Genomic DNA, 62,549 nt, shown 5'->3' with positions numbered 1-62,549 from the left:
GAATTATATCCAAGGAACATATTTATTTAATTTATAAGAATGCACTTCTTTGAAACTTCCAAGTAGAAGCAAACTATAAGGTAATATCTAAGTGGCCTTTTTTGCATTTAAATAATCTGCTGGCAATGTTTATCTAACTTATTTTATATAACACAAATGGAAATAATTAGACCAACTTTTATTACTGATTCAGAATGCTTGCTGAAGAAGTTATACTGTCCAGTATCATGGTTTTTATATTAATTTAAGACCAAGCATTGTACAGGTCATAATCTCCATAGATCTTATGTGTTCATGCACACATAATCACCACAAATTGGAAGACGAGAAATTCTGATGTGTTATTAACAAAAAGAGATCTTTTTCAGTGGCTTAATCATCTATGCTTATGTATACATCTAGCACACAGGAAATGTTGAACAAAATATATATATACAAAAACTTATTATTCAAGAGTAAATTCCAACTTATTCAGCCATGTAGATATGTCAGTTCCTTCTCTGTATACTTCACCAGCTTACCACACACACTGATTGCAAAGGGATTCTTTAGTATGCAAATGGCAAGGATAGGATGATATACAAACATATATACATCCTATATACATACACAAAAATGCAAATATGCATGTCTGAAAATTGCAAATAGAAACAAAATGGGATGCAAAATAAAAGTAGTGACTTTTTGCTCTTTATGAATCTGCTGGGAACGTTTAATCTTTAACCAAAAATAAGCATGTATGTATGCTGTTATCATCACATACATGTATGATCATAATCTTATCAGACATTCACCCATAAGGTCATTCCAGTTTAGAAACAACAAACGTTGGGAAGTAATTTTTCTCCTTAAAAGGAATTATTTTGGATCAATACTTAATATTGAAATAGCAAATCTTTATTCACACATTAGTTTAAGTGTACTGGTATTTACTGTTCACGTATTAATGAAATATTTTAATAGATATTGATCTTTTCATAAAAAACACATGTTATTTAGAGTGCTAAACTGCAAGTAGACAAATAGCAAATGTAATTTCCGAGGCAAATTTGGGAATATTATTTGAGAATAAATGGCAAAGCTGACTTTAGTCATAGTCTTGCCATCCTATGTTGTTGTGAACTCTTCAGTGGTAAATCTTCAGGCATTTAGTATAGTCCATTAGAACAGATTTGTCAGTTATACAATTCATACAATCAGCTTTATCTGGTAGAGGTGGTTGACACTCATTCATAAATTTACCTTTCCATCTCTAATGGTGGAAGGATTGATCTAGTAAAAAAGTGTTTTCATTTTTTTACTAGATCCACAAGGATGTAGTAAAGATTTTTTTAGTAAAGACATTTTTTAGTAAAGATTTTAATAAAGATTTTTCTACTAGATCCATTTTCATCCATCAGGGATGGAAGCAGTGTGTCTGTGCGCACCTGCATTCAGGTTCTGGGGAGTGTGGGGGGGGGCGGGGCGGAGTAAGGGAACGGTCTGTTGTGTGGTGCTCCAACAATTAGAGTGCCTTAAATCAAACTTTACAATCCCTAGGCTTCCTCTAAGGTGAATTCAATTCAATTGACTTTTTAAAGGAAGTTAAGTATGGAAGAATGGTCTTAAGTCCCTTGACAGGACTCAATTTCTACAGAGAGGAAATTGAAAAGCTGATCCATTTTTCTGCTGCTCCAAAAACCTAAAGAATGGCATCAAAGAAGGAAGCCATCATTGGTCTCTAGACACACACTGTGTTTTAACAAGGGAATATCTAAAATAGGAGCACATATTTAAATTAGGCCCACAGGGATCAGGCTAAAAGTGTGGCTACCGAGCTAGTAAGGGATGTACTTGGGGCTAAGGGGAGAGTACAGTTTTCTCCTAAAGGCACTCAAATGCAAGTAATAAAATATGTATCACTGTGCAGGTTGACTAAAATAAAGCCCAAGGCTACCAGATTATCTCTGGTCTTAAAGGGTCACAATCTTGAGCCCCTTTCCACTGGGCCTGCCATTGCCAGGCACTCCTCCCAGAGCACAGAATGTAGTGTACACAACACAATCATCTGACAGAGCCAATCATCTAAGGCTAGCTATTATTATCAGTACTGAGATTTTCATACCACATTCCACTTCTCTGATACCCTGAAATCTCTACCACCCATGACTTTTTAAAATCTTTTTTTTTTTTAAGATTTTATTTATTTGACAGAGAAAGATCACAAGTAGACAGAGAGAGAGAAGAGGCTCCCTGCTGAGCAAAGAGCCTGATGCAGGACTCGATCCCAGGACCCTGAGATCATGACGGAGCCGAAGGCAGTGGTTTAACCCACTGAGCCACCCAAGCACCCCCCACCCATGACTTTTACATCCAGCAATAGAATGTGACATTGGGCTGCATCTGTCTTGATAACAGAGGTATTGCTATGCTCTTTTACTCTCTATTGGCAACCTCTTGTTTGACAACAGTTATTAAAGCAATCCTTTTGCCAAAAAAGAGAAGTTAGGGAAAGCAAGGCAAAAAAAAAAAAAAAAAGTCAGTGCAGTTGACCATTGAACAACATTGGTTTAAACTCTGCAGGTTCATTTATATGCAGTTTTTTTTTTCAATAAATATAGACAGTACCATATATGTATTTACTTTTATGATTTTCTTAACATTTTCCTTTCTCTCTCTTACTTTATTGTACAAAATACAATACAGGTAATATACAAAATATGTGTTAATTGACCTTATTGGTAAGTTTTGTGGTCAACAGTAGGCTCTGAGTAATTAAGTTTTGGGGAAGTCAAAAGTTACGTGTGGATTTGTGACTGCGTGGGGTCAGTGCCCCTAACTAGTAGCACCCACACTGTTGAAGGGTCAACTATATTTTCACTGAATTCAATGTATAATAATCCTTGTTTCCTAATTTAAGGACTGAAAATAAGTTTTATTTTTAGTAAAGGATCGTGTAACAGTATAAAATTTACGACTGTGAAAATGGACCACAGGAGCATTTTATAAATATAGCCAAATCAGAATGGCTCCCCTCTCTCCTTTGGGTCCCAAAGTCTTCTATAGTATCCATGTTTGACTGAAAATAAAGGAAATCACTAAGACTTACCTGTTTAAAAATAGTATTTAAAAATGTTTATCCCCTGCAAGTTCTAGAAATGGAGTGATCAGATAAATTTCATGCGAAACTACCAATTCTTAGGCTTCCTCCATTCATAAACATCAGTCCTACTTCAGCTGCTAATTCATAGAAATGACATTTGTTAAAATGTAAGGAAGAGAGTTACCTAATTTTCTTTCTAGGAAAATAATAAAAATCATTCTTTTGAAAAATTACCAGATATGCATAAAAATGTTAATTTAGCAGAAGCCAATAACAGTGTAAAAGATAAGGGAAAAAAGCATAATAGCAATAAATCTTTATTGGAATTTTTTTTAACAAAATAATTTTTAAAAACAAAAGCACCCGCATGTAAACAAGAAAGTAAATAAAGTTAGTTGGCATCATTAAGTACATCCAAGAATCAAAAAAAATTCTGGGTTAACATTCCATAATCCAGTAAAATGTTTTGACCCATCAATGGTCAGGGAAACTATTTAATACTATCAATAATGCGACCTGATCTTTGAACATTATACAATGGTTTATGAATTATAAACAATATAAACTTTACATTCTTCCCACCAATCCATATGCCACATGTAGACCCTGTCATAAAATGGGATTTACATTGTCGATATTAGACCAAAATGTCCATCCTCATAAACTGATCAGGTTGACACCTATCTGATCTCCTCTCCAGTTTTTATGGTGGGATATACTAGAACCCATATATTACAATGTGACTTTTTTAAACAAACCTAATCCTAAATTCTATCCCTAACTAATCTGCCATTTTATTTTTTCTCACTTCCTATACATACATTAAATACCATGGCAACTTCACCTTAAAAAATACTGCTAATACATTAATACACATTTAGGCAATAATTTCTGACAAAGTTGTAGTTTATTTACCAAGAAAAAAAATGCTCTTTTTTATTTTAAAATTTAGGTCAAGTATTGTCATAGTAGTGTTAAATTAAAAAGGATGGCTTCCATTCAGAGGGTTCAATATACACACTATTGAAGATCAAAATTAAACAGAGATTAAATTATATCTTATATGGGGAAAGATTTCTCAGTTCTTGGAAGAAAGACCAAAATACAGTTTTATTACTATAAAATGTTATTAATTCAGTGCCTGTTTTTGCTAATTCATTCAATTCACTTTCATAAGCTTTATAAAAGAGAGCCAGGATAAGTTTTCTAAGAGGCCTTAATTTCGGTTTAAAATTTAAGTCTTTTCTGTCCATTAAAATAATTTAAAGATGTGCACAATATATTTGTGCTGTTTAAGGCAGGTGCCAAGCACATTTTGAAAGGTAATAAACTTACCAACTAGCATGTTCCCCCAAAGGAAAAAAAAGAAAAGCTCATGACTGTTTTTAGGACAGATGTTTAAACAGCACTCTTCTTTTGGATCATTTAAAAATAATTTGGCAGCTGAACTGCCTATGGTCATACTACATATCGCTAACAAAGGACAAGCAACAGATACAGAATTAATGATATATTTTTAATATTTTTACATGTCTCTTTAGTTGGTGCCTAGTGGCTTTTAACAAGATTTTTGTATTCACTGCAAAAAGACAGAACATAAACACTAAGTAACGAATATAATTTTCTCTATGCCATGCAGAAGAGAAGTCAAACATTTTACACATCATCACTTCTAAAGAGTTCTAATTAAAATCCAAACTGTTCCCATTTTTGCATCCTTGTCATTCTTTGGTAAAAGATTGAAAATAGTCATGGGTTAGAAAACAAATGTTTGCTCCATGGTCTTCATTTTTGCAAATAAATGTGTTTTGTAAAAGGAATCTGCACTGTGCCTGGTTTATACTAAATAATTATAAGTAAGCAAAATATTATGGTTTTTCTGACTAATCTACTCCTAAAGCTTTGAGTTGCCGTTCAATCTCTTCATCGGAGATTGTAGCCTTTGAAGTAGAGGCAGATGGTAAGCTTCGGGCAGCTGATGGGGCTTTGGCCATCTATATTAAGGGAAAAGGAAAAAAAAATGTGCATTATCAAACATCTGGGCAAGGACACAAAGGATATGCTACAAAAACATTTGCCATTCAAATATATAAAAAGATGCCTCTAACAGCAAAAGCTAACTTTAAGTGACAAAATTGGCAGAATTGATTTCCGACCGAGGATGGAAGACATTCATACCTTTCCAGAGATTTCAATTCCAATTTCATCAAGAACTTGATTTACAATATCTTGGCTTTCTTCTTCATCATCAGAGCCATCAAAGATGTCATCAAGTGTGTCATTGACTTGAGGGAAAGGGGAGAAACAAAATTACAGTTACTATCAAACAGACGTCAAGTTAGATCTACATTTTTAGAAGGTGGCCCAAGTATGTATACATACTTGTGTATTACTCCAGGGCAAACTTAGCTGACCCAACAAACTACAAAAGTCATTTTCAAAAGTTAGTGAAGTTCACTTACACATTTTTGAGTTACTAAATCTGGAGTACTTTTCATTGCCACACAGATTATTCCATAATAAAACAAGTCTACTCTGATTTTTAAAAATGTGTCTTTAATAAACAACAAAAGAAATTCACAGCCAAAGTTTTTAAGTAATGATTAAAATTAAAGTTATGATACATAATGATAAAAATTAAAATAATTATAAATATATCATTATAAAAATAATTATTATATATATTTATATATAAATATATATATTTATATAATATATATAAATATAAATAAACCATTATAAAAATAATGATAAAAATTAAAGTTTTTAAGTAATGATTCTAAAAACTATATTCACTGAGCAAGTTAGTAGCTGTTTAATCTGACCATGGAATAATATTCAAGAATCAAATATCTTGTAAATATTAGGGAGACAATTTACGCTTTTTAGACCTATAATTATATTTTTATCTTAAATTTACATTCAACATGTAGGCAGAATATTCTAACAAAGTCCAAGGTTCAATGTTTTATTAAACTTGTCTGAAGAATGACATCCAATTTAACCTTGCAAAGATTACTACTACTATATCCCTTACTACTATATCCCTTTCTTCCTCCTTTCCTTTCCTTCCCAAAATATTTATGGGAAAAGTTCTGTATAGAAAGCATCATGTTAGGATTGTCATATTTATTTCTGAAACAAAGTGCCTGGGCATGTAGTACAACTACAATTAATGGACGGAGAAAAATGAAGACCTCAGGTACTTTACATTTAAGTAGAAAAGAAATTAATAATCAGTATAAATATGAAAGATAATAAAGGGAAGAGATTACATCCAACTGGGAGGAAGTACATGTGAGGTGCTCCTTGAAGGATGCACAGGATTTGACCAAACAGAGATAGAGAGCACAGAATGCGTAAAGACTTGGTGGAAGACAATAAGGATTCACTCAAGTGGGGCAAGTTCTTCTGTTGTGTTTTTATTTAAGGAGTATGAATGGAAAAGGTGTATCCATTATTCTGGGTCAAAGAGTTTATGTTTGAGATGGGAAAAAAGATCTGGGGAATCATTTGGGATGTTCCCTGTTTCACATGTACATTTTAACTGCTTGTGTCCTTGGTATAATTAATAAAGCTTGACACTGGTTAAGATCTCTGGTTAGTATGAGCATGACTAGACAACCTGATTTTTTTGTGTTCGCTCAACAGCATAAAGTACATTTGGAAAAAGCTTTATTATGTTCAAGGACAAAAAAACACCATAGTATCATCTCTGAAGAAATAAAGCAAATGTTAACCCTTCAATTAGAGTTTCAATTCTTCCACTTAGATTCAACTTTTGGACAAAGTCATTTTACTTCTCTGGGCTCAGTATGTTCACTGGCAAAATAAAGGGGACTGACATGAAAACTGCTTTTGATTTACATGTGGGGGGTTTATTTTATTAGTCAGCAAGAAGCCACTAAAGGAATCTCACTGGCATCCTCAGAGGTAAGTTTCTGGAAAAATGATTTAGATGCAAGTGAAGCAATAATGAGGGTAGGAAGTACATGTCAAAGTTTATAAGGGGCTCAGTTAAGAAGTAGCTGCAGAAAAAATGAACGAAGGGGTAGATGAGAAAAGAACAGGGAAGTATAATTAGGGATTAACAAAGAAGGATGCTTTCGGAAAAAGTACAACAAAATTAACCATATTATATATATATATATTATATAATTTATGTATTTGAATTTTTATATATGTACTTACATACATATGTATATAAAATGAGTGTGTTTATGTGTATAAAATATAGATTTCTCAAAGATCCTGTTTCCAAAATGGAATGTGAACAAGTTCTGGAGTAGTACTGTACAATATAAATTTCAATTAGAAAAAGATATATCCATTTAAACCTTGAATTTACCTTTGGATGAAAATACTAATGTTAATGTACTTTACTAGTCATAGAAGAAATGAGTAATCACCAGCAATTACTACTCTTTCAGACCCATTTGCAAAGTACTAAAATACAAATGAGAACTATGAAAAAACGAGTTGTTTGAGCCTATTGATTCTCTTCATTATACCTTAATGGAAAACTTAATTCTTCTAAAATCTGCTCACACCTGTGCCATCACTGGAAATCACATACACGTTAGATACTGTGATGATTATATAAATGACAATTCTCATAGTCATTAAAAATTCACTAATGAGGTTTCAAAAAAGTCCTATTTTTTAAAGCAAAGATTCACAGTCAAAGCTAAAGAATTTCTGAACTATCAAAGACATACATACACTTACATTAACTCCTGAAAAGGGAAACAGATATTCTGAAATTGAATACCTGAACAGTGGTGAGTTTAGTATTCCTGGTAATTTAATTAGATACTATTTAATTGTACACTATTTTGTCCACTAAATGCCATTAAATTAAAATGCTGGCAGCTAAGCAGAGCTAAACTGTCATATCTCTACATAGTTGTAAAACAATCAGAAAATACCTTTGCGAAACAATGATGTCAGTTGTGACAAACAATGTTAAGTAATGTTGACCAGGATTATTTATTAGCAGTAAATTAAAGGTTGGGATAATCTTTCTGGGAAGAATGTGGTATGAACCAAAAGGCTTATAAAAGTTAATACTCTAAGAATATTTTTAAAATGTAGTAAAAAAATAATATAGAAACATTTATCAAAGGATTATTAGCAAATACACAACAAATTTTAAAACAATGTTACTGACCAATGTAAGAATGGTTCAATAAATTAAGACTGATGTTATTTAATATTGATGTTATACAGTATTAAAAAAAAGACTTCAGAGAAGATTTAAGGTCATGAGTACATGTGTATATCATACTACTATGTTTTTTAAAAGCAGGATAAGGTTCAAAATTGCACATGTAGTATGATTTAACTAAGATATGGGAAAATACAGGAAAGAAACTAGCATTAACAGTAATTAAATAATAAAATTAAATATCTGGGTGGTGTGATAATAGATTTTTTAAATAAACTTTGTTCCTTTGTGTTCTCCATAGTTCCTCTACAAAATGAAACTAACTTATAATCAAAAAGAAGAAAACTAAATATTAAATAACTCCGGGAAGGAAAAGGAAAAAATGAGAACAAATGCACTTCATTATCTCTACCTCCAACAGAAATAGGGATCTTCTCTAGTATGAAAGAATCAACACACAACTCTGAAACTACCAAATTCATACCATGAAGAGTTCTTTTATTCACAAGCTGGTTCTGGTCCCCTCATCAATGAAGTAAAACCTCTGGGGCCAATATGGCATAAAGATATGGCATATCATATTTTATATTTTTCTTTCCAGTAAAGTCTGATAGGATTTGAGCCTTATATTTTGCAAATTTAAAAATACACTGGAGTTATAATATAGACATCTATTCAGAAGGCTGCTGTATCATTGCTTTTTTCAACATTTGTGCTTTTATGGAATAGAATACGAGGTTGCTAGTAAATAAACTTGGCTGATTCAAAGATAAAAAAACTAAATTTCATTACAAGTTATTAAACTCACTCATTTCTTCAGTCATTTCCATTTTCATGTTTTCCTTCTGGAAATTCTGCATTGTTTGTAATGTCTTTTGTGGATCCATCTTCTTGTTAACTGCTTGCATTGTCTTTAAATATATGAAAAGATTCATGTTGGCTACATAAATGTGACATTTTTACTATGAAATAAGTCCAAAGAGAACAAACCAAATTAGATACAGGCTTTCTAAAGATATACATACTGCCATAATCAAACATAAGACTGTTCAGTATTCTAGAAAAAATGAAATACTCACTTGGAAACCATCTGCTTAACATTTCTGTAATAAAGACCATAGTGAAAAAACTCATACGAACAGTAGGCCAAAAAAAAAAAAAAAAATTAAAAAGCATTGTCAACAAAAAAATCCACTGCTATTCAAATGGGACAACTACATTTGCCTACTCTATGGCAAGCACATAATGCCTAAATTGAATAGAATCACAATTTAAATTTTACAAAATTTTTTCATTAAGCTTTTGATGTCTAAATTAAAAAGGGGAACACACAGTATACACACTTAATCCATTCACGTACTTTAAACCATATTTTGAAGAAATGAACAGAACACTGAGTTTTATAGAAATATCTGAAAAGAATTCTTATGTTTTATATTCACAAGTTATTTCATTAAAAGAGATTAATGCTATCTAGTATGGCCAAAAACATTATACAATAGAAAATACATCAGTTTCAAAGATACCAAGCAGTCTTTTCCCAATCTGTATACAATCTACTGCCTAAGTAACTTTGGTCACTTTGCTAACTTTGGATACTACAAAGTTACTTTGGTAACTTTGCTACTACCAAAGTAACTTCTAAGTGTAACACTGGATTTTCCCCATCCTCCTCCAGCCAACACAGACACTGGAAGTAGGATTCCATTGTTCTTGTATCAAAAGCCAAAATCTGTAATTCACCAAACACCACTGAACTCTAGCAAGCTAGTCTTATGGTGTACACTGCCCTCCAGCCACACTGATCTTCCACTTCCTTAAATGTGCCACACTTTCTCTTGCTACAGGACCTTTGCATATGCTGTTTTACACATACTCCTCTCCATTTGTTTTCATTATCAACACTTCAGATTTCACTACTTTCCTAGGGAAATCGTCCCTGACACCCCTGATTAGAATAGATATTCCTGTTAAGTCCTACTCACTACCGATGGAATTCCCTATTTACTGATGTAAGTTATATTACTTCTCTTGCAACTTATAGTATTACTGCAATTAATACTAATAACAATGATGATAATGATAATAATAAAGCAGTAAATGCCTACAGAGTCTTAACTATGTTTCAGACACTGTTCTAAGCACTTTTACATATAACATTTAACATTAAAAGACATTTATTCAAACCTGACAAATCTTTTTGATGTGCTAGGTGCCATCGCTGTTCCTGTTTTAAAAACAGATAATGAACGCACAGAAGGGCAAAATAACTTGCCAAAAGCTAATGAATAGAAGTGAGATTTGAACTCAAGTAATATATATTCCTAATTACCACACTAAACAACCTCTCAAATGTGCTGTTTTTGAAATAGACTATACAGGGGTGCCTGGATGGTTCAGTTGGTTGGTTACGCGTCCAACTTAACTCTTGATTTCAACTCAGGTCATGATCTCATCAGGGTGCTAGGACTGAGCCCGGTGTTGGGCTCCAAGCTTAGCATGGAGTCTACTTGTATTTCTCCCTCTGTTCGTCTTCCCAATTTCTCTCTCTCTCAAATAAATAAATAAATAAATAAAATCTGAAATAGACCGTACAGTTTAAACCCTTGCCTGGTTTTGCTTTCCACTTCATCCCCATCATTTGCTGTACTTCCTACCTATATAGGGTCTAAACAAATATTTGCTGAATTAACAAGTACCTAAAAAGATTAACTGAAAATTCTAGTTCACGTATCCCTATAAGGCAGGACCATAGTCCGTACCTTTTCCTGGCCTACTACCTACAAAAAATAGCAAAATAAGCAGTTTTCCCCTTAACATTATTGAAAGGTTACCCATCTCAAGTGTGTGATCATCACATATGATCTTTTCCTCAATTAGATGTTTAGTTCCGTTTGTGAAAGAAAAAAGGAAAGCAAGTTTTTGTCCTTAACTATATTTTTGACTGTAAAATGACACAGATCCATCAAGAGTAAGTTAACTGACAGAACTAATATTGAAACTTCCTCTATTTTTCTGAAATGTCCTTTATTTTTTTAAAGAACATAATGTGTCACTGCACTTACCGCAGCTAAGATGGATAAATTCTATTTTCATGTGCTCTGCAATCTACAACACAATTATAGTTGCTCCTTATTATTTCTGGATTCCATATCTGTGGATCTGCCTACTCGCTAAAATGTATGTGTGACCTCATACCAGTATCATGGAGCTTTTGTGTTCCTCTGTGGACAAGTAGAGAACAGCAAAAAATGTGAACGCCAAACGTGCTTGTTTGCAGCTGAGGTCTAACAAGGTGACACCGTGCTGCCTTGTCTCAACTCTCATACTGTAAACAAGTGTCCTTATTGTGGTCTACTTACCTTTTGTTGGTGATTTTGCCTTTATTAAAATAGCCTCAATCATAGTACTAAAGTGTTGTGTAGTGTTCCTAAGTGCATAAAACTATAATGTATTCATGGAGAAAATACATGTTAAGCTTTGATTAGGCATGAGTTCAATGTTAATGAATCAACATTTATTAACTATGGTGTCTTTCAACAGAAACACATAAAACAACCTTAGTTATAGCTGGTTGACAAAAACGTTGTGACCAAAGGCTCACAAGAAGCTAACCCTGTACTTCCCCTAGGAGTGATGGTTTGATATTGACTAATCAAGTGTTCCCAACTTAACATTAACTACTTCAAATAATGAGAATCAACTATAAATACCATTTTTCTAATATGAACCTCCTACTTTCCTCTGTGGCTCTCTTTTCTTTTGGTCTTCATATTCATACCCCTCCTTCCTTATATTTAATATCTAGTGGTATTTTTTTTTAAAGATTTATACTCATTTATTTGACAGAGATCCAAGTAGGCAGAGAGGGAGGCAGAGTGAGAGAGGGAGAAGCAGGTTCCCTGCTGAGCAGAGAGCCCCATGTGGGGCTCCATTCCAGGACCCTGGGATCAGGACCTGAGCCAAAGGCAGAGGCTTTAACCCAATAAGCCACCCAGTGCCCCCACCTAGTGGTATTTTTAAGACCTAGGTCATCTGCAAAATCTTTCAGATCATTCAGTTCAAAGATCTGTACAGTTCACTGAAACTCAGCACAAACTTAGCAATGTTGATGTATGTAGTAGGTAGTTTCCCAGTCAGATATAGCTTAACCTCCCTACTCTCTACCCCCACCCTATCCCCAACTGAATAATAAAATCTGTAAGAACAGGGCCTTTGTCTTAAATATCTTCTTATTCCTTATAGTACTTCTTATTTATCAAGGGACTCATTATTAAAAAATCAAAAAAGCTCCAAGGCACCTGGGTGGCTCAGGTGGTTAAACATCCAACTCTTGATTTCAACTCAGGTCATGATCTCAGGGTTGTGAGGTCGAGACCCATGTTGGGCTCCATGCTGAGTGTGGAGCCTGCTTAAGATTTTCTCCCTCTCCTTCCACCCCAGCCCCGAACTCTGCCTCTCTAAAAACAGCTCAGAGTCCTTTAAATTCTATAGTGAAAACATTTATTTTTTTATATAAAGACTAAGTTAAACGTAAGTTCCTGATAAAATTAACTGATAAATCCTTCTGACAGAAATCATGTGTCCTTCTGACAGAAACATGAAAATGAATCAAGAGCAAATTACTGAGTAATTAAAACTTACAGCTTAATGAAATAAGACCAAAAATCTAAGAATTTAAGGGAAAACAGCAAACAAAACTTTAATTTAAAAAATTTAAAAGATACACAATCTTGGAAAAATCAGAATATCCTGAAATAAGAAATTTTAATTTAAAACATATCAATAAAGAATCTATGTACATGTGAAACTAATTTAATATTATAAGGTAATATGCTTCAATTAAAAATTCCAGAAGCAGTTATCTGGATTACCTCATATTATAACTCCTTTTACTAAATATTACACAGATTCTGTACCACATATACATCAGGAGGTACTTTTAAATCTCATTTGAATCCTTTGAATCCTTAAATGTCTTAAATAGAACCATAAATGTATGGATATAAAGGTTCCACTTACTTTTGCTGTAGTAGACATTGCTCCTGCCATCTTCATCTGGGAATTCATCACTTTCGTTTGTGTCGACATAGAAGTGACTTTTGAACTTACAGCAAAAGTTCTTGTTTTTTGTTTCCGTAGATGTACAAGCTGTTTGGCTAAAACTCTGCAAGCTTCTTTATTACCAATCTTAGCCATTTTCTTAATTTCTAACTCCTAAGAAAGGAAATAGAGTATTGGGAATAAAATCATTGATAGGTAGGTAATCCCTAATGATTTACTTCAGAAAAAAAAAAATTAAAAATCACACACACATTATATGCTTTTTTCTCCCTGATCATGAAGAAAGGAAGAGGCAGTCATAAAGTCACAGAAAAAAATAGTTAATTTGAGTGGGCAATTTATTCCACATGTTTACAAGGGACTTTGTACCTTCATCTACAAATATAAAGCAACTCTATAAAAAGGTATTTACAAAGAGCCCGAAAGAAAATGAGAATGTTCAACCCAAAAGTTAGTAGAAGAAAGGGGAAAAAAAAAAAAAAAGACGAAGAATTGGTGGGATAGAACAAAAAGAGCACAGTGGTTGATTTAAAGTGAATAATAAAGACAATTATACCAAGTGAGAAGGTTCACCTAAACCCTCAATAAAAGTTGTCATTTTATGTAAGAATATAAACTATACTGTATGTTATGTCAAGAAACCAACTTTAATTATAAAAACAAACCTACGTAAAAGGACAGAAAACATATTCCCTATAATTACCTACTAAAATCTGAAAATCTGGAGTGTGCCCATTAACATCAGATAAACAAACAAAAAAACCAAGAGAACAGGGAATACTACCAGAAATAAAAAGGGAGGTTTCATAATGACAAAGGAATCAATATATTAAGATGTTAAAACAATCCTATACATGCATGCACCTAAGAACAGTGCTTCAAAATATGTGAAGCACAACTGACAGAACTGAAAGGATAAACACACGATTAGCATGAGGTATTCAACACTCCTCTCCAGTACACTGCTATAATTGTTAGAACAAGTAGATAGAGAATCTGTAATGATACGTATTTACAAAAAATACTATGACCAACCTGACCTAACCAACATTTATAAAAATGCCACCACCAATAGCAGAATACTTCATACGTGTACACCAAAAAAAGAAGGAAATCACCAAAACACAACATATTTTGCTCAGAAAACAAGACTCAATAAATTGAAGAGGACTGAAAGCATACAAAGTATGTTCTCTAACCACAATGAAATTAAACTGGAAATCAGTAAGGGAAAGGAAGGAATATTATAAATAAGCAGCAATTAAACAACATCATTTTAAATAAGTCATGAATTGGAAAAAAATCTCAGGAGAAATAAGATAGTATTTTGAATTTAATAAAATGAAAATGCAACATATCAAAATGTGTGGGTTACAGTTAAAATAGCTCTTAGGGAGAAATTTTATAGCATAAAGCTTATATTGGAAAAAATAAGTATCTCACAAGCTTGAAAATTGAGAACGTAGAAAAAAGTAAAACAGTAAATACAAGTAAAAGTAATATAAACAATAAAAGAAATCTATATAGTAGGAAAGAAAAATATAGAAAATTGATGAAATCCAAAGCCATTTTTCGTAAGAGACTGATCTAATTGGCAGACTATTAGCCTGAGAGGGAAAGTGAGACAAAGAGAACACACAAATTACAAAGATTAGGAATGCAAAGGAGGGATGCCTGGGTGGCTCAGTAGGTTGGGCATCTGCCTTTGGCTCAGGTCATGATCCCAGGGTCCTGGGATCAAGACCCACATCAGGCTCACTGCTCAGTGGTGAGCCTGCTTCTCCCTTTGTCTGCTGCTCTCCCTGCTTGTGATCTCTCTCTCTCTCTCTCTGACAATAAATAATATCTTTAAAAAAAAAAGAAAAAAAAAGGGGGATGCAAAAGAGGGCATCCCTTCATGTCCTAAAGATGTTAAAGGATAATATGGGAATATTATGAATAACAAGTCATTACATTTTAAAATTTAAAAGACATGGAAAAATCACTTGACAAATGTTAACTACCAAAATTCATTTAAAAAGACAGTTATCCTGATCCATTCTGTATCTGTTTTTTTCCTAAAAATTGAATTTGTAGTTTAGAAACCTATCCACAAAGAAAAGTTCCCTCCCAATCGCTTTAATGATGAATCCTATCAAACATTTAAGGAAGAAATACACAAACTCTTCCAGTAAAGGAACAGTAAGAGAAACCAACTCATGCTTTAAAGTCAGCATCACTCAGATGTCAAAACCAAATAAAGACACTGCATGAAGAGAGGACTACAAATGAGTATCTTTCACAAACATGGATGAAAATATTCTTTACAAAATTTCAGCATACTGAGAAAAAATATTTTTAAAAAAACATGTCTTACCAATGGAGCTTATCCCAGGAGAAAAAGCTTGATTCAACATTAGTAAATCAATAAATGTAATTCACTACATTAACAGACAAAAGAAGAAAAACTACATGATCATCATCTCAACAGATGGAGAAGTGAGGCTGTACCCTCACCTGATAACACAGTAAAACTTAATTCAATATGGTTCACAGTCCTAAATACAAGAACTAAAATATAATTCTAGAGGAACACATAAGAGAAAAACTAGCAAGTCTGGGTTAGAGAAAGCTTTCCTGGGACACTAAAAGTACTAATCACAGAGAAAAGGAATAATATATTGCACTTGATTAAAATAAAAATCTGGGGCGCCTGGGTGGCTCAGTCGTTAAGTGTCTGCCTTTGGCTCAGGTCATGATCCCAGGATCCTGGGATCAAGCCCCACATTGGGCTCCCTGTTCAGCAGGAAGCCTGCTTCTCACTCTCCCACTGCCCCTGTTTGTGTTCCCTCTCTTGCTGCATCTCTCTCTGTCAAATAAATAAGATCATTAAAAAAAAAAAAACCTTTAAAAAAATAAAAATATTCTGTTTTACAAAAAAGACACTATCAGGAAAATAAAAGAACAATAACTGAAGAAAGTATTTGTAAAATATATATGCAGTAAGGTACTTGTATTTGAAATATATAAAAAACCCTAACAAATAAATATTCATAAAAAAATGGGTAAAATATTTTAATAGACACTTTGGCAAAAGAACACTTTTGCCATATAAATGGCAAAAAAAAAAAAAAACCACACTTTTGCCATATAAATGGCAAAAAGGCACATGAAAAGATGCTGAACATCAATTGCAATTAGCAAAATACAATTTAAAATGACAATCCACTATACACCACCAGAATGACTAAAAAGACTGTCAACTCTAACTATTGGCCAGGATGGGAAACAACTTTACTTTCATATACAGCTGGTAGGGACAGAAAACATTACAGCCAATTTGCAAAACTGTCTAGCAGTTTCTCACACAGTTAAACATACATTTACCCTATGATCCAGCAATCCCACTCCTAGGAATATACCCAAGAGGAACGAAAACATATGTGCACACAAAGACTTCAATTGCATCCTTATAGCAACTTTATTCAAAAGAGCCCAAACCTGGAAATAACCCAAATGTCCACTAGCTGATGAGCAGATAAATAAACTGTGAAACATCCATACAATAAAGTAAATTAAAAAAATTAATACTGATTATGTTACAATATTAATCTCAAAATAATTATGATGAGTGAAAGAAGCCATATTAAATACACATTTAAAAAACATAACATAAAAATATTTAAAAATGGACAAGATAATCTATTTTTTAAAAACTACATTCATTATCACAGACACAATGATCACCAAAAATCAAGTAAGATACCTATGAGTCCACATAATTATTTCTTCTAACCCTTTCTTGCTATTCAGGACTATTTTGTCTTTGTTGTTAACTGAGAATGAAGTAGCTGTGTTTTGAGCAATACTTCCTCCTAGGCATTCATGACTTCTACAAACTGAAGAATAATTTGATTTTATAACCAGCAGAATTCACAGAATCCTGATAAAAGTGAGCAGAATGACACAATCAACAAAGGTAAGCAGAAAATGCAGGAAGATGGTAAATGCCATTTCTTAGTAAATCACTTACCACCTGCCATGTGTCTTTTTCTTAGTTAGCTAATTATTCTGACACTAATTTCCAAATTTGTTTGAAAAGTTAAACTGAAATTTAATGTTCTACTTACCAGCTGTTTTTCTTGCTTCTCTAAAGCTGCTCGATCTCTGATTATAGCCCTCTGTGTACCTCGTAATTCTCGATTCTGTTCCTTTATTACATCTAAGAGAACCACAAAAGAAACCTAAATGTATGAATTCCAAAGTTTTTTTTCAATAATATTTGAAATATTAGACTTGGAGACCTTAATTTAAAAAAAAAAAAGAAGAAAACTTGATTTACTAGATGTTAAAATTTTTGCATTCAATATACTAAAAGATTAGTCAAATATTAATACTTGGATTATAAATATTAATTATATAAAGAATTATAAAAGTATAGATATGCTATAGTTAGAAGTTTAAACAAAAGTATATATAAATCACAATAAAATATTCCCTTAGAGAACTGATTGTATGCAATGTTTTATGTGGCACACATATAGGTCTCTCTCTCTCTCTCTCTCTCACACACACACACACACACACACTCTCACACTTTTCATCTCTTCTTACTCTAGTATTTTATGAAATTCCAGGAAGGAAGACAGATCATGTGTTTATTAAATCCTTTTTTCTACATTAAGTCATTATATAATAGCGTGAAGCAGCAGACCTTCCAATGAGGCAGACCTGGATTTGAATCCTCCCTCTACCATTGGCTCACTGCATGATGATACCTCGGCAGAATCAGTTAATATTCTAAACTTCAAATTTCTTATTCATAAAATAATGACAGTTGGTAAGGTGTATTTAACATACATAATATACTATTAAATTGCCACTCAATCATAATGTTTTTCTAACTTATTTCAACTCATCTGGATTCATTACTCCCACCTTTTGAAGAATTAGTATTAGTCTAGGCCTCATGGACCATAATTTGGGTTAGTTGTTACTAAATAGTTATTTCTTTAAAAATCACAAATAGGGACGCCTGGGTGGCTCAATTGGTTAAGCAGCTGCCTTCAGCTCAGGTTATGATCTCAGTGTCCTGGGATCGAGTCCCACATCGGGCTCCTTGCTCGGCAGGGAGCCTGCTTCTCCCTCTGCCTGTGTCTGCCATTCTGTCTGCCTGTGCTCACGTTCTCTCTCTCTCTCTCTCTCTCTGACAAATAATAAAATCTTAAAAAAAAAAAAAATCACAAATATTGGGGCGCCTGGGTGGCTCATTGGGTTCGGCCTCTGCCTTTGGTTCAGGTCATGATCTCAGGGTCCTGGGATCGAGCCCTGCATCAGGCTCTCTACTCGGCAGGGAGCCTGCTTCCTCCCCCTTCTCTCCCTCTGCCTGCTTCTCTGCCTACTTGTGATCTCTATGTGTCAAATAAATAAGTTAAATTAAAAAAAAATCACAAATATTGATGGTAATTCTTGCCAAAGCTGATCTCTCATTATCAGGAATCTTGCTCAGTGCTGTACATGCATTATACAATAGTCACAATGATGTTATAGAGTTGGTTTTTCATTATTTTATATTTGAAGAAAATTGAGTGTTAGGAAGTTTAAATAACTTGCCAAAAGTCACAAGGTCATAAGCAGTAATGCCAGATTTGGATCCAGTAATCTTAATTACTTCATTAGAGTTCCTTTCTAGTCAAGAAGTAGATTTAAAAATAGTAGTAACAACAGAAGAATAGTCTCTTCATCAAATGGCACTGGGACAATAGGATGTCCACATGAAAAAAAAAAAAAAAGAAAGAAATTGGGCCCCTACATCACAGTGTATCTAAAAATTAATTAGGGCCACATGGGTGGCTCAGTCAGTTAGGATCCAACTCTTAATTTCGGCTCAGGTCATGAACTCGCGATCATGAGATTGAGCCCATATCAGGCTCCATGCTCAAAGTGGAGTCAGCTTGAGATTCTCTCCCACTCCTTCTGCCCCTCCCACCATTCATGTGCCCATGCACAATTAAAAATAACAATAATAGTAATTAAGAAATAAATACATAAATAAAATCTTTTTTAAAAAATTGACCCCAATATAAAAACTGAAATCATACAATTCTTAGAATATATGGGAGTAAATCTACATAATCTGGGACTTGGCAACAGATTCTTAGATATGACTCTAAAAGCATGAGCAACAAAAGAAAAAACAGACACTTCATGCAACTTAAAGGCTGTGCACCAAAGGACATTATCAAGTGGAAAGATATTCCACAAAAAGGGCGAAACTTATACATATGTTAAAGAATCTAATATCTAAGATATATAAAGAACTCTTAATAACTTAAAAACAAGACAATCTAATTAAAAATGGTTGAAGGACCTGAATAGATACTTATCCAAAGGAGATACAGAAATGGCCAATAAATACAAAAAGAAGATGCTCAGCATCATTAGTCATAAGGGAAATGAGAGATATTACACACACACCAGAATGGCTGTAATGAAAAACAAAAATGGAAATATGCAAGTGTTAATAAGGATGTGAAGACTGGTACCCTTATATATTGCCAATAGGAATGTAAATTGTTTCAGACACTGTGGATAACAATTTGGTGCCTCCTCAAAAAGATAAAAATAAAATTACCATATGACCCAGCAATTCCACTTCTAGGTATTAGAGAGATGGAGTGTAAAAAGAAAGAAGTACTAATACTTCTTTCGCAGACTGCGATTTTCCAGAGGTTGGGGAGAGAAGAAAATGCTGAGCACTGCTTTACTTGTACAGGATTTTACTGTGAGGTGATGATAATGTTTTGGAACTAGAGGTGATGGTTATACACCATAGTGAAAGTACTAAATGCCACTGAACTGTTGTTCACTCTAAAGTGGTTAATATTATGTGAATTTCACCTCAAATAAAACAACAGAGCCAACATCCATTATCCTTTTGCTGATGGAACATCACAACTTATTTCTACACATTCCTGTGTATAACAAAACTTTACACAGAATAAAGATAGGCGCTTACGTTGAAAAATAGGCAGTATACTAAGAGGTTTACAACAACCACAAAGGTAAGTACTATTATCTCACTTATTTCGAAGAAGGGAATTGACATTAGGTGAGGTAATCTGCCCAAGGAAGAAACAGTACTAGGATTCATATACAGGCGGTCTGAGTCCAGGGCCTCTGATTTTAACTACTGTATTATGCTGTGAAGCCTTTCAGACAAACAAGAAATAAAGTTATCAGAGACATAATCCTTATAAATATAGATTTGTATTAATAAAAATATACAATGAAAAACATTTCAAGTCATTACATAAGATATAACTAATCAACTACAATGACTTTCTAAATAAAAGTTACAATGCCAGAGCTCCTCCTTATAAGACATCTATTTCCCCACCTTTGCATACTCTGTTTCTCAGTAACATTATATTGGTAGAGCACTGGCTGTAATTCTATTGTCACAATTTGTGTTTCCTAGACTGCTGTAATAAATATCACAGACTGGGTAATTTAAACAAGAGAAACTAATTTTCTCACAGATATGGAAGCTCGAAGTCCTAGATCAAGGCACTGGCAGGTTTGATTTTTCCCCAGGCCTCTCTCTTTATAGCCTGCACATGGCTGCCTTCTTGCTGTGTCCTCATATGGCCTTTACCTGAGTGTGCCCATCCCTGGTGCCTCTTTCCTCTTCTTATAACGTCACCCTCCTATTGGGTTAGGGCTTTGCCTTTATAATCTCATTTAACTTCAATTACCTCTTTACATACCTTATCTCCAAATACAGTCACATTGGGTTAGGACTTTAACATACGAATTTGGGGGCATACAATTTGGTCCACAGTACACATTATCTTTCCTCTGGCATCTGTAGACACTGAACAGCAAAGTTCTCATTTCCCTAGATTTAAAAGCAATCTTTGGCCTTTTCATCCTCAATACTCCCAATTTTCTTCTTTTGAACTTAGCACGCTATCTTGCCAAAGCCAATGAATTGGTATAATAGGGGGGTATCATATATGATAAAAAGTATATATTTGATCTTTGTCTTAAGTTCCTGGCACAGAACTCCTAAAACCCTTGGAATTTCCTTAGTGGTAGGAGTATCTTTTAACTCAAGAAGGGGTACCCGTAGGTAGATTCCGGACGGGACTGATTACCACAAAGACCAAATGCTTGAATAGAGGGTAGAAAGTTCAGCACCACTCCCCTCAACTGACCTCAGGAGAAGGGAGTGGAACTGAAGACTGGGTTATAAAAACTCCTGAATAAAGATATTGGGACAGCTTCTGGGTTGGTGAAAAACATACCTGGGAGAGCAGCATGCTTGAAAAGGGCATGAAAGCTCTGTGCCACTTACAGCCTCCAAAACTTTGCTTCCATTTGGCTATTCCTGAGTTCTAACGGTTGTTCTAGCAAATTATCAAACTGTGGAGGAAGTTATGGGGACTCTAGAATTTACAACTGGTTAGTCAGAAGTACTCGTGGCCAACTGGGACTTGTGACTCGCATCCAGGATGAGGACAATCCTGGAGGCCTGAGCCCTGAACTCGTGGTGTCTGTGCTAACTCCAGAGTGTGAGGATTGACTGACTTTTTGGACCCAACAGTTGATGTCAGAGAATCAGAGAGCAGAAAATAGATATAGCCATCTCTGTTGGGAAAACACTACTTATGACACGAAATTTTACCAAAACATGTACCTTAATCAAAATAGTTTTACTTCTCTTTGCTTAATTTTATATAGCTATGTGTACCGTAACTGTCACAGTACATTAGAGAAAGAAAAATAAAGAAAATTAACTACTGCATATTCCATAGCCCCGTAGTTAATAGACATATTAATATTTAAACAGTTCTAAGCTATAAACTGAGAGCACCTAATGTTGCATACTAAAATATAGTCATAACACATTAAAACATATTATGGTAAGTAAGAAAAGATAGTAAAACATTTTCTTCATATAAGATGATAGGCATAATCCTACAAAACAAACATATTACTCTCAACTTTTTTTTTAAATAAAAGCAATCCCTATGTTAAATCCACATTTAATGATATGGTCTCCTAGATAATTCAGAGGGACTAATAACAGAATGATTCTAAGACACTTTTAATGTTTTTAGGCCAAGTTTATTTTCCATTACATTTATTTTTTGGTAGGTTGGATTTCCTCCCAAGATTACAAGCACTTTAAGAGCAAGGAGCACAGTATTTTCTTTATTCTACTTGTATTCCCACCACACTTCATGCCAACTACTACCCCAATATGTGTTTAGCAGTGATCTGCAAGAGAACAAACATATTTAAATGTAAAAGAATGTGCCTTACAGGCATAGTTAATACATTTCTTTAAGATGTATAATAAACTCCACTGGTTACCAAGAAAGATGGTTGATAATGTAACCATGAACCTTGACTATGTCAGATCTCTTTATACAGTGGAAAAATAAAACACTGTAATAACCAGGTATTTCCCTTATAATTTTCTGCTTTTCCCTTTTTTCATTCCAAGTGGGGACAATGACAGAAACATGTACTGGGTATTACTGAATCTAGGAGATAGAGTGCTTGGCTCCTGTCCATCCCTGCTTCTTTCTCTAGGCAAAAGAATATGCCCAAATTTTTATATTCTAGCAATTCATCTACCTTGTGGGGTTGCTGTGAAACACTTCATAATAGGTGGTAATAAAGAACTTTCACATTGTGAAAATGGCAATGATACATGCCTGTGACTATGATATGTTCTTTGCTACCATTTGGTGAGGCAGAAAAGAGTCAGAGGCCGCCCCAAACCACCACCCTCTTTCTCACCCATCCCCAGCACAACACTCAGAAGACACCCAAGCCAGCTCTACTGTAGGCATTAAAAGCCTAACTTAAGCCTTTCAGGCTCTTTTTACTGAGTGAAATATATATATATATATCACACAGACTCAAATTTTGGACTTAAGATACAGAGAGAAAAGGTCATTCTGCTCTCCTTAGTTCTGAATCAATAAGCTCTATCTGCTTACAGGGAAAAAAAAAAAAGTCAGTAAATAAAAAATAAAAACAAAATAAAGGGGGTCTCCATATGGTCCAGCCTAGCTTACTAGAATTCTCTACTGGGGTTTGAGGCGAGGCCCCAACTTGAATTATGGCTGTCCTTCCTGGCCCTGCTTATTTACATATAATTTGCACATTTAAGAATTAAAGCAAAAAGTAATTATCAACTCTAAATACAGGCATTCATTTCTTTTTGAGTTATATTTTAAATATGTTTAAAGTGCCTTTCCTTTGGGGAAAAGGAGGTGGCCCATCTCAAGCTTACAGAGTAGTTCAGTTTTCTGCCCCAGGAGCCTTGAGGCACTGGTGTACTAGACAGCATCCACTCTACCATATACAGGTTTTGTTCTTTGCTATAAGGTTATGTTTACTCTAAGGCCAAGATAGACATTTTAATCTAATATATCATATTTTCTGCTTTTAAATGTATTTCTTTAAAGAAAAAAAAATCATTTGGATCCATACATTTTTATTGCCTATCAGTTATCCTAAATCCAGTGATCATAGGGACTAAAGTAAGAGCACAGAATAAGTAAGCATATCCTGCATTACCATTTTTATTAACTTGTTTTGGAGATTAAGACCTGAGAAGACAAGGAGCTTCTCCTTTAGATTTTATCTGCAATCTCTGCAGCAGCTGGGAGTGGAAGCAGTGGGTCTGCAGCACTGGAAGGGCAGACTAATGGGTTATTGGCTACATCCTGATCCTTACTGAACAGAAGAACCACCTGTGTGAAGGGGGTGTGATGGAGCTCACCCAACAGTAAAGAGGAAAGGCATCCTGACTATGCAGGAATGTACTAGCATCTGGGGTGGATGAGAAGAAGAAAACTGCAAATGGTAAGAAAGAAACATTTAAGGCCCTTTCCTAGAAAACGCTGGCTCTAGGAACCAAAGTTACTGACAGGCAGAGGGAAAATGACAGTGAGAGGAATGGGTGAGGGAGGAATCAGAACTTGGAATGTAAGCAAATGTTTCAAGGGTTTGGAAACTATACATCAAAAATATCAGGGAGGAATGGCATCAGCTTAATTAACCAGTTCTGATACACAGTAAAGAAAAAATAAGAACAAAAAACAACTAGGGGGAAACTGAAAGGATTGTGGAGGATTGTGCCAACAGATTTCTCCTACATACAGTCCTGGGAGCCAACCAGCCATTTAAAAACATGAAGTTGAAAAACTCAGCAGGACTTTCTTGGAAAGAGGAGATGGAATACTAAAGAGAAAATAGGAGTCTAGCCCTATGGTAGCATAAAAGGAATGCTCCCCACCCTCCCCCCAGTAAAATCTCAAGTCACTCAAATACTGAGAAATTCATTCAGATTAGTTTATTAGTAAAATATCAGTGTTTTCCAGAGCTGAAGGAAGGTCTTCATATGGGCTCTATGTTAGTAGATCTTTAGGTCTCATGTGGTCCTCAAAGACACAGGCTTTGGTACCATCATCAATAACAGCTTCAGTTCAGAAAATTGTGAAAGAGCATTTTCTCCCTTTAGATAAAAGTGGGAACAAGAAGGAAAGATCCTATAAAAGGGAAGTTTCACAGACCTATGGACTTGAAGGTAGAAAATAATAGCATGAAAAGAAATACCACTCTTTGAGGTCATGCTAGGGATGCAGAAATACAAAGGGGAGACATTTCCCTACAGAAATATCCATGGATGGTATCCATCCATCTCCATACCAAAAAGTATGGAGAACTTTAACTCAGAAAAATTCTCAAAAGAGAGTACTGTGCTTCTGAATCCCATGTTCAATTATTTTTCTTTGGTGTGCCAAGAATGTAGGGGTCAAACAGCAAGTAAAATTTGAGTTTTTAAATATTCAGAATAATTAGCACTAAGGGAACACACAGCATCCTAGGGAAGATCTAGGTATATAAGAGGTAGCATCAGACTGTTCTATCTTATTTGGAAGAAAGTAGAAGAGTTCTGGAGGGGATTCAGTTATACAGATGGTAGATTTTCTTCTCTCTTAAGATAACACAAATGTCTCAACTACCTTTTGACAGGAGATTTATCCCAAGTTAGTCAAAACTTCACACATCCTGAACCCTGGACTACTAGCATACATGTATACAATCTCAATACCACCAAAACCAAGAAGCCTGCTCCTCTTCTATCAGTAGGGTTCCTCAAATTTTGTCTAAACTTGCATGGAGGTGGCAGTGATACACGGACGTAGACTATAATAAGCTCTGAATGCCGGAAACACTGCTTTTGGTTAGTAAACACTATTATTTTCAAATTTTGTCTCTAAACGATAAACTGCTCCAGAGATACTTCCATGTATGATGAAGAGACTCTGCTACCATAAATGCAATTTAGGAAAAACTCTGAATAAATATAATCCAACTTTGGAAGTACACAAGGATCTCCTTTAGTGCCATGAATGCAAGTCAGGAAGCAGAGGCTTAAAAAAAAGGCAATACAAGAGTGAGATACTTAACACAGTTTGAGGTGGCATTGGAGAAAAGTTCTCAGAGAAGAAAAACACCTGACATAGTACAGGTTAGCCAGACGAAGGAAAAAGATGGTTCTATGCATATGGACATCATGAACCAAAAATATGTCAGAGAGAGAAAGAGTTTGGTATGGTATGTCCTGATGAACATAAGGACAATACTGCTGAACAGTAAAATGTTCAGATACATGACAGGAAGACAGGGACCAGATCAAGGAGGCCACATGTGCCTAATTAAAGAGCTCTCATTGATCGTGTTGGTACCAGTGATATAATAAAGGGGTTTACACTGAGGAGTAGCATAGTCTGATTTGGGTTTCAGGTAGATCAAATCACAAGGCAACTCTGTAGATGAACAACTTAAGAGTTATGAAGCTACAGGAAAGAAAAGCAGAAGGTGATGTAATAAAATTACAAGAAAAATGGGATCTGTATTAGAGCAAGAGTTATAGGCAAACAGTGGAAAATCATGTTTGTCAAATATTTAAGAGGCAAAAGGAGCAAAACGCGGTAATTAATTAAAGGTAGGAGGCATATCAAGACTTGCCAACACTGGAAGAGGAAACTCAGGAAAGGAACGGACTTAAAGGAGATGGTGGTGAATTGTTTGGAATCTCTTCAGATTGGGGTACTTTGGGACCTCTAGGTGGAGATACTCAGCAAATCACTGGTCTGAAACTCAGAAAAAAAGAACTAGAGTTACAAATTTGGGATCTATCAGCACTTAGGTAATAACTAAAATAGTAAGACTTTGGATAAGATCATGCAGGGAGAGAGTGTACAGTTAGAAAACTGGCAGCCCAAGATGGAAGCAAGGACAACACTAACATTTAGGAAGCAGGGTTAAAAAAAGAAAAAGGAAGGAAGGGGAAAAAAAAAAAAAAAGCCTGAAAGGAGAAAGAAAAAGAGCGGTTAGAGGAATTTGAGGAAAATATTAAAGAGTTTCATGAAAGCCAAAAGAGAATTTCAATAAATAAATTATTATTAGGATCAAACGCAAAACATAGGCCCAAGAGCTGATCACTAAAAAATGGCCATTTTGACAATCGAGGAGTTATTGATGATCTTAGCAAGATCTCATTGCTTAAGCTGTGAAGCAAACTGCCACAGAATTTGGGGGTGGTCTGAGAATTAAAGGGGTAGGAATGGGAAACAACACTACTCCTTCAAGAAGAGTAAAAAGACAGTGGACAATACTTCCTAAAAAACCCTGGTCAGGGGGAGAATCAGGGAAAGGAGGGTTTTTCTAGTTCTACTACTGTTTGAAATTAAAGTTCTACCACTGATTCCAGGAAAAAAGAGCCTGGTTCACAGATAAATGGTTACCATTACACAGTACCTACCGAAAGTTGAGAATTCCACATACTAGGAAGAACAGCAAAATAAACCATGCCATAGGATCTCTAATAAGAAAATATTACCAATGATAATACTCAAGGGATGACGCCCTGGTTCTGCCACTATGTTGTGTAACCTTGGGCAAATTACTTTGTATCCCAATTTCCTCACCTATAAAGGGAGGATGATAGTAGTACTTATCTTCTAAATTCTCTGTGAATTAAGTATAAGATGCTGCATACAAAATGCTATCACAGTGCTGGCTTAGGGGAGGACCTCAAATTTGCCTCTACTGAGGATAACAGACAACAATTATATAATGCTTAAAATTTTTCACTTTTTAAAAGACATATTTAGTTGTTCACTTATGACAAATCCTCATGGCATCCTCATTCACAGGTTCATAATTAGTTTCAATAAACAATAAATAGGTCACCATTAGTCTACTTGGGGGAAAAAACAACAATACTGTGAACACTTCAACCTATGTATATATGTATACTTTATAAATTGGTAAAAGGAAAACCAAATACTCAATTGTAATTTCAAATTCAAAGATATCTTTATCTTCTATGGCATCGAGGTACAATTCTCATTAATTTCTGTAACAAAGTATACACTGCAGAGACTTGTTCATCTTTGTGTCAAGATGAATTAAACATAACTCTGAATAGTAATAAGTGCTGTAATGTTGTCTCCCTTTCTAATTTACAAGTGCAGTAGTCTTTAATGATATAGTATGCAACTCTTCCAGCCAATCCAAAGAGACAAAAAGATTCAATTATTCTCCAGATCTATGTGGTTACATATCTCCCTTATATATCAGAATTTCATTACTGCTGAAACGGATAAAAAGGCAGCATACAGCAAAAGATCTTATGATCAATAATCAACGAGTCCAAGGATCTGCAAGAAATCCATAAAAATACATTACATTTCATAATATATAGCCTCATTACTGCTAAGAAGAATGTTGTCACCTTTTAAACAAAACACCTTCTTTTTAATAAAACAAGGAGTAAAAACATTAATAAAGCTCTATATCAGAATAAAAGTATAAATCTATAATTAAAATGGCATTAAGTGATCTGAACTGGCATAATAATGTAAAAAAAAAATCAAGTATGCAGTTTGGTAGTTATAGTAAATGTACATGGTGGCCAAATTTACATTCAGAAATTTCACATGCAGATCTTTATATCTGTAGTACAGCTCCTAGCTAAAGTCCTTAAGACTTTATTTTCACAAATAAATCTGTTTAGCAAAAAACATTATTTCTTGGATGAATTAACCCAAGTGCAAATGAATATACAGTTAAAAATCCCCACTGCACATCTTCACTTTTTTTTAAATTCTGTTCTTTACTTCAAGTACAATAGTTACTAGGCTTCCAAAAGCACCAAGCAGCACAGTGATGAGAATATAGAACTGGTATTTATATCTTTGAAAATATCTGACATATATTAAGCAATTAAAGCTGTTTGGCCTTTAATATTATGATGTTTTTTAAAATATAATTTGTAATGTCACAGTAACAAAGGTACAACTCTTTTCCTCTGTTTAGTAAATTCTCACTATATAAAACTGAAACAAAAGATAAACCTGTTCCCCCCTGAAGTACTATACAGTAATACAAACCACAATACTGGTACTGAAACAGTGAAGTGCCCCCTTAAAGATTAGAAGGCATTCTCAAATAAAATCCATCTCACATAATTGTACTATATCCTACACCAACTTGAAAGGTATGTCCAGGTACTGTAAATGGTATTTCTTAGTTAATAAAAAGTCCATAAATCAAAAAAAGGTTTTTCACCCACTCAAGGTAGGCAAAAATGTATTATGCTGTGTACTAAATCAGGACTAACATTACATTATGTGTTGAAGTGAGGGGGAGAGTGGCAGAGAAAAAGTGATGTCTTTGTTATCCTCCCCAAAATAGTGTTGCTGGCACTGGAACAGTCAATACAAAGGAATGAAGGAGTTACCCCAGGTCTGGACTCAGCACCCTGTTTGTACCAATCACTGTCTAGCTACCACTGCTCCTTTTGTGGCTGGGTTAGATCCTTACAAAGAAGTGATTCTTTGGTTGAACCAACAGCAACCTAGACTCAACATGTAATAGGAAACAGAATTTTTAAGTAACTTGAATGAATTTGATTCCTGGTGGCAGTCAATGAATATATCAAGAGTAATTAATCAGTGTTACATATACATTACAGTAATTGCTCATAAACACCAATTTGTGTATTTCTCTATTCATTTTTCCCCTTAATATGACACTGAACTAAATGTCTGAAACCATGCCAAATATATAAAAATGTAAACTTCTATGCAGATAATACATACCACATCTTACTTTAGACAGCAAAAGATAATCACAGGGAAGGAAAAATACATTATGAAAACTAAACCCAAGGCACTTCCCTTTGGTTTCTCTAATATTTCTCCTGGAGTCAGTAAAGAAGCAGTTGTCTCACATCTCTCGTGATGGGATATTCTTAAGGGCAAGTCGACCCCGACCCAGGTTCATTTTCTAACTGGAGTCTGTTATCCCCTCCCCCAGCTGAACAGTTTTCCTGTTTGTAAGCCTGTGTAAGTAATACACTCCAAACTGAAGAAGCAACAAACCAACAGATGAAACCAACAAGAAATGCATCAAATCACCGTCGAATGACACTCAAGGGCCAGCAGCATCCGGACTCCTCGAAATGCTCAAGGTCTCGCTAAAGGAAAAACGGGGGGGGGGGGACGCGAAAGGGGGCCGAAAAGGTGGTATGTGTGTGTGTGTGTGTGTGTTACAGAGAGAAGCAGCCAAATTATTCAGGTGAGGATGAGGTGTGGCGAGTCAGCAGAGATGGGGAAGCAGAGAAGTGACGCACGAGGGCGGTCACCTGTGGGGCCACTTGATCCAGCCCCGCCCCCAGGGACAGCTGAAAGAACCGTGGCCGGAAGCCCCCAAAACACGCCAGGGAAACGCAGAGCAGGGCCCCTTTGGCCCGGCCTGAACTCACCATCCACGGTTTTCTTCTTGAAGAGAGACGCCATGGTCAGGGACCGCGTCTGGGCTGCCCGGCTCGGCCCGGTCCGGTCCGACCCCGGCTGGGAAAGCACAGGAGGGAAAGGACAGGCCCTAAGAGGGTTTGGTGTGGCGGAGCGAACGGCCAGAGAAGAGGGCGGGGTCTCTCCTGGAGAGACAGGACCCGCGGAAGGCGGGTATCCGCGAAGCCTACCGCAGCGAAGTCGCCCCGGGCTCAGGTGACCGAGAACTAAGACACTTTTTGGAGAAGTCACTTCTAGGCGGCGCCTGCGCATTAGGCGCAAGCGCCTGCGCACTGCGGCGCCTGAAGCTGCTGCCTTTGCCCTTACCTCAGCTGTTGCGGGCTCTTCCAGCGTGCGGGGTCGCGGCGTGGCGTGTCAGGCAGGGGCTTGCGGTGGTAGCAGAGCGTGGAAGACCGTCGGCGGCGTCGGGAAGCTTCTCTCTGCGGGTTCGTGGGGGCATTCTAACAGAGATGAGCCTTGGTTAGCCCTTTCTTCCTTCCTTGGAGGAAGCTGGAAGTGGGGGTCTCCAGCGTCTTAGGACAAGTGTGGGTCGTCCCGGAACCAGTTGGTTTACAACCATCCCGTTGCTGTCAGTATCGGTACTTTCATAAGTGCAGGGGTTGGTTGATTGCCGAGCTGTGGTCCGAGCCCTGGCGGTGTTTGTTTCCGAAGTTCACGTTCTTTTCCGCCCTGACTCGTCAGCAATCTCCCGGGCGCTCACCCGCGTTGCCCCCTGTGGGTCCGGAGGCGTTCACCTGCCTGGTAGGGCCCAGGGTGCCGACCACCCGGTGTGTCTCTGGGAATCCTGTTCCTAGGCTTGAGAATGGCGGGGAACGGAAGGAATAGGGAACAACTTTCTGAATGCAACACTATTTACTATTCTTGGCCGGAAACAGATAAAACAAAAAATCACCCCATCTATGTATCCTGGCGTAAACGTCTCCAGTTCTATGTCTTAAAAATTTCGATTTCTTGTAATTGTTCAGGAAAAATTCATGAGTATACTGTGAACCTATTAGAATGCTATATAGCTGGATCCTGGTGCTTAATGTGGGGAGAAGAGCCCCTAAAGGAGAAGCATAATAAATTATTTAAAGAATACTTGTGCATATAAGCATAAATATGGAAAACATAGTCTTTGGAGCAAGACCTTAAGTTCATTGTTTTACTTCAGTGTGTGTGTGTATGTGTGTGTACGCACACATACCTCAGTTTAATATATTATCTCGCTATTTAAAATCTTAATTCTGCTGTGAACTTTTTTCCTTCCAGTCTGTTAGAGCTTTAAGAAATACTTGTCTTCCACAGGATAAAAATAGTAGTAGCCTTTGTTTCATGTCATTTCTGCCAGGGAAAACACTCCAGTAATAGTGTCAATACTATTAGTCACCTCTGGCTTTATGAATCATGTCTCAAAGATTTCTAAGTGTTTGTGGGAGTCAGAATTTGCTTCCCCATTTTTTTCTCATCTCAAAGTCCTCAGGGCCACTGATAATCCTACTGTTGTTGCTAGAATGTAGCTGAGAGACTGCTCAGGAGAACTTTCTCAGAATGGCATGGTAAAATGCAAAATGTAATTGTCTCACTCATCCTCAAATTATTCTAGATATTACTAGAATAATACTAGAATGAAGAAGTACGGAAATGGGGAAAAAATGTAAACAAGAACATGTAGGCTCTGCGTGTAAGGCCTGGCCTTTCTGGCGAAAACTCTGAGGCAAAAGGCGGTTTACCCTGGCTGCCTGTTGTAATGAATGGCACTGAGCTGTGCTTGAATGCATGAGAGGCAATAAGCTGTTATGTGCGTAGTAATCGTACTCCTCCCTGCAGCAGTCACCCTTGTTTTATTACTCCTATACAATCCCCCCCACTGACCCAATTGTAACAGTTGGGAAAATGCCAAAATACTTAGCAGCAACCATATGGAAGACCCTCCAAAAGTGCACAGCAGGAGCTAAAGACAGGGCTTGTTCATTACAATAAAGACAAAATAAAAATATGTAGTATTTAAACTCAGCACTCTAATAGCTTGATTCTCCCATAGTTTGAAGCAGGCAGATATTAGCTGATTTGCACCGGACTGGCCGGCATTCACTCTGATTAGTTGGCAACCAAACTGTACCCGTTTATATTTTGCATCTCACTCCTAATTTAAAGGGTATGTACACTTTAATATAGCTGAGAAGCTGAGACTTAGGACAGCACGGATCCATAAACTAGAATACATGGGTATTTTTCATTCCTTTAAAACCATCACCATAAATGAAACAAAACACAAACAAAAACCCTCACCATCATCACAAACAAACTCACTGAATCAGTAAGACACCTATATAAGCATCATGGGTAGAGAAAACCTTTCAACTATATTCTTTTACACTCTCATTAAGAAATGATGAATTAATAACCTATGGTCACATCATTTTGACTCAATGCTCTTCTTACAAATTGCTCAGATAGCAAAATATATTTATTTATTTATTTATTTATTACACACCTAATGCTATATACCATGCTATAGACAGTGGACATACCAGTGAAGAAACAAATATGGTTCCTCCCCACTCTTCTCTTACCCACCTTTCTACCAGGTTGTTCATCTTTTCTCATTCACTTGCCATAATTCTGACACCAATTCCAATATGTGTGTATTTTTTCCCCCGACACCAAGCAAGTCTCAGACACCAGCTAGGTGTTCTATGATTCAACTCCATACTGACACTCTTTTTGGAGATTCCACAGGTTAAAGTTTCAGTCTTATGGGCTGCCCCCGCTTCAGATGTCAATCACAAATCCAGGTTGTTACTTGTGCTTCTGAATAACTAGCTAACGATCAGAAAATCCCATACCCTTCCCTCCAACCCCCGCCATAGGTTTGAATAATTTGTTAGATGGGCTCACAGAATTCCAGAGCCCTGTTTATTCAATAGATTGCTGGTTTGTTGCAAAATATATAAAGGATACAAATCAACAGCCAGAAGAAGAGATACTCAGGGCAAGTTTCTGAATGCAGTTTTTGTTCCCTTGGAGTTAGAAGCCCCAGCACAGTGTCATATAGAGGCATTATGATTTCACCAACCTGGAAGTACCCTCAACCCTGTCCTATTGGGTTTTCACAGACGCTTAGTAACATTGCATGACTGATTAAATCACCAGCCAGTGGTGACTCAATTCCATCTCTAACTCCTCTCTACTCCCCAGAGGTTGCAGAGATGGGACTGAAATTTCCAGTCCTCTAATCACATTATTGGTTCCCTTAGTGACCTGCCCCCATTCTTAAATGTTTACTAAAATTCACCCCCATAAAGTCAACATAAAGTCAAGTGTGTTTGAAGAGGATTTGTCATGGATATCGTCACTTAGAAAATTCCAAGGGCTTTAGGAGTTGTGTGTCAAACAGGACAAAGATCAAATATTTATTTCCTTTTATAAACTACAATACCACACCTGTCCATCACAGAGAAGCAGGTTTTGGCTCATTGTAAGAAAAAGAGCTATTCTGGGGCACCTGGGTGGCTCGGTGGGTTAAGCCTCTGCTTTCAGCTCAGGTCATGCTCCAAGGGTCCTGAAATCAAGCCCTGCATTGGGCTCTCTGTTCAGCAGGGAGCCTGCTTCCCCCTCTCCCTCTGCCTGCCTCTCTGCCTACTTGTGATCTCTCTCTCTCTGTCAAATAAATAAATAAAATCTTTAAAAAAAAAAAAAGAGCTATTCTAAAATGGGATGAGTGCTGCCTGAGTTATTAAGTTCCTTGTCAAGGAATTGTTCGAAGAGGAGCAGGTTGTTGTAGACAGGATTCTTAAAGGAAACAAAGGCTTGATGAGAAAGTTTCTAAGGTTCCTTTAAAATCTGAAATTTATTTGGCTAACATAGAGTTCAGGCCAAATACCCTGGTGTATTGTGTTTTACACCCTACAGATAATACCAAATCCTGTTGGCTTCACCTTTAAAGTTATTATAAAGCCAAATAGATATAGTATTTCATCATTTGGAATCATCCTGATTCAGGTAACATATATCTCTCATCTGGATCATCACCTATGTTATTTCCTTGCATCTATCCTGACCTCATTCCACTTTTGTCTCAATATAATATTGTAGGATTTCTTTTCCTTCTTTCTGTGCCTGCGGTTCCTGGTCACTCCACTTTGAAGAATGAAGAAGTAGACAAGATAGAGTTCTGGGCAGCAAAGCAAGGTTTACTTAGAGTAAAACAAAGTTGACTAAGTGGTAATACAAAGCTCCCAAAGAGGTAAGGGACCCAAGGGGTTGCCACTAGAGTTTCTAAGTCTAGGGGGTTTTATGCAATTATTGGAGGACTGTTTTAGTTTGACTAATCCTCTCTATGCTCTCATTCAGTTGGGTTTTTGTCATCTACCTATCATTCAGGGAAGGGTGAAGGGCTCCTTCCTAGATTGTGTAAAATCCACTTAAGACTGATTTCCTCTTAGGGCAGGGGGGACCCCTTGTCCCTGCCTCCCTTTCTTCCAGCTATCCTTCATCAATAGCAGACAGAGTGGTCCTGTTAAAATATGGATCAGATCATGCTGTTGTGTTCCTCAAAAAGGATCAATGTATTCCCAATACTTAGGTCTGGAGCTCACACACATGTGTGCACGTGCGTGCGCGTGCACACACACACACACACACACACCCCTGTTCTACAAACTAAACTTCTTTTGTTTATTCATAAAAGTCCAAATTTTTACCGTCCATGTTGCCTCCTAATTATTTGCTTTCATTATGTGTCACTCAGGTGGAACATAACTATTTAGATGCGATCTTAGAATTATACCATCCATTACTGCCCTTGTTCCGTATACTGTATTTCTGACAACACTCCCTTCAAGTGCATTAGCATTCTTTGAATCATATCAAACTTTTTTAGTCAAGTAAAACTTTAGCATTTTTTAAGAAATACAAATTCCTGCTTAGTCCTCCCCATCCTCTGTTTAATTGATGGATAATTTTAACCTAAAAAGCTAAGAACAAAACTTCATGCATCACTAGAGACATCTATTCATCTTTGTATTTACTCAGTTACAAGCACTTTTGACGCATTGTAGGTATCTCTGAATCCATTTATACTAAATCATCAAGGTTTTATTTAAATTTCAGTTTTAAGACCATTTTGAAGATTTTTGTAATTTTTAATAAGACAGAAAGACATTTCTGTGAAAATTAAGGTAATTCATGCCTATGTTTTATTCACACTATATCAGTTACAGCAACCATAAAGATAAAAGAGATGAGTTGAGTTTGGCATAATTCATACCTAAGGAAAAAAATACTCCATATGATCAATGGTTTCTTTTTCAAGTATTAATAAAATATAATTTAATAATCTGTTTAAAATTGTTTTCTAGAGTATTTCATAACATAGTTTCCTCTTCTTTGAAAACTGGTTATTTGCCATTCATTTGCTTTTAGTATCTTAAGTTAAAATTTGAATGGATGCCCTTTTCTACTCTGTTGGCTCTTGACGTGTACAATGTCAAGGCTGAGAGTGCGGACTCTGGATACAGACTGCCTGGGTCTATAATCAACTCTGCCACTTTTCAGCTAATTAGCCCTCGGGCAAGTCACTGAACCTCTCCATGTCCATTTAATCCATATAAAAATCACCTTCACATACGACTGTTGAAAGAATTAAATAAGCTAATATATACAAAATGCCCAGATTAGTCCTGACACATAATAAGCACTAACAAGGTATTACCTAATTACCTCTCTTGGCTTTGTTTCCAGCCTATCTTTCCATGTTTCCTCAAGAGTAATCTCTCTACTTTGAAATTCACTCAGTCCTAGATACATTCACTCTATCAGCTACTCCTCCCCATTAGTCTGTTTCCTTCTCCTTAATTTTTAAAAAAATCTGCTTTTCTTGTCCTTGATTCTATTATTTTTATGGGAGTTGACTTGTATGTGTAACACTGTTTTTCATTATATTTATTTATTTATCTATCTATTTATTAATTTATTTGAAAGGGAGGGGTCAGGGGAGGGAGAAAGAAGGAGAGAGAATCTTAAGTAGCTCCATGCCTAGCATGTGAGCCCAACATGGGACTCCATTTCACAACCCTGAGATCATGACCTGAGCCGAAGTCAAGATTCTGGAGCTTAACTGACTGAGCCACCCAAGTGCCCCTTGGTTTTCATTATCTTAGGAAGATTCATTACAGGTTTATTTGTATTGTTTTTTTTCTTCCTGGCATCAGCTCCTAAGCTCCTTGGGTTCAGAAAGGATGTGTTGTCATACTCTTCAATTGTTTCCCTATTGTAAGATACATAGATTTTTTAAATATAACAATGCAGTAACATTTTGTATATCTCTGTTGTAATATTTTTAATGGGGAAATGACATATATGTAATATGTAACCTATATGTAATATATAACATATATGTACATATATAACATATATTTCATTTTCCCATTAAAAATATTATAGCAGAGATATACAAAGATGTTACTGCATTGTATGTACAATGTATGTACAATATGCAGAGATATACAAAGATACAGAGATGTACATATATTACAAATATGTCATTTCCCATTAAAAATATATATAATAGAAATAGAGAGATATATAGATAGAGATATACATATATAGTATATTTGTATTGACTTGACATACTCAATTTCAAGCCTTCCTATATACGAAGGGCATCCAACATTATCCATCTCTATAAAAAACATAGATCTAGAGAGCCCGGTTCAAAATCAATAATTTTGGCTAGCTCTAGGTAAGGATTTTGTGTGGATATCTGCTTTTGTATTTCCTGTTATTTGGACATACTGTAAGATATTTTGTTATTCCATTTGCTATCTTATATTTTGGTTTACATTTAATAATGCTAGTACCGGGGTGTCTGGGTGGCTCAGTGGGTTAAGCCTCTGCCTTCAGCTCAGGTCATGATCTCGGGGTTCTGGGATTGAGCTCCACATGAGGCTCTCTGCTAGGTGGGGAGCCTGCTTCTGCCTCTCTCTGCCTGCCTCTCTACCTGCTTGTGATCTCTCTGTCAAATAAATAAATAAAATCTTTAAAAAAAAAGATTTTGAATAATGCTGGTACAAAGTATGACTTTATAAACAAAATTACGACTAACATGTCAACTTGCATAGCATTAAAAAGTTTAGAAACATTCATAGGACAGAAAGAGTCGCTGGCAAAATTTTAAAATCTCTCATTTAAAAAAAATAAATAAGACAACAGAGAAATAAAGTGGCTTTTCAAAGTCCTATAGCTAGTATGAAATTGAGTCAGAATATGTGAGGACAAACTCTTTTAGTATGTTTATACTTCGTAGCCCCACATAGGGTCTGATTGTCAATTCCCTTGCGACAGTAACTAGACAGGTTGTATGTGCTCAGGGGGCAGGACAGCCAAGAATGTGGACTAAGGTTGCTACTTCCAATGATCACTCAACAGAGGCATACAAGGTTTGATTTCAGAGAAGGGTCAGCTACCTGAAGGATGCCCTGTTACCTGCCCTCCTGGCTCCCCTCTCTTCTCAGTGTTCAATATCTCTTCATGGATTCCCTCCCCCAACCCCCGCAACCTCTCCAAATTCAGAGCAGCTAGGCAGCACTTACTTTATTTGACTAAAGAAAACACTCAAACGAGATTAGCTCACACAGATGGATAATTTTTGTGCATTTAAAGCCAAGTAATGTGTGCACCATTGTCTCATGTTTCAGCGTGTTCACTATGTTTTAATGTTAAAATGTGGAATTTTTTTCCTGTAATTTCTGAATCCATGCTTTCTAGTTCCAGAAATTCACCTCATTTCTCTCTTTGTCAAATCTTGCTTTTAAAAATATAGCCATAAAGAACAAGTCAGACTAGTCAGACATTTAGTCGATGAAAAAGCTAAATGAGTAACCTAAATGCGTGTGGCTGCACATCATTGGTTTTATAGTCTAAGAGAGTTCATGTGTTATTTGGAATATGTAACAACATGATCCTTTTTGAAAAATAAAATAAACTTTGCCCTGAATTCCTCATGGTGTTAATAGTAGTTGCACATGAGTAAATCAAGACAGAATTTGTGCCCCCTGGCACAACAGAACATATGTATATATTTGCTCTTCAATCCAATAAGGACTCTAGAGTGCAGAACTACTACCACACAAAATAGAAATGAACTTCAATATAGGGGTAATGGATTTGAATCTTCAATAAAATAAACCTTAATAGCTATCTCACTTTCTATTTCAAATGAATAGAAATTTAGAGAGGCTCTGGATGTGAGGTCGTGGTAAATTAGTAAAATAATTTGCTAAAACAAAGGCATTGTGTTTTCTGTACAAATAAGGTGGCCTTTTAATAAGGCCCATTTCAAGCGACATTTAAGCAGTCTTCTCTTCATGGTTTTGTTCAGTCTTCTTAACACTTATAGAACGGTTGCTATATAAAATAGGTGATGCTTGTTAGTAACTCAGAGGGATGTAAAAATGAAGTAGATAGGAATTTTGTTTTAAAGAATTTAGAAATCTAATAAAGATATTAATAAGGGACATTAAGAATTAGATGACAAGGGGGACACCTGCATGGCTCAGTCAGTTAAGTGTTTGCCTTTGGCTCAGGTCATGACCCCAGGGTCCTAGATCAGTCCTGTGTTGGATTCCCTGCTCAGTGGGAAGCCTGCTTCTCCCTCTGCCTACCGCTGCCACTCCTTCTGCCTGTACACTCTCTCTCTTACTGATAAATAATTTTAAAATCTTTAAAAAATAGAATTAGGTGACAAGGAAAAATATGTGGCTATAAAAACTTGGGGCTACAAACAAAAGTATGTAATTAATTGAATTTGTAACTGTAAATTTATAACTGTAAATTTCCAAAAATATTTGGAAATATTTCAGATAGCTGGACTATAATTAATGTATTAAATTAAGAAGTGTATCTTCATTTAAAAACTAGGTTAAATGTATATCTCCTTTTACATTTGTTTCTCTTAACGTTCAAGGAGGTGATCCAGTTCAAAGATGCCTAAGAGGAGATGAAACATTAAAACAATTTTGAAAATAATTTTAGACATTTTTGACACAAAGAAATATAAGAATGTCCAAAGTGCAGAAGTCTGAACTTATTGATAGATAATATAGTAATGATAAATAATACTTGATTGTATATAATGTTCAGACTCCTAGAGATGACTATATTGTATTTACTTGGTTTAATAGGAGGACTGCTTATCTTTGCCTTCTCCACTTCTACTGTAATTGTGAGAATTACAGTTTAGGCCAGAAAGCCACCATTTCAAAATATAAAATTAAAATTAAGAATTTAATATTACACATTATAAAATTTTAAGATAATCATTCATAAATGAAGACCTGGATGTTGTTTGTTGGGCTTTTCTTGTTAATGTTTTTACACCTAATTTTGGGATTTCTCTCTTCTAAGACTAACTTTGATAAGATTCTTTAGATAACACAATCAATAGTCATATTTAGTGATGGCCTACTCTAGTACAGTATAAAGAGATATAAAGTGTTAAGATAGGGTCTCTGCCTAATTAAGAAGAACCTATTTTGGATGATGACAACCAACCCTACAAGCAAAGTTACTTGTAGTAAGAGGGTTAAATTTGTAGTTAACAATACCAAGTTGATCTGTCACATCAGAACAGACTTTATCGATTATACCAGTTTTTATGACAATAGTTGTTGCCTCTGGAGATGTAGAGAGTCTCAAGTACAATTTGGAGATTAGTTAGCACAGGCTCAGGTTTGTAAGGGAGCCTTTTTAGAAGCTGATTTTTCCTGATCTCTCTATGGAATGTCTACCTTTTGTTTTACTACCAGAAGGATGCTGTATGAGTTTGCTATTTTTGCTCTTACAAATGAGCACAAACTTAGTGGCTTAAAACAACTTAAATGTATTATTTTATAGTTATGGAAGCAAGGAGTCCAAAATCATCTAACTGAACTGAAATCAAAGTTTCATCAAGGCTATGTTCCTTCTGGAACCTCAAGCGGCAAATCTGCTTCCTGCCTTTCCAATTTTTAGAGGCTGACTGAATTCTTTGTCTCCTTGCCCCTTCCTCCGTCTTCCAATCCAGCAGTGTCACATCTTTAAATCTGTCTCTGACTCTGACTCCGACTCTCCTTTAAGGTCACTCATTTAAGGTCTCTCATTTAAGGTCACTTGTAATTGCATTGGGTCTCCCAGATATTCCAAGATCGCCTCCTTATTTTAAAGTCAGCTGATTAGCAACCATAACTCCATGTGCTATTTCAATTTTTCTTTGCCATTTAACATAACATTTTCACAGGTTCCAAGCATTCGGATGTGGATACCATGAAGGGATAGCATTCTACCTGCCACAGGTGAGACTAATTTTTAAAAACAGTATGAATCATTGGTTCTGCATAAAATTCTTTGGATTATTCTAGTTATAGACTGTTTTTCAATGGTACCTAACACCTCCCATAGGATTTTAAAGAGCACTGTTGACCTTACTGGTATGAATATGCTATTCTTTGCTATTACTGTGCCACGGTTAGATGTGTACAAAATGGTCATCTATCTAGCCTTCATTTGGCAGGAGTATTTTTGATTCCTTCTCATATCAGCCCTAACAGATTTCTAGAAAAGGGAGTAAAAGATATTTGGACAGAACTGACATGAAATTTTTCATTGAAACAGACTTGGTTTAATACTTTGTTCTAAATCTCTGCCCTACAGATATATTACATTAGTATTTAATCAAACTTTTATTTAATTGATATTTAATTTTGGACTCGAGCTGCATTCATGGTATTAACCACCAACATATGCAAAGTTTAAATAATGGACTGCTTTTTTTAATCCTTCGCATATATCTAGCACATAAGGGTCCAATAAATATCTGTTCTATTGAATGAACGATATTCAATCAAAATTTAGTTTACAGTGAAATATATTTCAAAAATGCATACTTAAATGGCTCAATTTTATTGAAAGACAAACTAGGTAATCTAGATCAAAATGCTCAATAACTTTATTCAGTCATTAATTTCTTCATGTGTTCATTCACTTATGCTAAAATTTTAGAGATAAAATGGATCTTACAGGTCATCTATTATAAGCTCTTTATTTTGCAATATCAGGGATCCACAGCAAAAAATTGCTGAACCTATTGGCCAGTGAAAGATTTACAGCTAGAAACTCAGATGACACAATTCTCAAGCCAATGCTTGTCCTGTCTCACAGATCTGTTTTAATAAGAAAGCAGAGAATACACAAGAAGAGATAAGATCTGGGAGGCAGTCTGAGAAATCTGCAGTCCTTGTCGATACATTTAAACATCTTAACTTATGAAGAAATGACAGGATGCTCCACCACCTTCAGTGCTGAGGTTATAATTCATGTAGTTCATTGAAGCAGGTTGTGTAGATATGAAGGGACAGACCTTTGGGTACACTTCTAATTCTCTTAGGTACATTTGAGCTAGGAATTGTTTTCTTTCAGCAAATAATTTCTGCCATTCAATGTGGAGATTCAGGAGAGTACTCATTAATATTTTTATAAAGAAAATCTAATTTTAATGAAGACAAAATTATTCTAAGTAGGAAGCATAAATGGGCAGAGGAGAGATCCGTCCCTAAAAGGAATGATGCAGAAATGGGATTGGGATTTTGGAGATGGGATTTTTTTGAAGATTTTTTTGAAGATTTTTATCCATAATCTGCTAAGAAAATGAGAAAGTGATGAAAGCAATTCCACAAACGAGTCAGGATGTACACATGTACCCAGGTCACCATTTAATTTCTAAGCCATAAGAGACCATTCTGAATTCTCACAGTTTTCTCAAACCTGGCCCAAGCTTATCTTATTTGGGGTGATGGAGTAAGGATTGAAAGAAAGAACTAGCATTTCTGCAAGGTGTATATTCTACATCTGCATTGCAGAAACCAAAAGCACAAAAATACTAAGGGCAGACATTTTAACCCCAAATTACAAAGATTCAATATACTTTAGGATATGTTTTCACACTGAAAATAAATTACAACAGGTTTTATGTCAAGAGAACGTGTGATGACAAACTATAGACATTTCCAAAATAGAAGTGTTGGTCAGTTACATTATATAATGCAAATATAAATTATGGTTCATCTTAATCACTTAGTAAAATCTGACATTACAAGAGAGGTCATTTTATCTTTCTACATTTGCCCATAATCCATTACACGGTAAAGCAGACCTAAGCACTAGGTTGTGTTACCAAAGGAGGTTGGAGACTCTTCCTTGGGGGTCATAAATATAGTTTTCCATCTGCTGGAGACTGTTTAGGTGAAACATGCCTGAAGTCAGGGGCTGGATCAGATGATCTCTGGGGGTCTCTTCCAGCCTTTTGAGTCTTTGAGAGAAATTTCTAATCAGCATGTTAATGAGTACTTTAAATTTGTATTCTGGTTTCCTTGAAGATAATTACCAGAAACATTAAGCGGAGAACAGCATTTCTAAATACCCCTTTAAAAGAAGAAGATGAAAGAAAAGAAAGAAAGAAAGAAGAAAGAAAACTACAGTGTTCTGTTTAAAGAGAGGAAAAAAAAGAGATAATACAATGTGACCCACTTGATATCAAAGAAGGCAATTACCTGAGAAGGTGGTATGGTTCAGTGGTCTTGGTAACGTCTGAAAAAGTCCAAGGCTACTGGATCTTTTCCCTGTTCTTATGATGTCTTGCTGTGTGACCCAGGGCAAGTCACTTGACCTTAGTTTCCTCATCTGAAAACACAAGACCCCAGGAGTTGTGCTTGATTACCTGACTAATATCAAGCTACAGGAATTAAATGAAGAATGGAATTTCATTTTGGGCTTCATCACTACTGTGGCGATGACAGATGGGAATCGTATGAATGAGGTTAGCCCCTGCGCTTCATTAACTGATGGAAAAAAAGTCTGAATGACATGGATGGTAAACTAAACTTTGAAAACCCTGGAAGAGATCTTAATTTCGATATTATACAGATGAGCATGCGGCAAAGATTTATTTTTATTTTGGTATTATGAAAAATCAATTGTGATATTATCCTGTGTTTCATTAATCTAGTTACTCCAGAACTGGCCCCTGGGAAAATCATGTACTAGGTTAAGTCAGTATCTCTTCTTCCTGTACTTAATTTTTAGAGAGGAGATAATCTTTTTATTAATATTGGCAAATAGTTTTTTTGTAAGTGAGAACAATATGTATGTCAGTCCAAATTACTTTTCTCCCTGTGTCCTTTCTTTCCTATTGTAAAATAAATTTAATCTGAATATTTATACTTGTCACAAAATATTATTTTCTCTGGGTAACTAAGCTGGCATTTCCTAAACCTGGCACCTAATGTTAAATGCTTAGCTCCATGCTATTTTCAATAAAATCTTTTTTTTCCCACCAGAGATCATGCTTGTTTTAATAAACATACCCTAAACAAGACATCACATGAGGTAAGAATTTTAAAAACTTATGTTTTGACACAGTCTTTAGAGGAAGCAAATAACAAATTTAAAAAAAAAAAACTAAGATGATAAAAAGATGAATTGATGTTAGGTTTGTGACCAAGTTTGGAAAACCGTAACATCTATACCAGATTAGAGATACATGAATTCTTCTAATAACCATTATCTATATTTCAGTACACTATATTTCTCCATTAAAGTGAAAGAGCCAAATCCATCCTGAAAAAGTAGTTGGCATTTTGTTAGAGATTGCAATTATATGCAGCCTTTTGTTCACAAACACTAAAGAGAGGGCAGGGCTATCACTGGAAATACTGCTCTAACTAAAGGTTTGGGGAATCATAAATTCCGGTTCCTACTCTGCTATTCAGTTTTTAGATGGCATTATATCTTAGTCCCACCATCTGTACAGTATGAATAATCATATTTTGCTAACTCACAGGTGTGTTGTAAAGGATAGACAATAAAAAGTAACTCTGAACATACAACCATTCTCAGCGCCCTGATAATAAGGAAAACAAATGGTTAAGAGATACAAAACAAATGCATTGAACTTTATAATAAATTCTGAGAATCACTTTTAAGTTCATTTAAAAAAAATTTTTTTTCTGTGATGCTTACCTACCAAAATTTTCATAGAACTTTATTCACAAAATGTACCTCATTTGGACTTTGGCGTGAAATTCCAAATGAAATGAAATTCCAAATTCCAGATTAGTTACATTTTGTGAATAAAATTTCATTGCAGAGTCTTTAAGGTACAACAAAGGAGAAATCATATCCTGAACCTACCAAGTTTTTGTATCTCTCTGTGGAGGGATCAGGGAGATTCTCACTGTAAGATTATGCAGTATTTAATGTTAAATTGCACTTCTAATTGAAGGGTTGGACAGTATACTTTATCAGAAGAGCAGGGACTACATCATCTATTAAGAGTTGAAAGAACACTTTTTGCTCCAGGTGTTGACATTTATTAACACACAGAAATAAAATGCCCAGGAGCCTTTGTGTCTCTGTCTTCTGAAATTTGAATTTCGAGGATACCAAATCACTATGCCCAATTTGGTCAAGTATCTAACCCCAGATATTCAGAGTATACATACAGTCACTAAGTTCCCACTTTTGGTTATTCATGATCTATTTCCAAATATAGGAAGAATTGTTGTGAATCAAGAATCACCCCAGGTAGTGACTTTTAAAAGCAGGTTACGCAAACTGATGGCTACCAGAGGGGACATCAGCAGGGGGATGGGTGAAATAGGGATGGAAAGTAAAGAGGGCCCTTGTGCTGAGTACCAGGTATTGTATGTTAAGTATCGAATCACTGAATTCTACACCTGAAACTAATATCACATGGCATGTTAACTAACTAAAATTTAAATAAAAACCTAAAAAAAGTAAAAGCATGTTACTGAATGTAATCTTTTGGTATAGGGGAGAAAGATAGTAACTCACACTTCCTTGTCTTCTGCTTGAGAGAACTATTTCCTACTATTTACAACCCAATAAATACCTTTTTGTCTTGACTCCTTTACCCTCGGTGGAAGAAAATCAGGATTAAGACAGGCAGAGATGGAAGTTGCTTGTTTCTAAACTCCTTTCTTTTTATGACTTTCTGGGCGGATTTTGCCCTCAACATTACACTTTCTTTTACCAGCCTCTCTTAGTTTTTCAATTTGTGAAATTTGAGTTTCTTAAAAGAAAAATGAGATAAGTAATACAAATAAATATGTTGAAGAGCTCTGCTTCAAGTGTTAGGAAATTCAGAAGGAAAGAGAATGTCAAATGTGGGTAGTCAAAATTGTGAATATTATGCATAGTGAATGAAAAGTCTGAGTCAGAAAAAGGCCATTTTGTGATTATCATTGGTGAATTGTGATTTCATTAGTGCAGTGCGGAAGTTCAGAATCCTTTGGCGTAAAGAGCAAGTGATGGTGAGAAAAAGTGAAGTCAGCAAGTATAAAATACACTTCAAAATTTTGAGAGTTCTCCAAATAATGTAGGAAGTGAAGTCATCTATTGAGAAAGAAGTAAATGGGTAGAATTGTGAGTGGAAAATGAACAGAAGTTTTAGAAGAGTCACTGTGCTGAATGAATTCCCTTGAAATTAACAATATTTTGTTGTTTATAAGGAACAATTTTTTCCCTAACATTTTAACAGCTGATGGCAACTTAAAATCATTGCTGACTATCTTGATGTAACTGCTATTTCCAGCACATATGGGAACTCGATCATGGCTGTTCATACTGTCACTTAAATTGAGTTATGTGCATTGCTAAAAATGTCATCAAAAAGATTACTTACTTTGTGATTCAGTATTGAAACAATAAGTTATTTTATACTCAGAAAGGCATGTACCCAGAGCAGTGAGGCATGAATTAGATATTAATGAAGCAAATATTCATGGGGGGGGCAGTGAGAATGAACACAATTCTATAAATTTCTTGTAAAGAACAACCGAAAGCTTTAATGAGATCCAAGAATATAAGGCACATATATTTATTACTGAGTTGTTTGTAAAAAGAGCGGCTATCACACACCAAGCAATATAGTTGAAGGAAAGGAAAATTGCCATATACCTCAGAAGAGATGAGTGAACTTTGAAATCAATGAGAATTTGGTGTGACCAGCTGAATTATAACACAGGATTATCATTAATGTGTTTCACATCCATTGGTCAGAAACTTCCAGCTAGTTGAACAGTAGCACTTTCACTTCCAGCCACTGATGTACTTTCTCTTCTTTCAGCTGAAGAAAACTGAGTAAATGCATGTGGGGTTTTTTTTGGGGGGGGTGTGGAATAAATATATGTTTAATCAAATAGGATAAACTGATAAATCCTAGAGCTCTTTGGCATGCTGTAAACTTATAATGTCAATACCAGTGCACTAGATGACGATCATGACACCGATGGAGAAAGGTGATGTGTCATCATGACGCTGTACATGACTGCCAATGGCCAACATCTCCTCCATGTCAAATTTTAACCTCAAACGATTTCTGAAGAATATCTCAGAATATCTCCTCAAAAATGCTACTCTGGGGGTGCCTGGGTGGCTCAGTAGGTTAAAGCCTCTGCCTTCGGCTCAGGTCATGATCCCAGGGTCCTGGGATCGAGCCCCGCATCAGGCTCTCTGCTCAGCAGGGAGCCTGCTTCCCCCCTCTCTCTGCCTGCTTCTCTGCATACTTGTGATCTCTGCCTGTCAAATAAATAAATAAAATCTTCTTTAAAAAATGCTACTCTGTATTTGCACACACGTGCATGGGTGCACACATGTGTTCACACGCGCGCGCACACACAGATGGTTGGTGAATGGACAAGCTGATAAGCAAGATAAACGTTTTCTGAAAGAGATACCTGGGGTACTTTCTTCACAAGTATTAATGTTTTGCTTCTTGATTTTAGTTTGTTAGTGGACATGCACCTGGCACGTTTAAAAATAAGCTTACCCAAACTATAATGACTGAGTCATTATTGCTGCCAGTGTGAGTAAACAACTGCAACCTCATGATTTTCAATCAACTGATCATTTAATCATCCTCTGAAGAAGGCCACTGGTCCTTGTTTTTGAAAGAAAACTATTGACACATCGTAGTATGATTGATAAAGTGTCAGACATCAAAAACTGGCAAATGGAAGTCAAGAGTCTAGATGAAAATTTTGAAGAAAACAGTTAAGATTTAAGAAATAACAATGCATCAGGGCACCTGAGTGGCTCAGTTGGTTAACGTCCCACTCGATTTCAGTTTGGGTCATAATCTCAGGGTCGTGAGATGGAGCCCGGTTTCAGGCTCTGTGCTCAACAGGGAGTCTGCTTGAGATTCTTTCTCTCCCTTTCCCTCTGCTTCTACCCTGTTTTCTCTCTGTCTCTCAAATACATTTTTTTCTCTCTGTCTCTCAAATACATTTTTTTTAAGATTTTTTATTTACTTATTTGGCAGAGAGAGACAGCAAGAGAGGGAACACAGGCAGGGGAGTGTAAGAGGGAGAAATAGGCTGCCCACAGAACAGGGAGCCCAATGAGGGGCTCAATTCCAGGACCCTGGGATCATGACCCCAGCCAAAGACAGGCACCAATGACTGAGCCACCCAGGGGCCCCTCAAATAAATTAATAAAATCATTGGGGGGAAAAAAAAGGAATAGCCATGCATCCACAACACAGCAGCACAGAGGATGACAATTGGTGTGAACTATGCTCATTGATAAGCCAAAAAGAGTGTCAGAAGAGTGGGCTCTAGAAGTTAATATCTTTTAAGAATTCCATAAGCAATTGGGATTGAGACTTAAAAAAGTTATATAACCTGCCCAAAGTAATACAGTTTGCATATAATTTACATTTAAAAACTTTTGGATGTCCAACTAAGCCTAAAAGAATGCTTTCAGTAACTACACAATTTTTTTTTAAATGTAAGTTTTAAGAAAGTATTATGTTATAGTTTAATTGGCAGTTGTTTCCTTCTCAATCACAAATACAATAATAGCACTTCTAAGGACTGATGGCATCCTAAATAAAGTACTATCACAGGAATTTTTGTGATGTTATTTGCCACTTTTTTATGGTCTCTCATTCATTGATTTCTGCATGAATTGTGCATTGATTTGTGAAAAAAAAATAGCAACTTTGTTCTAGGAATTCCACTAAAAACTAAGGACAAGAAGGCTAATGAGGCATAGTGATTAACATGTTCATAGTCTAGCTGGGGAGAAATATAGAAATAAATAATTATACTATGAGGTGATAAGCCCTGTAGTAAAGATGTACACAATAACAGTATTGTCAGAGCACCTATGAGTCACTGTCTCTCTGCCTGGGAGATTTTGAGGAAATGTAACAGAAAAGAGATTAGAGATTAAGTCATGAAAAGAGTTCATTAGACAAGAAAAGATCATGTTTTGAGCAGAGAGAGCAATATATGCAAAGGCCCTGTGATTGTGGGAGCCAAGAAAAACAAGGCTGTACCCACCTCGAGTCTAGCCCAATTTCCAGAGACAAATAACTCAGTTCCGTAAGCCTTAATGTCACCCTCCCCTCCATAAACAAAACTGAAGGAGGCTGAGGTAGAAGGAAAAGTAAATAAAGTTAAATTTCTTCTAAACCCAAATCTCACTAACAAGGACACTTGATAGCACGAATGTGACATGCCACCAGGAAACTCCCAGTTGTCTTCATGCTAGTGCCTCATTAAAGGGAAAAAACGGCCTTGGCTTGATAGTAACCAGGCCTTCAATATCCTGATGGTCTTCTTTACCCTGATAGCCCTTCTGAACACCCCCTTTGTCCTCACCCACCGCCGAGCCCACCCCTACTCTGCCTTCAAAAACACTGACTGTAATCTGGTTCAGGGTCCAAGTCCCTCCTCCGCTGCATTGGGTATACTTGGGCCCAAGCTTAAGCTTGTCAAATAAACCCTCATGCAATTGCATCGGTGCTTGGCTCCTTGGTGGTCTCTCAGACGCGAAAACTTGGGCACAACTGTGATAGGTAAGGGTCCTGGAATAGTCAACAAATAGAGTGAAGATAAGAATCACAGAAACAGGGACGCCTGGGTGGCTCAGTTGGTTAAGCAGCTGCCTTCGGCTCGGGTCATGATCCCAGCATCTTGGGATCGAGTCCCACATCGGGCTCCTTGCTCCTCAGGGAGCCTGCTTCTCCCTCTGCCTCTGCCTGCCATTCTGTCTGCCTGTGCTTGCTCTCTCACCCTCTCTCTCTTGACAAATAAATAAAATCTTTTAAAAAAAAATCACAGAAACACTAGCAGCAGAGCAACTTGCAAAGGTAAATTGGAACAAAGTTTTGAAACATCCTCTTTGTAGTTATGGGAAACACTAGAGAATTTTTCCCAGTATTTGATTTTTAAATTTCTTTGTATTGTGGTAAAAAAATACATGACAAAAATTATATCATTTTAACCATTTTAAGTACATAATTCAGTACTATTAGGTACATTTTACATGGTGGTGCCGGCAGTTGATTATTAGAGATAATTTTGTGGTGAATAAACTGGATTACAAAGCCACTAGATAAAAGATGAATTGAACATTTCAATCGAGATACAATAGGATCAAAGTTAGAATTGGATGCTACTAGAGGGAGACAATTAAAATAAAGTTGGTAGGAAGAAGATTATTTGAGGGGAATACAAATGAGCTCCACTGTAGACATGTTATTTTGATATGTATATGAGACATCTGTGGGAAGCCCTTCAGTACACAATTGGAAATATAGTTTCAGAGCTCAGGGAAGATGTGCAACTAGACCCATTAGTCCTGTTGAAGGGAATTATCTTAAGGAAACTGCAAGAAAATGAAGGAAGGGGGACTTTGATGAGACTCAGCATTTGAGCTCACTAAGAATAAGGAGTCAATAAAGGACACCACGTAGGAATGGCAAAGCACTAAGAAAGAGATTATAAAGATTAAATAAGGAGGGCTTCCTGGTGGCTCAGTCAATTAAGTGGCTGACTCTTGATTTTGGCTCATGTCAAGTGATTTCAGAGTCATAATCTCAGGGTTCAGAGTTTGATTTCAGGCTCTGCACTCAATGGGGAACTGGCTTGAGGAACTCTCTCTCCCCCTTTGCCCCTCCCCCACTGCTCGCGTGCACACTCTCTCTCTCTCTCTCAAATAAATAAATATTTATAAAAAAAATCAAATAAGGAAAGTATTTCAAGTGGTAAGAGCATCTAACAAGTATCAAATATTATATTCAAAGAGAACAAAGCTTTTAAAATAGTTCATTGGATTTGATAATTAAGAGGTCATTGTTGAGTCTAGCAAGGGCAATTCCATAATTTTTTGGGGGATGAGGTTATGGGCAGAAGTGGATTATAGTGGGTTGAAGAATTGATAGCAGAAATAATAGGAATAAAAATATGAGAGAATAAGAATAGTGATAGATGATATCTATGGAACACTTATACAGTATCAGGCATTGTGCAAATGCCATATAACATTATGCCATTTAATTCCCATACCAACTTTTTTGCAATAGGTATCAAAATTTCATAGTCTTAGAAGAGTTATATAACTTGCCCAAAGACAGACAGATATATATATATATATATATAATTTTGTTCTTATAGCTTTCTTGAAATACCAAATCCAGGTTTACATTAGTCTGTATATCATTGACAAAGAGAAAATGGAAACTTAGAATATTTACAAAAGTTAGTGGAAAATATTCTTTCAAAACATTTGACCACAGGGGCATCTGGGTGGCTCAGTGGGTTAAAGCCTCTGCCTTCGGCTCAGGTCGTGATCTCAGGGTTCTGGTATCGAGTCCCGCTTAGGGCTCTCTGCTTGGCAGGGAGCCTGCTTCTTCCCTTCTCTCTCTGCCTGCCTCTGTGCCTACTTGTGATCTCTGTCTGTCAAATAAATAAATATAATCTTTAAAAAAAAAATTTGACCACAAATGGAGAGAAGGAGACAAATCAATAACTACTTGAGGAGGTAGTAATACTGAGGCAAGTTTGGGTTTTTTTGTTTTGTTTTGTTTTGTTTTCTTTTGGAGGGGTGGTAGGAGACAGAGTTATTTTAAGATTGCAGCAGACTTAAATTTTTTTTTTTTAATTTGACAGACAGAGATCACAAGGAGGCAGAGAGGCAGGCAGAGAGAGAGGGGGAAGCAGGCTCCCCACTAAGCAGAGAGCCCGATGCTGGGCTCGATTCCAGGACCCTGGGATCATGACCTGAGCCGAGGCAGAGGCTTTAACCCAGTCAGCCACCCAGGCATCCCAGACTTAAACTATTTTAATTAGATAAATAAAAGAGTGTTTCAGTAGTGCAAAAAGGAAAGAGAATCATTAGTAGAATGAGAGGCCAAAGAAGGAAAGAAAATAAAATCTTCAGTTCGTGGGTCAAAGACTTACTCTCTTTCTCAGAATTAAATCTGGTCTGAGACAGAAGAGAAATTTGCGACACCATATATAGATAACTGAATATGGTAGAGAAGTTACGGAGTTTTTTCCTGATATTCACGTTTTCTGACTGTGGAATAGGATTGGAGATTTAAAGAGTATAATAAACATTTACAGAGTATAATAAAGAGTATAGTAAATATTTAAAATGAATGTCTCAAAGAATTGAAAAGAATTTCTTTGAATTCTTTGAATATTATAATTCTATTGAATTATAATAGTAAGTGTGCTAATGGTGCAATTTAAAGTAGAAACCATTACCTAGTGTAAATACCACTAAACATCGTTATAGAATTCACCTTTCCCAGGGTGTGAGCCATTGTTAATAACAGAGAATAGAAGATGATGCTCCTATTGATCCAAGGACAGTGACTGGCTTTAGTAACACACTAGAAAAGATGAGACAGGGAAGAACGCAGGACAGTGGTGAAACTATCACTATGGGGAAAATGAGTACAGGACTGCCAAGCAGGGTAGGGTTAATTACAGAATTGCTGGTTGGGATCAAAGAAGAAAGAGTAAAGAAAGAGGCTTGGAGATACGAGGTAAGCGGTGGTTGTGAGAACATGAGGTTTTCAGAATTTAAGCTTTCAGAAGTACCCCTGAGAGTTGACTCATTCATTCGAGGGTTCCATCTTAAAAGTATTTTGCTAAAGAAGAAGGAATGAGAGATCCCCAAATTAAAATCATGTCTGGAAAAAGCAATTTAAAAGTAAATAGGGGTTTTACATAATTTGAAATTTTATTCCCAGTTGAGTAATTCTTTCAGCATATTATTCAACAGTAGCTTTGACAGAGGAAAGTAATTCTCAAGAGTACAATTCCAGTAAAAACATGGAAATTCTGAGGCCTAACCTGATTTTCTGAAAATCGATCCTTTTTCTCACACCTCTCTGAAACAGACCCTCTTCTAGTACACAGAGCAGTTCCTTTTTGACCCCAAGTTCTGGCTGATGCGGCTACTACTCCTATTCTATTTCTAGAAACCAGCATTTCCCTCAAGGTTAACATAACCTGTGAAAACATAACCATTACTCTTCCTCAAGGGTTAGTTTTGTATTTGTAATCAGTCACTGATGATTGGCAATCATTTTTGAGGACATTTACTCATGTTTTCACATCTCTTTATCACTAAGACTGCTCTCAAGTACTTGCATAGTATCAATTTGCATAATGTACTCCATCAGCATTTATGTGACATTTTATTATTTCATCTTTTCTACTGCCTTTTTACCCTCTGCCTTTAACATGATTAAGAAGGAAAAAAGAAAGTTTTCAATGACAAAGGCACCCAAAGATGGAGCATAAACAAATATCCATGTCTACTATTTTATTATTTTACTACTTAGATAATTCTTAATAGCTAGTAAGGCAAGGGATTTCTTAATGAGTTGCATTTTGCCCATGATTAGCTTGTTTTTATCAAGAATGTAGAAACTACCTGAAAACCAAAATCTAGATACAATCATTTTCTTGTATTTACACATTTTCTTTAAAGCTAACTTTCTTTATAGTAATTAGTATGTGGCAAAATGGGCTCTTACCATGCTACCTGGTCCTGTCCAAATTCTATTTGTCATAAAATCTTTCCTGATTTCTTCAGACACAGTTAAATACTTCCTTATCTGTGTTCCCAAGGAACTCTGCTCCTATATGTCATTTATCACTTACCACATTGCATTGTGCAATCTGTTTGCAGATCTGCATCTTTCTTTAGACTTTGACCCATTTAGGGTTGCCGCTGTCTTATTTATCTTGGAATCCACAAAAGCAAAAAAATGCGTGACTTGAATTCGTTGTAATTCAAAACAAATGTTTAAAAACATTTTTGCCGCAGTATGAACTATATGAAGAAAATTATACAAATCCTAAGTGCACACACAACTCGATGAGTGAAATGTATTCAACTTTGGTCATGAGATGACCCCAGACTCATTCTCAGTGGTTCCTTACTCAGAGGGACTTCTCAGACGTACCCTTATTGACCCCTCAGGGTCACTATCCCTTCCCCTTGTCCAAAAGTTGCCACATCCAGACTTCTGACATCATATATCAGTTTTAGAAACCAGTAGCAAAAAAATTGCTTTACGTAGTTTTTGTGAACCTATGTGATTTGGGGGTAAATGAAATTGTGCTTTTTCTTTTTATCTCTTTATTTTATGTACATATGAATAAAACAAACTGTAGTCAAGTTCAAGATGCAGAATAATTCAAATTTAACTATACCAACAGAAGTGTAGGTAGTGTTAATAATGTTCATCTAATTTGAACATAATGAATACGGATATGATACACTAAAAAGTAACTGTCAAATCATTTCTCTGATTTTCCAGGAAGAGAGAAACAGGTAATTTTCACTTCTTACCTCAACCACCATGTCATTTGTAAGCTAGAAATTTAATTGTTGTTATAGACTGAATTTTTGTGTTTTCCTAAAATTCCTGGGTTGAAGTTCCAGTCCCCAGTGTGATGGTATTTGGAAGTGGAGCCTTTAGGAGGTAGTAAGGTTCTGATGAGATCCTAAGGGCCGGGCCCTCCTACGGGATCAGTGCCCTAACGGGAAGAAACACCAAGGAGCTTGGTTTCTCTTTGACCTTGAACACACAAAGAAGTCATGTGAGCACACACTGAGAAGGTAGCCGTCTACAAGGCAGGAAAAGACCTCTCGGTTGAACCTGATCATACTGGCCTGCTGCTCTCAGACGTACAGCCTCCAGAATTCTGAGAAATAAATCTCTGTTGTCTGCGCCACCCAGTCTATGGTATTTTGTTACAACAGCCCAAGCAGACTAAGACAGTGGTATTTTTAAATTTCGGTATTTGGTATTTGGACCCCAAACTTCTCGTGTATTTGTAATAATTATTTCATTTTCCCGGGATGTGTATAGGAAATGCAGATGAAGCCCAGTTCTGTCTTCCTGAAGCTAGATGTATATTAGTTTCTTAAAACAAATTGAATTTTGCCATTGAGATTTGATGATAGCTCCTTTTCTAATGTTAATATTGTAATTAAACATTGTCGAATTTAGAGTAGGTCGTCCATTTGGAGCAGTGGTTCTCAGTGAGGATGATTTTGCCTTTGAGGAGACATTTTTTCATTGTCACTACTCATGGTGCGCAGGTGGGGTGGGGTGGGGGGTTGTTAATAAAACTTAATGGGTAGAAGCCAAAGATAACGCTAAGTTTCTTCTTCTTTTTATTTTTTTTTTGTAGCTTTAGAACTTTATTTATTATTATTTTTATTTTTTATAAACATATAATGTATTATTAGCCCCAGGGTTACAGGTCTGTGAATCGCCAGGTTTACACTTCACAGCACTCACCATAGCACATACCCTCCCCACCCTCTCCCTACCCCCCTCCCCCCTGGGCCACCCTCAGTTTGTTTTGTGATGGTTTCTTATGGTTTGTCTCCCCCCTGATCCCATCTTGTTTCATTTATTCTTTTCCTACCCCCCAAACCCCCCATGTTGCATCTCCACTTCCTCATATCAGGGAGATCATATGATAGTTGTCTTTCTCGATTGACTTATATCGCTAATTGCTAAGTATCTTCTGACCAGGGAACGGTTTGCCACAACAAAGCATTGTGCAGCTCTAAATGTCGATGATACCAAGGTTGAAAACAACTGAATTAAAAGTAATTTCCATACATTCCTGTTATCTGTTAGATATTTTAATGCCTAAGCTTTAATAAATTTTGAGTTACATACTTAAAGTCATTTTTGTTTTACTTTGCATTTTTAATTTCAAGGGGATTAATATCCGTTTAAGGGAAATTGAATTAGAAATGCTTGGAGAAATACAGGAACTAAAAATGTTCAAACATGACTTCTGGTACATTCATTCTGTCTTGTAAGTTTCAAGAAAAGGAAAGTCTGCCTTGGTTTAAATGTACTTTGGACCAGACTAAGTTCCAGATAGACATTATTATTTACAGTAATAATTACAGATACTCTGCATCATCCAGATACACTCTTCACCTCTCCTTAACACTACTACATTGTTTTCATGAATTGTTAGATACTAATTCTAAACGATTATTCTCTTCAGCTTCAACTTGACTATATTTGCATTCTCTGTGTAAATTAGCAGCATGTGGGGGCGCCTGGGTGGCTCAGTGGGTTAAGCCGCTGCCTTCGGCTCAGGTCATGATCTCAGGGTCCTGGGATCGAGTCCCGCATCGGGCTCTCTGCTCCGCAGGGAGCCTGCTTCCTCCTCTCCCTCTCTTTGCCTGCTTGTGATCTCTCTCTGTCAAATAAATAAAATAAAATCTTTAAAAAAAAAAAAAAAAATTAGCAGCATGTGAATACTTTTCTAGTGCAAAGAATACTAGATATGGTTTACTTTCTAGAGCAGGGGTCATGGAATATTTCTATACTTGCATGTTGTGTTTGGCTTTTTAAACATGGTAACATTTAAGCAGTGATTCTTTATATGACTTTGCCGAAGGTAAAACTCCAACTAATGGTGTCACTTTAGTAAGAAAAAATGCTGTTTACATCTTACCATGCTTTATAATAAGGCACATATATTAGTAAAGAAGGCGAGGAGGAGAGAGGCAAAGAAAGAGCAGCAGAGGAGACAGATTACAGGGGGCTGTATATATTATCACCCTGAAGTCAGTAGGGAAGGCTGCTAAATGCTCTTACAACTGTAATAGCCTATCTCATGTTAATTCTAGCCTGAAGCTTCCTGACACTTCTTGTTCAGAGATAATGGGGACAAAACTACTCCTTTCCTTTTTTTTTTTTCTGAACAGATTTTTTTTTTTTTCTTTTCCCAAGGACGTCAAATAAATTAAGCAGCCTTTGCAAACAGCAATACAAAAGCCTTTTGCTTTGTAGGAATTCCCAGTAATAACATGCAAGAGTTATTACCCTTGATACTTAGTAGATTTTTTAATGGCTAGCAATAATCGTTTTGATTGAATATTGGCTTATAATAGGCTTGTAAAGGAATTCAAGCACCCTTAACTGCTTTCAACTTTAGCTTCATGTGCCTCGGGAAAATCTTTCAAACAATAGATCTTGGAGTCATTAACATGGACATATTTTATAAAAATGAAAGTTAATACCTATTAACCTCAAAATTGAAGCCAATTAAAATTGACTCTTTATATTAATTTTTAATACTTCAATGTATTATTGATTGTCTTCTTTGAGAGAAAATAATTTTATGGCAACTTGCAGTTTAATTTCCTTGGACATTCAGCTTTCTTTTAAGCAAAGAAATTTCATCATTTTCAAAATTCCTGGCATACAAATTAACTGGGACTTTTCCTGAATGCCTCATGAAAATATTGCAGATTTCATCAACCAGCTGGAAAAAAAATTAGGATTTTTTTGTTTGTTATAAGAAATATAAGAAAGTATGTTGTTTGAAATATTGGAAATCAAGGTTGTTTTAATATTTTGTTTGATATTTATGCCTCCTCAGTGAGGGTGTTTCTAGGCTATACTGTTTTACTAGACTTTGAGAGTAAGAAAGAAATACTCTAGAGGCTAATCTACTGAAAAATATGTGAAGTGATTCCACTCTGAGGCTGTAGAATCCACTAAAAACTCAGTTTCTATAGCATGAAGGACGGCAAGAGAAGCAGATTTGAGGTGAAATTGGACTCTGAAGAATTGTGAAAAATGATTTCTTACTTGTTGTTTTATCACTTCCTAGGCCCAGTAATTGAAAAACACACTAGTTGAGACCCTGGAGTGTTTCTGCCCAAAGGACACCACAGCGTAGGGCTATTGGGAAGATGGTTATAAATTGAAAGGTCTGTATCTGCTACTCTTTTTCTCCTTTAAAGCCACCGGTGGTAAAAATGACAGAATCTCTTAGATTGCCAAGGAATTTCCATGATTACCAGATTTTTCTTAAGCTACTCAATAATGCACTTTTGGACCCCTCTTGTTATTTTCCCTTGTAGACTTTAATATTTCTTTAGCTTTCATTGGTTGATTATTTTGATTCTATGATGTATGTGGAGTATTGAAATGTTTACCATGCCTTTACAACACAGAAAAAGTCCATTGGCTTCTTGAACAGACAAAAATTTCATCACTACATAAGCTTCATTAGGTAGAGAAACCACATAGTGGGCCTTCATTTAATAGTTACTGAATTAGTAAAGAGATGCTCACATGTTCTCGTACATTTAAACAGACCACTGATTGAAACAATGGTGGAAAACAAACTGATTAGAAACCATTTGGTCATGGGGCACCTGGGTGGCTCAGTAGTTAATCATCTGCATTCAGCTCAGGTCATGATCCCAGGGTCCTGGAATCAAGCCCCAAGTTGGCTCCCTGTTCGAAGCCTGCTTCTCCCTCTCCCATCCCCCCTGCTTCTGTTCCCTCTCTCACAGTCTATCTCTCTGTAAAATAAAATAAATTAAATTAAATTAAATTAAAATAAAATTAAACGAAACCAGCTGGTCATAATTTTAGGATCTACTTTTTGACTTGTGTGCACAGAATTAATGGCATTGACTCATAATCAGTAGAACGCACTTGTTAAATGATGCCCCAGTGCTGGTGTGGGCTTACGCCAATTTCTCTATCAATCACCAGGACGCATTTGTAATAGGGACTTCTGGGGCTGATGGTAGGGTCTGTCACCTTAAAGTATAACCATGGGGGCATAATTGAAACATATGACTTTAGACTAATTGTTATCATATTCTAAGCAGGTATTTAAACACAACCGTAAACTCTGGATTATCCACAACATTCCTATTAGTGAGTAAGCATCTGTCTTAACATTGCTCCTTCACCAGGTTTGGTTCCCCCATCGCTGCTCCTTGGGGTCTTTTTCCTGCCACTCTATACCTATCTTGGGACCACAAGCCTCCCTCCTCCCCACCACACACCCCCTACAATGATGTCTCAGGCCAGACTCTTTGCTGACACCTGCACTAATAGCAGGGTAGATTATCGACTGTTCTTAATTATGTCTGCCACAGCTTGCCTCCATTAGCTTGGATAATTGACTGTATGTACAACATTCATAAGCAGAACAATGTGCTATAGGAAAAAATTAAGGGAGAGAAAAAAATGAATCTTTAGTTTATCTAAGATTAGCTATGTGTGGTGTCAGGCGTTGTACAGCATCTGGAGTTTTGGGGGGAGCATCTGGTTTTCTTTTGTTTGAAAGTCATTAAGAATTCGGAATGCACTTTTCAAAGGGTAGGAGGAAGTGCTGGGGAAATTCTTCATTGGAAAGGTATTCAAGAGAGAGAGTTTCAAAAGGGAAAGGTGCACTCTCATTCCTGAAAGGACTGCAAGTAGGAAATGATGAGAGCTGGTAAAGAAGAGGCCGATTAGCCGTGAGTTTCAGACCTGCCTTGGAGGCCTAGAGAGGGTGAGGATATAAATTCAGGGGAAATTCGTCATCAACAAAACTACGGAAGAAGAAGAAAACCGTATTTCTATATTCTTTGAGTCAATCCTATAGATTGCCCCTGTAATTTGTGTCCTTCTGACCATGGGTACTTATCCCTTTTACATGACTAGGAACTCCAAATATTGACTAGATTTAACTATCTCCCCAAGTTGACAGATGACGACACTGGAATTTAAACTCAGAGAGTATGATGCTTGAGGATGCAATGTGATTTAGCATGCTGTTTGTGCCATTTGGACGGTTTCAAAAATTGTAGCTCAGAGTTGTATTGCTTTAAAAGGAAACAAATAACTACCCCCCCCAAAATAATATGAAATTATTACTACAAGTCTCTATTGCCTTAAATATGTAAATAGTGAATATTATATATAGGGAAAGTGAGAATGAAAATAAATTTGTGGTTTAATTGTCAGAGTACTTCCTTAAAGGAAAGAAATCTCGGGGCACCTGGGTGGCTCAGTTGGTTAAGCTTCTGCCTTCAGCTCAGGTCATGATCCCGGACTCCTGAGATCCAGTTCCATATTCAGTCTATATCAGGCTTCCTGTTCAGCTTTTCCTTCTCCCTCTGCCTCCCCGCACCCCCTCACCACTGTCCTTGCTCACTCTCACTCTCTCTCTCTTTCAAATAAATAAATAAAATCTTAAAAAAAAAAAAAAAGAAGAAAGAAATCTCAGTAATACTCAGATAAAAACAGGATTAGAGAATTGTTCAGCAGTGAAGTAATAATGCAGCATTTCTTTTTTTTTTTTTTTTAAAGATTTTATTTATTTGAGAGAGAGAGGTAGAGAGAGAACAAGCAGGGGGAAAGGCAAAGGGAGAGGGAGAGCATTCTCTCTGCGGAGCAGGAGCCCAAGACACAGGGCTCAATCCCAGAACCCCAGGATCATGACTTGAGGCAAAGGCAGATACTTAACTGAGACACCAGGCACCCCAATAATTCAGTATTTTATCTTTCTTTGTGTTAAATTAAATAATAATGCAAACTTCTTTAATTTATGTATTTTAAAATTAATTCTCATAATGAAAATAAAGGTCATTTATATACTTACCTATTAGGAACACTTTAGATAACCTACTAAGACTCCCTGATATATTATTACTATTGAGGTTCTAGGAGAAGAAAAAGATAATTTTGCTCTCAAACCTCTTCTAGGCTGACCTCACAAAAATGAGTGTGCAAAAAAGGAAGTGTACTTTAAAGGGATTTGTTAACAGATCTGGTGTGAGACATAGCTGCTTAAAGCTTCTTTTAAAAAAAAATTCACATTTCATCTTGCTTTGTTTTGCATGCTGCTAGACGTGTTTGAAGCTGAAAGGTTTTCACTTGTGTTTCTGCTGACTTGCACATTTCACACAATAGGCCTCGTTATTAAGGGTCTTATCATGGTCAGTGCAATTTGCAGTGTTAGCTAATTCTTTTGAAACTAGTAGTGAATTCGAAATTAATTACAGACTATTTCGGGTTCATTAGTGTCCATGAAGCGTTGGATGCCTGTTTGTTTGTTTTTAATTGATTAAAAGGAACAAAGACAACCCATGCGGCTTTTCTCCTGTGCAGAAACAAAGTGGGGAGATCTTCAACCAAACAGAGATGGTAGTAGCCACAGAGACAATGTAATCAGATGATCGGGCCCTGAGAGAACAGATGCATCTACCCTCTCTGCTATTTAGACATCACAAAGCATGCAGTAAGAGGGAAAATGTTAAAATAATTAAGTGACAAAAAAACAAAGAAAATAACGCAAGTTTTACAATTTCATGCATATTTACCAGAAGGGGTCAAAGTTCTAAGCATTCCATGTAATCAAATAATTTATTAGGTTTGTGAGGTTAACTGCTTACAGCTAAACAACTTGTAGCTTAATTGCTTCTCATACTAGAGTAGAGTTAGAAATGTCTTTCTGCCCCCTATCCCCAAAGCAGGAAACCCAGCCTCGGGCACTGAGACTGCTCTACAGGAAACAGTAGGTAGCATAATTCAGCCATGTCAAATTAATGTTGCTATCCTGGGAACATAGATAGCATAATGAAGGAAGAATAAGGACATTGAGGAGAAAGAGTCCTTCAGTAGGACATCCCTTCTGGTTTCTATTTGTGTGCATAAAATAATGATTTATAGCCCTTAAAAATAATATTCTGGGAACTAATTTTGAGAGACTAGATATGCATTTTAGATTCACCCTTTCGCATTCCTTCTTTTTAATATTTAGCAATTCTCTGTCGTAACTATCCAAGTTTCTACCAGGGGCAAGGCGTGGAGCATTGTATAAAACCTGAGCAGGGAAATAATGGAACTGAATATATTTTTGTGTGTGCCGTTCTCTATATAAATCTCCTTGTAAGCCAAGTCCATGACTGCTCTTTTGCTCCTGTGGTTTAAAGTCATCCTCGCTCTCGTTAGATGATAGATTATCAGCAAAGAGAAACAGCAGGTTTGAATTCACAATGATAGATAATGGGCTGAATTAAAGTGTGCTCTTGAACTTGGTTGAACAGCCAGCCTCATCACTTGAGACGGTTAAAAATACACTGGATCAAGGAAAAGAAAATGCCCTTCAGGGAAAATCATTTTCTATATGCATAGATAATCTGTCTTTTCAAGATTTTGTTTTCTGTGAAAAGTGGAACTAATGGTATACCAACAGGAGTCTGAGATATCTTCTTTAAACTCACACACACACTCCAAAGCTGACAACTGCTGTGTAAGAGCTGAGAAAAGGCAGCCTGTCCTCTTACGTTGGGTGCCAAGTGACAAATCTGGGACGGGCTCAACTATGCCCATTATGTACCACTTAGCTGAACACCCAGTGCCTCGGTCTAGGCCATCCATTCAATACCATTTGTATAATGGGGACGAGGAGTAATTCATACGAATGATTAGAAAATTATCTAAGACGGTGAGTAGAGAGGATTGTACTTTTCCGTAACTCATAAAGTCATATTTTGGCACTCTATTCTGACCTCTGCAGAAATCACCTCCTTGAAGTATTCAACAAAATACACAAATTCAACAAAATACGCAAATACTGATAGACGAAATTTCCTAAATCATCACCAGAAAAATACTCAAAGGCACAGTTCCCAAACGAAATTTCATATGTTTAATACAATTTTGAAAATTATACCTATTCAAGAACTAAAGTATTAGTTTTATTTCCAAAACAATCTTGGACACAAATGCAGGGTGATTAAACAGAAAGAGAGAGAGAGAGAAGAGAGAGAGACTGAAAGTCATCTTACTCCATTATTTGTTTTAATCAGCAATAGCAAATGAGATATGACCTGTTCCAGATATTTGGATTTCTTAATGCGTTGCAGTAAATAGATTGTTGTTCATATTATAACAGATTGGACTCATTGCCTGGGGAGGGGCGCTGCATTATAATTAAAATGTTGCCAGAGGGTTTACTAGACAATATTTCCCCAGGTTCTAAATTCCTTTTAACAGGAGAGTTCATTGTGTTTTATAAACATTTATGAGTTACCATTGAGTAAACTTCTGAGGTTTCGATTTTTATTTCTCTTTCTGAGAGAAGCATGAGGGCATTTTATATTATCTCTTCTAATATGCAGTGTATCTGTGGCTAAAAGGAAGTCAGCTCTATAAAGA

The 62,549-nt window shown here is 36.2% G+C and overlaps 1 protein-coding gene and 1 long non-coding RNA gene across 3 annotated transcripts; one reads left to right on the top strand and one right to left on the bottom strand.

The window, feature by feature from the left end:
- Positions 1–4,139: 4,139 nt before the first annotated feature.
- On the bottom strand, positions 4,140–30,408 carry CHMP2B (charged multivesicular body protein 2B). The gene is made up of 6 exons (XM_044251165.1): positions 30,157–30,408; positions 17,423–17,514; positions 13,272–13,466; positions 9,058–9,160; positions 5,261–5,367; positions 4,140–5,076 (listed from the first exon to the last, which is right to left on the bottom strand). The coding sequence occupies exons 1-6, from the start codon at positions 30,188–30,190 to the stop codon at positions 4,966–4,968; spliced, it is 642 nt and encodes a 213-aa protein (XP_044107100.1). The 5' UTR covers positions 30,191–30,408; the 3' UTR covers positions 4,140–4,965.
- Positions 30,405–43,553, top strand: LOC122908403. 2 transcript variants are annotated; one of them, XR_006384961.1, is made up of 3 exons: positions 30,405–30,630; positions 40,464–40,518; positions 42,598–43,553. It is a non-coding gene; the product is annotated as an uncharacterized LOC122908403 (long non-coding RNA). The 2 variants fall into 2 exon arrangements; XR_006384962.1 differs by having other exon boundaries at positions 30,405–30,664.
- The last annotated feature ends 18,996 nt before the right edge of the window (positions 43,554–62,549 follow it).

This window comes from Neovison vison, chromosome 6 (genome assembly GCF_020171115.1).
Source record: "Neovison vison isolate M4711 chromosome 6, ASM_NN_V1, whole genome shotgun sequence".
NCBI lineage: Eukaryota > Metazoa > Chordata > Mammalia > Carnivora > Mustelidae > Neogale > Neogale vison.
Note: the sequence above shows the minus strand (reverse complement) of the source record. Positions and strands in the feature narration are given on the sequence as shown.

Excerpts from the sequence above, each read along its gene's own strand:
- CHMP2B (XM_044251165.1), bottom strand. The coding sequence starts at position 30,190 with ATGGCGTCTCTCTTCAAGAAGAAAACCGTGGATG. Across the intron at positions 17,515-30,156 it reads CAAGAAGAAAACCGTGGATG|ATGTAATAAAGGAACAGAAT; the intron begins GTGAGTTCAGGC and ends TGGTTCTCTTAG. Across the intron at positions 13,467-17,422 it reads AGAAGCAAGAAAAACAGCTG|GAGTTAGAAATTAAGAAAAT; the intron begins GTAAGTAGAACA and ends TTCCTTTCTTAG.